The sequence below is a fragment of the Lacerta agilis genome, chromosome 13, assembly GCF_009819535.1.
Source record: "Lacerta agilis isolate rLacAgi1 chromosome 13, rLacAgi1.pri, whole genome shotgun sequence".
Taxonomy (NCBI): Eukaryota; Metazoa; Chordata; class Lepidosauria; order Squamata; family Lacertidae; genus Lacerta; species Lacerta agilis.
This window is the reverse complement of record NC_046324.1, coordinates 7,142,883-7,203,830: the sequence shown is the minus strand read 5'-3', so window position 1 is coordinate 7,203,830 and position 60,948 is coordinate 7,142,883. Positions and strand designations below refer to the sequence as shown.

The 60,948-nt window shown below is 45.4% G+C and overlaps 1 protein-coding gene across 1 annotated transcript; it reads left to right on the top strand.

The window, feature by feature from the left end:
- Nucleotides 1–3,535: 3,535 nt before the first annotated feature.
- On the top strand, nt 3,536–35,212 carry HEXA (hexosaminidase subunit alpha). The gene is made up of 14 exons (XM_033167488.1): nt 3,536–3,788; nt 13,932–14,027; nt 14,967–15,032; nt 15,319–15,365; nt 16,625–16,735; nt 18,757–18,858; nt 20,860–20,992; nt 22,617–22,797; nt 23,670–23,756; nt 25,111–25,183; nt 27,594–27,774; nt 30,200–30,290; nt 32,429–32,533; nt 35,061–35,212. Exons 1-14 carry the CDS (start codon nt 3,551–3,553, stop codon nt 35,122–35,124), a joined length of 1,575 nt encoding a protein of 524 aa, XP_033023379.1. The 5' UTR covers nt 3,536–3,550; the 3' UTR covers nt 35,125–35,212.
- The last annotated feature ends 25,736 nt before the right edge of the window (nt 35,213–60,948 follow it).

Sequence of the window (60,948 nt, the reverse complement as noted above, 5' to 3'; positions counted from 1 at the left end):
TTATTCGTTGCTTTTTTTCTATTCTACTTATATGATTGTGAATAATTTTAGTAATACTTTGGCCCACCACCTTAAAACTTTTAAATGGGCAGCATTTGAGAAACACTTTAAACATAGAAAAAATATATAACATATTTATTTATTTATTTATTTATTTGTTAAAATATTTATATGCCACAATTTCATAAATTAGTTATAGGCGCCACAATTTAAGAAGGATATTGACAAGCTGGAGCATGTGCAGAGGAGGGCAACCAAGATAATCAAGGATCTGGAAAACAAGACTTTGGGGTAGTTGGGTATGTTTAGCCTGGAAAACAGGAGACTGAGAGGAGATAGGATAGCCATCTTCAAATACTGTATCTAAAAGGCTCTTCATGGAAGATGGAGCAAGCTTGTTTTTTCCAGCTCTGGAGGCTAAGACCCGAAACAAGAATCTATTGTTACAAGAAAGGAGATTCTGACGAAACATCACGAAGAACTGAGCCGTTCAACAATGGAACGGACTCTCCTTCCTTGGAGGTGTGTGTATGTGTGTGTGTTTTAATGTATTTTTATTAAAGATTTTCTTGATTTACAAAAGCATGTGCAATTCCCTAATATATTTTTCATTGTAATATTTTTACAAATCAGTTTCATTTGTTGAGACATTGGGGGGGGGAACAGGTGGCGCTGTGGGTTAAACCACAGAGCCTAGGGCTTGCTGATCAGAAGGTCGGCGGTTCGAATCCCCACGACGGGGTGAGCTCCTGTTGCTCGGTCCCAGCTCCTGCCCACCTAGCAGTTCGAAAGCACGTCAAAGTGCAAGTAGATAAATAGGTACTGCTCCAGCGGGAAGGTAAACGGCGTTTCCATGCACTGCTCTGGTTCACCAGAAGCGGCTTAGTCATGCTGGCCACATGACCCGGAAGCTGTACGCCGGCTCCCTCAGCCATTAATGCCAGATGAGCGTCGCAACCCCAGAGTCGGACACGACTGGACCTAATGGTCAGGGGTCCCTTTACCTTTACTTAAGGGGGAAAGGGGGAAAGAGGTGGAGGGGGGAAGATGGGTGGGGGTGGGGTCGGGTGACGATATTTCTATTTTACTTAATATATGTAGGGTTTGGTGTCAGCGTTGCTTGTGCAGGTTCTCTGCTGTTCGCTTGTGTTCCTTTGGTGGTGAGAGAGGGTGTGGTTCATTGGGTGGCCATCTGTCAGGGATGCTTTAGTTAACATTCCTGCATTGCAGGAGGTTGCACTAGAATGAGCCTGGGGTTCCCTTCCAACTCTATAGTTTTATGATTCTACGAAAATATATCAGAGGTTTACTGGTACATAAAACAATATAGTAAAAAACCATATAAAACTATTTAAATCGGACAACCATTCTGGAAAGACGTGTTATTAATTGCCTGAATAGGCCTGGCAGGATAGAAAAAAAAATTCAGCAGGTATTTAAAAGTTGAAACAGAAGGCACCTGCTGAATTGGGCGTGATATAAATATAAGGAGCAAACTTTGTAAAGCTACAAATTAGTATAAAATTTTAAAGACTCATTATTCCTGATCGTAATAAAGCAGGAACGTCCAGCTCCCAAGAGAGTGTGATCTACTCACAGTATAAAAAAACTGGCAGTGATCTACCCAGAATTGTTCAGCTTTTTTTAGGGAGCTAGAGTTGTTGAGCTTTTTTGGGAGGTGGGGTGGGCTTTCCCCCCCTTGGGTGGAGATCACAAGGGACACTCCGCGATCAACCAGTATATTGCAGGTGACCTGTTGGACATGCCTGTAATAAAGTAATGAATGTTTGAGGCAGCTCCACTGAACAAGATTCATAACTCTTAATGTAATTATTATATCCCTCATAAAGGTATTACAAATGCATTTGTTATATTTGTAAATTATATTTTATTGAGTTTTATGTGTGTATACAAACTGCACACAAACAATAACCGAGCACAATACAAAACATTTAGAATACTGTAATTAGTCACAGTGCCTGCTGTGATCTGTTGGTCAGGAAAAAGAATAGAGATTTGGAAAGATTAAGTCTTGTCACCTGTTTTTCTTACCAAGTCTCTCCAGAAGGAAACATCAGTCATGCGGTTAGGGCAGGCTGGTAGAGTTCTAGTTGCAAAGGATTATGCCAACTTTGTTCCTGTGAGACAACCCACGTATTACTTATGCCACACTCATTTCCCAAGAAAGAGCTGCTCCACAAAACCACCCAACCATCATTTTGCTGAGAGATCCAAAAAACTCCCTAACTCTGAACACTTAGGCAAGGCAACCCTTCTCTCCCTGCAGGGAAGCCACCTAAGATAGAGGGCTTCTCAAAGGCATTTACTGCTGAATTTGGTGACTGGTTGGACTACATATGGACTTTGGTTCTATGCAGCAAGTCTTTTCCTACACTGAAAGAGAAATGGATCCAAGTTCTCCCATATTCTGTTTGTACCCTTTGCTTGGACTATGTAGCTAATCGCTGGTCCCTAACTGCATAACCAGTACTTCATGTGACTTGCTATTTATTTTTATTATTTATTCATCTATTCAATATCGTGCCAGTCGACCCCAAGGAGCCCTGGTTAGCAAACAAGTGATAAAACTCTCTCTCTATATATATAACATACTAGAATCAGTTGGACATACAGCAGTATTTTATCCAAAGCTTTATTTGGCTGTTGTTGTTGTTCAGTTGTTCAGTCGTGTCCGACTCTTCGTGACCCCATGGACCAGAGCACGCCAGGCACCCCTATCCTCCACTGCCTCCCGCAGTTTGGCCAAACTCATGCTAGTCGCTTCGAGAACACTGTCCAACCATCTCATCCTCTGTCGTCCCCTTCTCCTTGTGCCCTCCATATTTCCCAACATAAGGGTCTTTTCCAGGGAGTCTTCTCTTCTCATGAGGTGGCCAAAGTACTGGAGCCTCAACTTCAGGATCTGTCCTTCCAGTGAGCACTCAGGGCTGATTTCTTTAAGGATGGATAAGTCTGACTGATCTTTTTGCAGTCCATGGGACGCTCAAAAAGTCTCCTCCAGCACCATAATTCAAAAGCATCAATTCTTCGGCGATCAGTCTTCTTTATGGTCCAGCTCTCACTTCCGCACATTACTACTGGGAAAACCATAGCTTTAACTATACGGACCTTTATCGACAAGGTGATGTCTCTGCTTTTTAAGATGCTGTCTAGGTTTGTCATTGCTTTCCTCCCAAGAAGCAGGCGCCTTTTACTTAATTTAATTTGGCTGTTATTTCAATGCAATAAACAGACAATACAATGCAGTTGTGAGGGTGTGTTTTTTAGGGGGTGGGTGGGGGGGTTAGTCTGTACGAGACCCTTCTAATCCTGGAGTCCTGGATCTAGCATTGGTTGCTCTGTGCTAGAAGGCAAATGGGTGGGGCCCCTCTGGGTGGGGCCCACCTCCCACTTCCCCTTCGACCGGTTTTTTTTTTTTTGCACGGTCACATGACCCGCCCGCCCCGCCTCCTGCGCTGCGCTGCGCTGCATCCTCAGATCAGCGGCGTTTCCCCGGGCGAGCCAGTCCCCGCGCGCTCCGCTGGCGACCATGGCGGGGCTCCGTTGCGCGCTGCTCTCCCTGCTCTCGGCCGCCTCTGCCGCCGCTGCCGTGTGGCCGCAGCCGCAGTCGCTGATCCAGGCTGCCCAGGGCGGCTGCCACCTCCGAGCCGGGAGCTTCCGCTTCGGCTATGCCGACTCGTCGGCCGTGGGGCCCGGCTGCTCGGTGCTGGACGAGGCGTTCCGACGCTACTGGGCGCTGCTTTTCCTTCCCGGACACAAAGACGCAGGTCAGGGGGTTGGGGGCTAAGAGGGTGATTTCGCTCTTCTTTCATACCTGCACGCTTTGCTATCCCGGATGGGGCTTGCGGGATTTGATTGCCGAGGGGAACTCTGTGCATGCCCAGAGACACGCCTCTTCCCCCCTTCCAAGCCGGGGAACTGAAAGCTCCGAGCGTAGCCGAGTCTGACCCCTGCTTGTAGAAAGCAATATATCCAGCAGTTTTAAAACTTAATGCGCCGCTGGATTTAATTGCCCTGTGTTGCTGTGGGTCTTTTTAAAAATTACCATTTGTATACCGCCTTTCTGTATTACGATACACAAGCCGATTACAAGCTGGAGAAACAACGAAGTAAGGCAGCAGAGATCACACATGTAATAACAATCTGATCCATTATTAAAAAAACAACAACAACCTTACAATAACTTTAAAATGAACAACTTGGTCAAATAAAGCAATACTCAATAATCCTGATATAATAGTAAACGGTTAACAGTGCATCTGGCTGTTAGCCAGAAAGTTGATGGATTGAGCCCACCCAGGGATGTTTGTGGGCAGGATTCCTGCATTGCAGGGGGTTGGACTAGATGACCCCCGGGTCCCTTCCAGCTCTACAATTCTGTGATCATTGGAAAGAGCCTCAAAGCGGTTTGCAAGAAGGAAAAAGGGGGGGGGGAATCCGGGGGGGGGATTACAACCGTACGTAAAAACTTAAAACTTAAAATACTAAAACAAATTAAAATCATCTCAACTTTCTCAGCATCTGGGTAGGCTTGTCTAAACAAGGATGCTTTTAGCAGGTGCTACACCCCCCCTTTCACTCCAAGGAGCTCAAGGTGGCCGACATAGTTCTCTTCCCTGCTCCATTTTATCCTTTTGACAGCCCTGTGAAGGCTAGGCTGACCTGGCTCCATGCAGGTCACCCAGTAAGCTTCATGTTCAGGTGAGGATTCGAACCTTGGTTTCCCAGGTCTTAGTCTGAGGCTCTAATCACTACCCCTCAATCGTAGAGGCAAATATGGATACCATTTTAGTGGTTTGGGGATGCAGGGCATTGCACTGACAACTGCGCAAGACGGTAGTTTGGTTTTTAACTTTGTGACCAATTAGGATAGAGGGAACCAAAAGAAGGAAGGAAATAATCATACAGAGGCTCAGTCTTTCCTGGTTCTTTTCAATCAGTTCCTCTTTCCTGCTAGCTGTTTAGATGCTGACACTGTTTTTTTGGTGGTGGTTTTTTCCCCCAAGGTTGCGTGGGAGCCGGTTGAAGTTAAACCCTTCGAAGACAGAGGTCCTCTGGCTGGGTCGGGACGACATGGGGTTGGGAGGCCAACTCCCATCTCTTGCGGGGGCCCAACTAGTGCCAGCGCCTTCCGTCAAGAGTTTGGGCGTAACCTTTGTTTTTTTTTTTATAAGATTTTATTATTTTCCAATAAAAGAAAAAGAAAACAAAATACAACATCAACACATAACATAAACATCAATAAAAACACAATCAACATTAAACATAATCAACAATAAACATAATCAACATTCAAAACAATAACAACAATAAAAACATAAAAATAACATATACAAACCTTAACCAATATCTTTCTTTGAATATTTCTTGCTTCTAACTTCTCTGTTTGGGGACTTCCCCCATTCCCTCCACTGTCTTCAAAAAAAACATATACTTCTTCAAGGTAGCTTTATATCTTGTTCAATTCACTTTTACCCAAATTTTAATATACTTAGTTTTTACTTAGTCAAATATCTCAATAACTATGTATCTTATCTTAACAACCTATCTTAACATATTTTTGACATATACATCTTTCACATAACAACAATTCCTCTTACCATTCATATCTAACACATATCTACCAAAGCCGATATTCTGTTTAATTCTGCTCAAATATTCAGTTTAACTGATTTAACTAAATAGTCTTTAAATTTTTTCCACTCCTGCGACGCCTTCCCCTCCCTCTGGTCCCGGACTCTGACGGTCAGTTCTGCGAGTTCCATGTATTCCATCATCTTCATCTGCCATTCCTCCACCGTTGGTATCTCTTCACCTTTCCATGTTCTCGCCAATAAAATTCTAGCTGCTGTTGTGGCATACATGAAAAACACTCTATCCTGACTGGGTATCTCTTCATTGGTTATGCTCAGGAGAAATGCCTCTGGTTTCTTACAAAAGGTAACTTTCATTACCTTCTTAAGCTCATTGTAAATCTTATCCCAGAAAGCGCTTACCGCTGGGCACAACCACCACATATGAAAAAAGGTACCTTTCGCATGTTTACATTTCCAACATACATCTGACATTTTAGTATTCATCTTAGCAATCTTAACTGGTGTCAAGTACCATCTATAAACCATTTTCATTATGTTTTCTCTTAAACCATGACAAGCAGTAAATTTGATACCTTTTTGCCACAATCTCTCCCAGTCATCCATCATAATATTATGTCCTACATCTTTTGCCCAATCTATCATTGAGGATTTAACCAGTTCATCTTTTGTGTGCCACTCTAGCAGAAGGTTATACATTTTGGAAAGGTTTTTGAAGTTCGATTCTATCAGTTCTGTTTCCAGTTTTGATTTTTCTACTTGAAAACCAACTTTTTTGTCCATTTTAAAAGTTTCATGAACCTGATAATAGTGCAGCCAGTCGGGGACCTGACTTTTTACTTGATCATAGCTTTTTAGCTTAAAAGAGTCCCCTTCCTGCTGCAATATGTCCATATATCTTAACCAGTTTGCAGACATATTCGGTCTCTTATATGCCTTGGCCTCCACTGGAGAGATCCATCTAGGAGTCTTTCTCTCTAACAAGTCTTTGTATCTAGTCCAAACCTGATATAGGGATTTTCTCACAATATGAGACTTAAAAGTTCTGTGGATTTTAACCTTGTCATACCAAAGGTATGCATGCCAACCAAACATATTATCATGTCCCTCCAAGTCCAACACATCAACGTTCTCTAGTTTAAACCAATCCTTTAACCAGCAAAAGGCCGCAGCTTCAAAATAAAGCTTTAAGTCCGGCAGGGCAAAGCCTCCTCTGTCTTTAGAGTCTGTTAAAATCTTGAATTTTATTCTTGGCTTTTTGCCCTGCCATATAAATTTCGATAGGTCCTTTTGCCATTTTTTAAAACAGTCTAGTTTGTCCAAAATTGGTATGGCTTGGAATAAGAACAGCATCCTTGGTAGGACATTCATTTTAACCACTGCTATTCTTCCCATTAACGACAGTTTAAGTCTTGTCCAGATCTCCATATCTTTTTTTATCTCCATCCACAATTTTTCATAATTATCCTTATACAGGTTCAAGTTCTTGTTTGTGAGATTGATACCTAGGTATTTTACAGATTTAACAAAATTGAGGCCTGTGGCTTCTTGAATTCTTTGGATCTGTTCTGCACTCAGATTTTTACCTAAAACTTTGGTTTTCTGCTTATTTAATTTAAAGCCAGCTACAAGTCCGAATTGTTCAATTAATTCCAAGGCTCTGGGGACACTGCCTTCTGGTTCTTGCAGGGATAGCATCAAATCGTCCGCGAAGGCACGTAATTTGTATTCCTTCTCTCCCACTTTAATTCCTTTTGTCTGTTTATCTTTCCGAATCATATTCAGAAGGACTTCCAGGACCGTAATAAAAAGTAAAGGGGAGATAGGGCACCCTTGTCTTGTTCCTTTCTCTACTTCGATCTCCTCCGATATCACACTGTTTACAATGACTTTTGCTCTTTGTTCTGTGTAAATGGCCTTAATGCCATTTAAGAATTTTTCTCCAACTCCCATCTTTTCCAAATTCTTTTTCATAAATGTCCAGGATACTTTGTCAAAAGCTTTCTCTGCATCAACAAACAATAGTGCTGCATCTGTGTTTATGTCTCTCTCCAGTTTTTCTAAAATGTCCACAATAATTCTCGTGTTATTACTTATTTGCCTTCCTGGCAAGAAACCTGCTTGGTCTCTATGTATATGATCTTTCAACACTCTTTTCAACCTTGTAGCCAAAACATTTGCAAAAATTTTATAATCCACATTCAAAAGGGATATTGGACGATAGTTTTTCATTAGAGTCTTATCAGTATCTGGTTTTAAAATCAGTGTGATAAAGGCTTCTTTCCACGTCTCTGGTGCCCTATCTCCTTCTAGTATTCTATTGCAAATTTCTCTTAACGGCTGTGATAGCCAGTCTTTCAATATCTTGTAATATTTTGCTGTTAATCCATCCGGTCCTGGAGCCTTCCCCAGTTGCATGTTGTTTATTGCATCTTCTATTTCTTGTGTCGTTATTGGGTGGTTGAGAATTGTTAGTTTTTCCTCTGGGACCTTTTGCAATCCATTCTTCTCCAGAAATCGGTCTATCTCTACTTCATCTATCTTCTCCTCCTTGTACAGTTGTTTATAGAATCTCTGAAAGCACCATCTGATTTCCTCCGGTTTCTCTACATTTTTTCCATTTACTACCAATTTACTGATGACATTTGCCTTTTGTCTTTTCTTTAATTGCCAAGCTAGTAGTTTTCCACATTTATTTGCAGATTCAAATGTTCTTTGTTTCATCATTTTCACTTTCCATTCGATGTCTTGATTCATGATATTCGCATATTGGGATTGCAAGTATTTGATTTCTTTTTGGATTTTAACACATCTGGGATGTCCTCTTAGTTCTTTTTCCTTTTCTTTGATTAATTTCAACAGTCTCTCCATCTCTGCACTTTGTTGTTTCTTCTTTTTTGCCTTTTCACTAATGAGGAATCCTCTCATTACCGCCTTACTTGCATCCCAGGCAATCCTTTTCTCCACATCTGAATTCCAATTAATTTGAAAATATTCTTTCATCTTTTTCGCCGCTCTTTCTACTAGCTTGGTATCTCTCATCAATGCATCATCCATTCTCCACCTGAAAGAATCCTTGGAAATCATTTTTAGGTTTACCTGCACCGGATTATGGTCTGAAAGCGTTTTAGGACCGATTTCTGCTTTTTGTAATTTTGGAGCCAATTCATTCGAGATCCAGATATAATCTATCCTCGACCATGACTTCTGAGATTCGCTGAAGTACGTTGCCTCTGTTTCTGTGGGATTTTTTAATCTCCAAGAATCTACCAAATTCAAATTGTCCACCATTTCAAAAAAAGTCTTTGGGAGTTTCCCATCATTTGTTAATTTTGTTCTTTGAGATCTGTCCATTAATGTGGAAACTGCCCCATTAAAGTCTCCAAGGCAAACTACCTTATAATCCAAATAATCCAACAGCAAATCATGAATTTTTTTGTAAAAAATCGACTTTCCATCATTTGGTGCATAAAGTCCCAGAATCAAAATTTTTTCGCCTTGTACATTAATTTCAATTGCGATGTATCTCCCTTCTTCATCTTTAAATAGCTGTCTTGGGCTATATTTCTCCTTTGCATAAATCACTACTCCTCTCTTCTTGACCTTATCCGATGATATGAACTCTTGGCCTAATTTTTTGTTCTGTAGCAATCTTCTGTGGCGCCGAACTATGTGGGTTTCCTGTAGACATATTATATCCAAATTCTTCTTTTCTATGCTGTAAAACACTCTGCGTCTCTTTGGTCTCTGATTTAATCCCCGAACATTCCAAGTCATTAACTTGAGCGCCATTTCTTTGTTTATTCCTCTCCTCCAGTTGCCTGTCCTTTCTTATCTTGTTCTGGATCTTGGCTTGGTCCTGGTGGTCCCGGCGGTGGTGGGAATACTTCTGGAAACTTGTAGAGCTGTGCTGGATCCAATGGAGTTCCTTTGAAATGTTCCAGATGCTTGTCCAAAAACTTTTGCTTATCCGCCAAGGACCTTATTCTTATCTTTTTCCCTTCAAACGTGAATGCCAGGCCTTCTGGAAATTCCCAACTGAAGGAGATTTTTCTTCTTCTTAGCTCCGTCACCAGGTCGTTATAAGGAGCTCTTTTATCTAAAAAGAATCTGGGGATATCCTTGTAAAAAATTACTTTATTCTGCTGTACCACCAGGTTGTTTCTGTAGTGTAAATCCAGAAAGTAGTCTCTGTCGTGTCTATCGTGTAGCACAATCAAACAGTCACTGACTGTTTTAGTGCTTTTCTTTCCTCTGGAACCTCTTGGTCCAAATCTGAAGGCCTTCACTATGCGTGCTGAGACGTTTACCTCTTCTAACTCCCAAAAAGTCGAGAATAGTTCCACAATATAGGCTTTCAGGTCTTCCCCCTCCAATTCTGGAAGACCCCTTATTCTTAAGTTTCCTTCTCTCTGATGTAGTTGCAGAAAAGCAAGAGACTCTTCCACAGTCCTCTGTCGTGTTCCAATATTTTCGATCTGCTCCAAATCCAAATTGTCCAATTTTTCCTCCACCTTTTTTATTTTTTCTCTGACCACTTTAATTTCCTCCGAGTCCTTTTTTAACGTGGTCACCTCCTGCCCAATTTTATTAATTTCGTCTCTGTTCTTTCTTACGTTTTCCTCAATTTGGCCAATCGATTTTTCTAACGTTTGGGTGGAGGCTTTAATATCGGCCTTAATATCCACTTGGAGCTTTTCTATTGCAGAGTTAACTGTTGTATTCACTGATGCACCAATAGCATTCACCGATTCTTGTGTTTGCTTCAACCCTTCGGTGACACTTTTCAAGCCTTCTGCAATTTCTGCCACACTTGCAGCCAGTTTCTCCATTTGTTCCTGAAGAGTTAAGGAAACAGAGCCTTTCCTTTTTTCAGAGCCAGTTCCTTTAGATCTAAGTTCCATTCCTTGTGGGCTCTGTAACTGTAATCTCAAGGTCACTCCAGTTGCTATGGTAACAATCTCAGACATTCACAGCAGAAGACCAACAGTCCCAAAAGTAAACACCAGGTGGCCTGCAGCTAGCTTTCTGAGAACAAAGAGGCTGCTGAGCCAGGAGTCCACAATAGTCCATTAATCCAACTTTTAGGCAAAGAGTTCAGATTTTTCAAAATTGTAAATTCCTTAAAGCCAAGAAGAGTCTATTTTAAATAGCCCAAGCCAGTAACTGTTTTCTCACTTGCAGTGTAACCACCAAGTCTTTAAAGTAGCTTGTATCTGGCTGTAAAAGAGTCAAAGTATCTCCACTGGTAAACAGTCACTGTAACACTAGGGTCCCAACAAAGAAAAAATGGCAACAATATATTGCAGCCCGCTACTGACCCGGAATCCTAGTCCAGAGGGGGAGCGGTGTCTTCTTTTGCCATATCAACTGTTTTTAAGTCTTTAAACAGCCTTTAAACAACTTTTAAGTAACTTTTAAAAAGTTTAGCAGAGTTCGCAAAACTTTCCCGTTAGCCGCGGCTTTGATCCTTTAGCGCTACCAAGCTCGCGCAAACAGTTCAAAGGGAACAGGCTTCCTTTTGGAGTTTCCTCTGCAAGCAGTGCTCTTTAAACTTGTAAAATAGTCCAAATTTTTAACTTACAGAGTTTCTTTGGAAGTTTCTATGTAGGAAGTGCCGGGTGCTCAGGTCTGGCGGGATCGCTGCTTTGATCCTCCGCAGGCAGCCGCTTCTTCAGTCCCGTGCTGGGGCTCCGCTCGCCCGATTCTCCCCCTTACGAGGGTAAATCAGGAGCGGAGACAGCACGTCTGGGACCCACGAAGCCGTCGGTCCACGGGACGCTCTTCCCGTGGCTTTAAGGGACCCGTGGCGCAGGCACGGAGCTCCCTATCGCCTAACGGAGGACGGAGCCATCGGACTCCCGTCCGCCATTGACTCGGCACCTAACCGGAAGTCCTCAAGAGTTTGGGCGTAACCTTTGATGCCTCTCTTTCTATGGAGGCACAGGTTGCAATCACAGCAAAGGTGGCATTTTTCCATCTCCGCCGTATTAAGCAGTTGGCCCCCTACCTCTCTCGCCCTGATCTGGCCACAGTGATCCATGCGACGGTCACCTCCAGACTTGACTATTGTAACTCGCTCTACGCAGGGCTGCCCCTAAAGCTGACCCAGAAACTCCAGCAGGTGCAGAATGCCGCGGCGAGGCTCCTTACCGGGTCTTTGCCGCGGGACCACATTCATCCAGTGCTTTACCAGCTGCACTGGCTCCCGGTGGAGTACAGGATCAGGTTTAAGCATCTTTCCGCAGGGCCTGCAAGACGGAGCTGTTCCACCTGGCCTTTGGGTTGGTTTCTGTTTAATATTTATGCTTCATCTTTTATTGGTGGGTTATTTTGAAATTGAGACCTGCAGTTTTAATTGAATTTTAAATTTGTATTTTAATCTGTTATTTTAAATTGATCGTTTTTATGTTTTTTGTTGTGATTTTAATTGATGTTAGCCGCCCTGAGCCCGGTTCTCTGGCTGGGAAGGGCGGGGTATAAATAAAATTATTATTATTATTATTATTATTATTATAAGGTTGTATGCATTTATTTCCAAAAGCTAAAGGTCACATTATTATTTATTAAATTTGTATATCGCCCTTCATTGACAAATCTCAGAGCACTTCACAACATAAAATTACAATATAAAAACAAAATACATAGTAAAAATAACAACAACAATAAACCAATAATCCACCCCCCCCAATCTCATAACAGATTTTAAAGGGCATTGGATGTCCATTGGCCTGGTTGAAGAGGAATGCTTTTACCTGGTGCCTAAAAAGTTTTAATGAAGGTGGTGCCTTTCCCGCATTATAGCTAGCTGAAAATCATCTTTTTTATTTATTAAGAATTTATAAAATTTTCCATTTAAAAACCAAAACAATACAATACAATACATGGTTAAACACTCCTTACTCCCCCCCTCCCACCGAAGGGAGCAACAAATACAAAAAACCCCTCTCACAGAGGTAACAAAATCATTTCACATTTAACCACATATTTTCCAAATCATAGCATAGAGCTGACCCTCTTCCTAGGTCAGTTGATTAAATTCCCAACATTGCTTCTTAAAATGACTTCCTCATTCCCCCCCCCTTACTGATTTCCAGATTATCACATAATTCCAGTTTTCTTTAATCTTTAAATCTAATTTAAAATCCGTCTCATCATTTTCTTTCGTTTTATTATTTCTCTACTTCCGCCTCATATTACTTCTGTGTTTTCTCATTATCTTAGCCAAAGTTTTCCATATTACTCATATTGACAAAACCCTTTACCTTGTCATACTCCTCCCTCCCTTGTGGTCCCAGATTTTGTGTTTCAAAACATCATCCATTATCGCTAGCTGAAAATCTTCTGTTAAAACTCTGTGTTTTTAGTGTTGATTCTATGCAGCCAGAAATAAGCAGCACTGAGTTAATTCCTTTGAAAATTATGCATAGGATTTCATTTGTACTCATTCTGAGAAACTCGATATTGTGGTACGAGGTGCTGCTGCTGTTCGGGATGTGTGTATGTGTAGAGGGGGGAAAAGTATCAACAGATCACGTGCATTATTTTAAAATGTACCACTACACTAATAATGCTGTTGTCCAAAATAATGCAAGTAAATTTTATTTAGTTGCATTTCTAAGACTTTTTGTCTGGCCCCCAGGACCCTCTGTAGGCAATGCCCCTCCACAGTCGCTGCTTTGCACCCTCCGTGCAACGTTGTTGGTGTGGTCTGGCCCAAATGAGTCCTTGAACTCTGGTTGTACCTCTTGCGGTAGATTGGGGTTTGTGTGTGTGTGTGTGTTTGTGTGTGTGTGTGTGTAGCAACTATCCTGGTATACAAAGGTCAATTTTATATTCTTGCTCTTCCCACATTAGCCTCTGGCCCTGCTAGAACGTGGTTTATTATTTGCCTTCTCAACAACAACCTCAGGGCAATGTACCCTAAATATAATGATCTCAGGATGTTTGAATGAGCAGCATCAAACTCCACAGACAGGAGGCTTCTTTTATTTCAAATAATAAATTGAATGGACATGAAAAAGAAGAAAAAGTGAATTAAAAACTCATAAATCTATGCCTAATACACGTTGTCTTTATTACCCTATTGCAATTCAGTTTTATGTTGTATCATCATCAATACAGTTTTTATACAATGGTCACCATATTCTCAGCCCTAACAATATTTTTCATAATATTATAGAGGGGGGGTAATAAGTGTAATCGTTGCCCAAATTCATTGACAGGTGTTTCCTGCGCTAGCAGAGATGATGATTTATCTGTGATCCTTCATTTGTTCTTTCTGTCACTTGCTCTTGCTTCAATTGTGTTTCGCAGAGAATGCCCACTCTGAGGACTCCTGTAACGAGCTTCTTGTGACTGTCACCGAGCCAGAGTGTGATGGCTACCCTTCGCTGGACTCCCCAGAGAGCTGTAAGAGAACAAAGTGTTCTAGCACCACCTCCAGAGCTGCGTGGGCTACTGTGTTTGAGCAACTGTGCTCGAGAGCTGCTTCAGTGCAGCTGGGAAGTATTGCAAGCAGGTATTGGTGGCGCTGTGGTCTAAACCAATTAGCCTCTTGCGCTTGCTGATCAGAAGGTCGGCGGTTCTAATCCACGCAATGGGAGACGCTTAAGCTGTTCTGTCCCAGCTCCTGCCAACCCAGCAGTTTAAAAGCACGCCGGTGCAAGTAGATAAATAGGTACCGCTGTAGCGGGAAGGTAAACAGGGTTTCCGACACTGTGTTCTGTTGCGCCAGAAGCGGTTTAGTCATGCTGGCCACATGGCCCGTAAAGCTGTCTGTGGACAAACGCCGGCTCCCTCGGCCTGAAAGCGAGATGAGTTGTGTAACTCTATAGTCGCCTTTGACTGGACTTTACCATCCAGGGGTCCTTTTAACTTTACCTTTTGCAGCAGGCATCGCTCACTGAATGCTGAATTAGGGTACGTTTGTTTATTTCAGAGACTGCCCTATGTACTGTAGGAAGAATAAGAGCAGGGGAGGTCAAACTGAGACCCTCCAGATATGATTGAACTTTTCATCTCCTCATCGCTGACCTCTGGCCATGTGGGCTAGGGTGAATAGGAGCTGAAGTGCCAAACACCTCAAGGGCACCAGGTTGGGGAAGACTGGCCAAATTGATGGAAGTGAGCTTTTGTTGCTGCTGCTGTTGAACATTTGGGAGTCAGGAACCCTTTCTAGGTGGCTGATAATCACAGTATAGATCCCTTATTTGCCTTCTACTGACCCCTGCTATAAACCTAGAAGAATAGTCTCATTATCTATCCAAGGTTCCCCATATACTGGTATAATTCTGAGAGAGGCTACATTTTAAGAAGTCCTAACAACTCTCTTGCTTGATGCTCTTTCAGATAAGCTGACCGTTTCAGATGAGCAGATGCTTCTGACAGCACATACTGTATGGGGAGCTCTCAGAGGTAAGGCAACTGAGCTTTCCCACGGTTCCTCTTGCTGGGTCTGTGTAAGCAGAAGGTCCATAGCTCAGGGGCTGAGCATCTGATTTTGCATGCTGCAGGTCACAGGTTCAATCCCCGGCTTCTGCAGGTAGAGAGAAAGACTCCCTGCTTGAAATCCAGGGGAGCCTCTCCCAGCTGGCTGAGCTAGATGGGCAAATGGTTTGACTCAGTAGAAGACAACTTTCTACGCGCCCATGTTTTTTTTTTAAACCGTGTGCATTTAAGTTGATCTTGCCTTGCTCCACAGGGTTGGAGACCTTCAGCCAACTCATCTGGAGAGACGATGATGGGGCGGTGAGTGAATATGGATCTTCTGTGGTTGGTGATGTTGACGTAATGCATCTGGTTGGCCACTGTGAAAACATGATGGGCCATTGGCCTCATCCAGCAGGCTCTCCTTTCCCTGCACTGGAACCACAGAACATCTGAATTACAGCCCATGGGATACTCTTCCACACCTCTACCCACAATGAGGCTCAGTAGGCCAGCTGAAAAAAATGGCTGCAGAGGCTAAGTTCAAGAATGTCCAGTTCCCGAGTCAAATGGGTTGCATTTCACTCCCACCATGCCCTCTGTGCGACGAACCTCCACTTCAGACTCTCCCCTTGTTACTAAGTGAATTTTTAATCAGGTGTTCTGGGTCAAATTACAATGCACCCCACCTGTCCCTCTGAGGTCCATCTGTTATTTCCCTTCCCTTTGATTAATAAACTGGGAATTTCTTAGTAACGGGAGTTTTCCTGTCCAGCGGCCGTGGCTGGTTATATCCTCTGCTCTGGGCTTCAGGGGTTAACCTCTCCTTTGCCTACAGTTCGGGGCCTCTCTTTATTAGATCCCCTCACTATATCAGTTGGCTAAGCCCTCTTAGCAACTCTGTGGCAATACCAGGTTTTCCGCCCGCTAGCCCCTCCTGAGGGAACTCCAAGACACAAACTATCGCCTTTCAGGTTAGTTTTGCCCTTTCCCTGAGTTCCCCTCCTCAAGAGCCTATATAACTCGCTGGACCAAAAGAACAACGATATTTTCTTGGCTCAACAACAAGAGATCTTTATTTATTACAGAGCATAACGGTTTCAGTATTGGTTCATAAGCTTAGTTTCTTAACAGCGTAGATTCCTCCTTTCAACAACATAAACACATCTTCAACAATCCTAACCTAACCTAAACCTAACCTGGCCCCACACCCTCCTTCAGTCACCACTCTCCCTCACACACACAACTCTCTAACGGCTGCTCCCTCCTTTTAAAGAGCAGAATGTCCCGCCTCCCAAAGGGGTATCTGCCACTCAAACTGGGGAGCCCATTAACTCCTAAAACACCATGGGTCTCTGAACAGCCCCTAACTTAGATCTGATTCATTACACTCTGCCAGCTGTCATCCTTTCCCTCGCTCAGGCAAGGGAATTGAGATGTGATGAGAGATGCGAGCCAACATTGGGTGGGAGGAAGCATCAGGTGGTAGTAAAAAACTGGCCTGGGCCCTGGGGAAGCTCTTTGCTATCGAAGGGTTTTGGAGACTCTCCTGACTGTCGTTCATCTTCTCCCATGCACAGTTCCGCATAAACAAGACAGATGTAGTTGACTTTCCCCGCTTTCCTCACCGAGGTCTGCTGCTTGATACGTCACGCCATTACCTGCCTTTGAGAGCAATTCTGGAGACACTGGTATGTGAATTTGTCTTGGGGCAACATGCTTTCCTCAGGGATCTTGTTGCTCCTTAGTGTTGCTAAGTCTTTCTGGGAAACCCACGAGTCTGGTTCAGATGATCATCCGAATCAGAAGTGTAGAAGCTGTGGCCCTCCAGATTTTTCTGCTCTACTGTTGACATTCATTAGTAATAATCAGAGAACCCCCTTTTGGACTTTTTTATGTAAAAAGGAAAAGGAATAAACCTATTTGAGTTGGAAGATGGGGAAAATTCTAGAGGGATGATGCGAGTTGTTGTCCAACACCCAAGCTAGAGAAACAGTGCTATAGAACCTAACCAAAGTTACTCCTGAAAAAGGCCAAGATCCACTTGCCATGATCTCTGCAGGTCTAATATAGTGCAACAGGGTCTTGCAACTCCATAGTGATCCCAATTTTAGCCTGAAGAATGAGAAGGGGTTAAAACTGGGAGGAAATGCACATGGACTGGAATGACCCCAGCATTGCAGGAAGTGGATTTTAAAAAAAAAACAGCGAAGAACCCTGCCATCTCCCTTTCGAAATCTGTTTCTGACTGCTGTGCCTGCTGCATTTATACATGTTGTGACTGGCAGCCGATTGTCTTGTGACATAGCTGCTCAGCGCCAGAGGAAAAGGTCTAGGACAAGGGTAGGCAACCTAAGGCCCGTGGGCCGGATGCGGTCCAATCGCCTTCTCAATCCGGCTTGCAGACAGTCCGGGAATCAGTGTGTTTTTACATGAGTAGAATGTGTCCTTTTATTTAAAATGCATCTCTGGGTTATTTGTGGGGCATAGGAATTCGTTCATATCCCCCTCCCCCCAAAAAAAATGGTCTGGCCCACCACATGGTCTGAGGGACGGTGGACCGGCCCACGGCTGAGAAAGGTTGCTGACCCTTGGGTCTAGGATGTTCCTTTTCTGCAATGTTTAGGTTGAATTGCACCCAGAAGTTTATATATGGCATAAAACATAAAAATGAAGGTAGGGAGGATTAACAAACGAAACGGAACCCCTGAGAGAGGTTGGGCAAAGTAAAGCCTTTTTCCTTGGTCCTGAAAAGAAAATGCAGGCTTTGCCAGGCAAACTTGCCTGCGAAGGGAATTCCAGTGATAGGGTGCCACAACTGAAAAGGCTCTGGCTTTAGCTTCCTGTTTCGCTTTGGGAGACTTAGGGGCTGGATAAAGCATAAGGTGGAGCCTCTGAAGTCCCTCTGAATAGTCTTAGTAATTGTAATAATTTATATATGAATGTCCCCTTCATGGATCACTGCCTTGTCGTGGCGAAGGGGCTTGAATTACTCAGGGAAGCTATGGACAGGTCAAGATGGACAGGTCACCTGGAGGAGGAACTGGCAACCCACTCCAGTATCCCTGCCAAGAAAACTCCATGGACAAAGACAACAGGCATATAAAAGTCAAGGAAATCGGCCCTGAGTGCTCACTAGAAGGACAGATCCTGAAGTTGAGGCTCCAGTACTTTGGCCACCTCATGAGAAGAGAAGACTCCCTGGAAAAGACCCTGATGTTGGGAAAGATGGAGGGCACAAGGAGAAGGGGATGACAGAGGATGAGATGGTTGGACAGTGTTCTCGAAGCGACTAGCATGAGTTTGGCCAAACTGTGGGAGGCAGTGAAGGATAGGCGTGCCTGGCGTGCTCTGGTCCATGGGGTCACGAAGAGTCGGACACGACTGAACGACTGAACAACAACATATATGAATGTAGACCATGTTGGAGTAGAAAGGTCGCCTTCCAGATTTCGCTGAACTCCCAGCTCCCGTTGGTCCTTGCTAGCATGCCCTTTGGTCAGGGATGATGGGTACTTTGGTAAAACACCATCTGGAGGGCTCTAGGTTCTCCCCACCCCTAGATTTGTGGGTGGGGAAAACATCCAGTGACAAACACCTCAGTTTTGGGACCCCAGGTGAGCTCTGCAGGGCTGCTTCTTGAGAAAGCCAGCCAGCAGCTGTTGCTAATCAATCTCTCAGGACTGTGTGTGCTTCTCTCCCAATTCCCTAGGATGCCATGGCCTATAACAAATTCAACGTGTTCCACTGGCACATTGTGGACGACCCATCCTTTCCATACGAGAGCATGTCATTCCCAGATCTCAGCCAAAAGGTAAGTCAGCACAAGGAGTTTTCCAAAGAATCCCTTAAGGATTTGGCAAGGGAGAGCTTTGCACATGAGCTCCCCCCCCCCCCCCGCTTCTTTTGAAACCTAATGCTTGCGTCCTTCTGGAAAACTGCAGCATATTTCCTGTCTTGTCTGGTCTTGTTTGCTCATTGGGAAACTGCCTTCCTGGGGCTGGGGCCAAGGATCGGCTTGGTCGAGCATGTGTTGAGTGACCATATCTTAGCAGGAGACCCATGGACGAGCTCCCTGGACCTGCTCCTACTCTTGTAGAAGCATGGGATCATAGCTGGTAGTCCCAACAACCTGCAGTGCAGGAATCTTATCTAAAGCATCCATGACAGATGGCCATCCAACCTCTGCCCCAAAACCGCTAATGAAGGAGAGTCCACAACCTCCCGAGTGAGACCGTTCCACTGTCAAACAGCTCTTACTGTCACACCATTGAAACAGGCTTGTCACCTGCCCTTTCCCTGGACCTGCTAAATCATGGTGGCAATCGGGAGGAGTGGTAGATGCCTCTGCCTACTTGCTTATTGGCTCTCTGCCTGACAAGCAAAGCAGGTGGTAGGGTAGGCAGAAGGTAAAGGCCAGTGTGGTGTAGTGGTTAAGAGCGGTAGACTCGTAATCTGGGGGACCGGGTTCGCGTCTCCACTCCTCCCCATGAAGCTGCTGGGTGACCTTGGACCAGTCACACTTCTCTGAAGTCTCTCAGCCCCACTCACCTCACAGAGTGTTTGTTGTGGGGGAGGAAGGGAAAGGAGAATGTTAGCTGCTTTGAGACTCCTTCGGGTAGTGAAAAGCGGGATATCAAATCCAAACTCTTCTTCTTCTTCTAAAAGACCCCTGGACAGTTAAGTCCAGTCAAAGAACAACTATGGGGTTGCGGCGCTCATCTCGCTTTCAGGCCGAGGGAGCCGGCGTTTGTCCACAGGCAGCTTTCTGGGCCATGTGGCCAGCATGACTAAACCGCTTCTGGTGCAATGGAACACTGTGACGGGAACCAGAGCACACGGAAACGCCGTTTACCTTCCCGCCGCAGCGGTGCCTATTTATCTACAGTGGTACCTCGGGTTACAGACGCTTCAGGTTACAGACTCCGCTAACCCAGAAATAATGCTTCAGGTTAAGAACTTTGCTTCAGGATAAGAACAGAAATCGTGCTCTGGCGGCGCAGTGGCAGTGGGAGGCCCCATTAGCTAAAGTAGTGCTTCAGGTTAAGAACAGTTTCAGGTTAAGAATGGACCTCCGGAATGAATTAAGTACGTAACCAGAGGTGCCACTGTACTTGCACTGGCATGCTTTCGAACTGCTAGCTCACGGGTTTGAACCGCCGACCTTCCGATCAGCAAGCCCAAGAGGCTCGGTGGTTTAGACCACAGTGCCACTGGTGTCCCTTTTTTAAAGCAGGTGGTAGCAATGAGGAAGAGGAGCAGCCAGAACAGCTGATGAAAATGGTAGTGAAGGTACAGACTCCTAGAAGGAGAGTGTCTTCCCCAAAGAGTATCCAAAGGCTGGAGTTGGCACTATGCATGTCTTTCTTCAAGCTTTTGCCCCATCTGCACTATACATTTATAGCAGTATCATACCACTTTAAACAGTATTGACCCCCCCTCTGAATCATGGGAACTGTAGTTTTTTTCAGGGTGCAGAGAATTGCTGGGAGACTCACATCTTCACAGAGCTACAGTTCCCAAAGTTCTCTGGGAAAGAGGGATTGATTGCTATACCACTCTAGGAATTGTAGCTCCAGGAGGGGATTACGGGGTCTCCTAGGAACTCTTAGCACACTTAACAAACTACATGTCCCAGGATCCTTTGGGGGGAAGCCATGACTGTTTAAAGTTGCATGATACTACTTTAAATGTGTGGTGCAGACGGACTAGGTGAGAATTTTGAATGATGCTTTTCTCTTAAGGGCTCCAGCCTAGACACAATTTTAACAAGACTTGTAGGGCAGTAAGATGTTGTGGCTTTGTGCCTTTCCAGGGAGCCTTCCACCCTGCCACCCATGTGTACACTGCCAGTGATGTGAAGACAGTGATTGAGTATGCCCGGCTGCGTGGGATCAGGGTGATTTCCGAATTTGACACTCCTGGCCATACTCTCTCGTGGGGTCCAGGTAAGGGCCAGCCTGCAGTGACCAGCTGAATGGCGTGCTTAGTGGTTCTTGGAGCCAATGTATATTCTGAGTCTAGAGTTAGGACCTGAACACAAACAAAAACCACCTGGCTGAAAGAGGTGTGCTAGATGTGTAGCTCTCTGAGCCAGGTGGTTATATGACTCTTTCAGTGTGTAAATGTTCAGACAGAGGGCCTTCTCGGTAGTGGCACCCGCCCTGTGGAATACCCTCCCAACAGATGTCAAAGAGAACAACAACTACCAGACTTTTTAGAAGGCATCTGAAGGCAGCCCTGTTTAGGAAAGCTTTTAATGTCTGATGAATTATTGTATTTTAATATTGTGTTGGAAGCCGCCCAGAGTGGCTGCGGAGGCCCAGCCAGATGGGCAGGGTATAAATAACTTTATTATTATTATTTATTAAAAGGCAAGCTGCTGAGCGGGGTGATGGTCCTTCCAAGGTGCCTTGATTTGTGTGTTTCATGCATACTTGGGAAGCAGGAAGAACTTCCTTCCATATTGCTAGAATGCTTGAATGTAGGGATAGGAAACCTGTGATTCCCCCAAATGCTGGACTCTTAATGCCCACCAGCCTTGTGCAGCGTGGCCAGTGGTCAGGTCTGATGGGAGCTGCGTATCATTGCGGTTTGACCCACTTGTTCGTCATGTAGAGCAGGGCTAAGGGATATATTTTGGCTTTGTAGATCAGCTCCTAGCCTCCCAGCTCCTAGTCTCCCAGGCCACTCACCTGTCGATCACCTGACGACACAAAAAAAGCCCTGAAGTCGGGAGTTCAGAACAGCGCTCAGAACTTCCAGAAAGGCCAGTGTGGTGCTTCAAAGCACTTGAGGCTTCAGCTTTGCCACCTGATGGGCAGTAGATCTGCTTTCCCTTGCCAATGCACAACCAAGAGTGCACTTTAAGGCTCCAGATCAAACACTGGCGACCTCACCTAGGACATTAGGTGTGAAACGGGATGGGCACGGTTTGGGGAAAACAGCCCCACGGGTCAAATTTGAACCCCTGGTGCGCCAGGTTTAGCCTGCTGTAGAACATTGAATGTTTTAGGCTGCCATCCTAACCCCATTCCTGGGAGCGTGCCCCATTGAAATCAATAGGGCTTCCTTCTGAGTATCATCAAAACAGAATCATAGAGTTGGAAGGGACCCCACTAGTCCAACCCTCTGTGACGCAGGAATATGCAGCTGGCCTATATGGGGATCAAACCCGCAACCAACTGAGCTAACGCAGGTATATAGATTCAAGTTGGTTGGTCTGACGCAGTTGAAATAAATTAAAAAATGAAAAATTTGTCCAGTGGCACCTTAGAGACCAACTAAGTTTGTTCTGGGTATAAGCTTTCGTGTGCCTGCACACTTCTTCAGATATATAGACATGGTTATGATTGGGCTGTTAGTGAATTATAACTTTCTGCCTGCTATTCTTAGCTTTACAAGTCACTCTCTATCCATTGGGTCCCTTTTGGCAAAGGGGACCAGTTCATCATCTTCCAGGGCCAGTCATGCAGAGCTTGCTTTGTTCTTTTGTTCAGTGCTCCATGTCTTTAAGCAGACTCTCTCCACTCCAACCCCACCCCTGCCATTGTTTGTCTTTTTCCATCTTAGGCATCCCAGGCTTGTTGACTCCCTGCTATGTGGGCCCAAATCCCTCCGGAAGCTACGGGCCAGTCAACCCCATCCTCAATACAACTTACCAGTTCATGGCCAAGTTTTTTGCCGAAGTTAGTTCTGTGTTTCCAGACTTCTACATTCACCTGGGAGGAGATGAGGTTGACTTCTCATGCTGGCAAGTCTTGATTTCTTGGAGGGATCTGGAGTGGGAGTGACAGGAAGGTGGGGGAGGGAGAGAAGCTGGCTAGTTTCAGTGACCTGGGATAATAGTTTTGTTGTACATGTACAGCTTTCTTGCTGTGAACCATAAGTGTCTCTTCTCTTCTCTTCTCTTCTCTTCTCCTCTCTCTCTCTCTCTCTCTCTCTCTCTCTCTCTCTCACACACACACACACACACACACACAGAGTTTTCTTGGGAGATGTTGTGAATCTTTCAAAAACTCCTCCATCCATCATCAGAATTGCTGAAACCCTGTTTGGTCCTCCCCTTTCTCCGGGGAGACCAGTAGGCATGCTCTGCCCATTGTTTTCAGGTTTCTTCCTCTCATCTGGAGTGGCTAGAATCATAGAAATACATAGTTGGAAGGGACCCCGAGGGTCATCCAGTCCAACCCCCTGCAATGCAGGAATCTCAACTAAAGCATCCATGACAGGTGGCCACCCAACCTCTGCTTAGAAACCTCCAAGGAAGGAGAGTCCACAACCTCAAAAGGGAGTCTGTTCCACTGTCAAACAACTCTTACCGCCAGAAAGTTCTTCCTGATGTTTAGTCGGAAACTCCTTTCTTGTAACTTGAAGCTTTTGGTTCGGTTCCTACCCTCCAGGGCAAATCAAAAGGGATTCTGCTAAAAGAAAAAGAAAGGGAGGATTTTACTTTGTATACTGCAATTCATTGTGATTACGTAGTAAATCACCTGATGTGTGCAGGATGGGAGGCCCATTCTTGTTTTTATTTTTGTTGACCCTCAGAGAAAGCCATCATTCAGAGTCTTTGGTTGGTGCTACCTGTTCCGTGGTTCTAATCTGGCTCCTCTACTTCCCATGCAGGAAGTCTAATCCAGAGGTCCAGGCGTTTATGCAGAAGATGGGGTTTGGCGAAGACTTTACCAAGCTGGAATCATTCTACATCCAGAGGTAAGGACCTTTGCTCCCAGTTGCCCAGGGGCTTTCACAGAGCAGGAGCTGTAGGGACTGCTTCCAGATGTTGGAAGATCACCCCGGTCTTCCAGGTGGTGCTTCTTGTACAGGTGCACCGCCACAGGTGCATGGCTTGTGCCAAAGGCTCGGCCTGGTTTCCTCTGCTTTTGGCCTCCCCAGGGAAACATTTAAAAAAAAATACTTGCAGAGATTATCAAAACTCTGATCCACCACCTCTCCAAATCTCAATATATTTACCTACAGGGAAAGTCCTTTTTGGTTTTGCCCCTTTCTTGAACTGTTTGGAGAACTGATCCAAGTTAGGTTGCAATTCTATACACACTTATCTGGGAGTAAGCCCCATTGAAGTCAGTGGGGTCTACTTCTGAGTAGCTAGGACTGGCTAGTAGCACTTGAGCCTCTTCTCTCCCCCCCCCCCCATTGCTTTGGCCTTCCGCACAGTCCCTGGAATGTAACCCCCATGTAAGCTGTGGGCTTACTGTGTAGTTCTCCAATTTGTTCAAATAAGAAACTATGGTTACCACCTTTAGAACAAACCATGGTTTGAAGTTAATATTCTGACATGTTCCTAAGCTGGCGATTACAGTTTTTCAGTTGGACCAGGTGGGCAACTTATTAATTAATTGCAGCTCGTGCAAAATAAGGAACAAAGGTGCTCTGGGACTCATTCGTATCTTGGTTTATTAACCACAGAGCCTAGGGCTTGCTGATCAGAAGGTCGGTGGTTCGAATCCCTGCGACGGGGTGAGCTCCCGTTGCTCAGTCCCAGCTCCTGCCCACCTAGCAGTCCGAAAGCGCGTCAAAGTGCAAGTAGATAAATAGGTACCGCTCCGGCGGGAAGGTAAACGGCGTTTCCGTGCGCTGCTCTGGTTCGCCAGAAGCGGCTTTGTCGTGCTGGCCACATGACCCAGAAGCTGTACGCCGGCTCCCTCGGCCAGTAACGCGAGATGAGCGCCACAACCCCAGAGTCGGACACGATTGGACCTAATGGTCTGGGGTCCCTTTACCTTTACCTATGACTATCCAAGCCAGTTCTTTGAGTTGGGAGTGCAAATGAAGGAACACAGGAAGGTACCATTGGTCCATCTAGCTCAGTGCTGTCTTACACTGACTGGAAGCAGCTCTCCAGGTTTTCAGGGAAGAACCATTCATTGCCCTACCTGCAGAAGCTGAGGATAGAAGCTGGGACCCTCTGCATGCAAAGCAGAAGCTCTTAGCCACTGAGCTATGGCCCTTCCGGGTACTTTGCCTGGAATATAGGCAAAGTAGGAATAAATGGGAAGGGTGGGGAAATGCCTCCTTTTTTCAGTAGTTCTTCTCTTTACTCCAGGCTGCTGGATATAGTCTCTTCCTACAACAAAGGCTACGTGGTATGGCAGGAAGTTTTTGATAACGGAGTGAAGGTGAGAACGCCTCTAGGTGAATTTCCAGGTGCTGTGTCCTATTCACAACTCCCCCCCCCAATATATGGATCTGCTTCTTGCATGGTGCAGCGGGAATCCTCCTTCTCCTCTCCCCCCCCCCCCGCCCTGCTCCTGCCTTCTCTTCTATGGGGCCAGCAGGGCAAAAGTTGTGGTAGCAAGATCTGGTAGCGGAGCAATTGCATGTAGGAAGAAAGTTTGCATACTGTGGATCCCTCTGCCCCTCTTCCCACCAAGTGCTGCTGAGCAAGAGTGTTGTTGAATTTGCAACCTACCCATATATTCCTGCTCACGGCGAAGTACCTGGAAGGGCCATAGCTCAGTGGTAGAGCATCCGATTGGCACGCAGAAGGTCCCAAGTTCTATCTTCAGCATCTCCAGGTGAGGAAGGGTGTAGCTTGGAGGGGTGTGTGGCCTGGGGAGGGCCCCAAGGACAAGGTAGAGGAGCCTGGAGGGCTGCATTTGACCCCTGGATCAGAGGTTCCTCATCCCTGGGCTGGGTCAAGGTTGCAGTTACGTTTCTGAGAGGCCAGAATAAGAGCCATTTTCCCATTGGCACATCCCCACCGTGCTTGCACCAAGCCTGGGCTGAGAGAATATCACAAAAAAGTGTGCTTTGGCTCTATCTAGCTGCTACTCATCTGCAGTGCTGCTTCTCTCTCCACACACACATACACCCTTTGCATTTCTGACCTGCTTTTTGTTCTGTTTAAGCACTAAGCTGTTCTGCTCTCGTTCTAAAGAGGAACTGGTTGCCACTGTCTGTCCCATTCAGGCTGTTCCTGTATTACAGGATTGCCTGACTTTTGGAACATTGAGCTTTGCATGCAGCCTGTGTGTGTTTGGTCCCTTCTTCTTGTTTTGTGTTCTCATTTTGTATTTTTCTGTGGTCTGGGATCTCTGGATGAAGGACAGTATACAAATAATAATATTTGGAATATTAGTAATAATAATAATTCATATATCTGAGCCAATCAATGCATGCATATCGGTCACATGGTACATCTGATTACGCACATGCTACTCATCTGATGAATGGTGATCCTGGGGTGTGCAAGAGGGTTCGGGTGGGGATTTAGTCAGGTTCACGGTGGTGGGGAAAGGGTTATCCCCTCTCTGGTTTCCTTATTTTTTTTTTGAATTTACTACTATTATCAATTTAATTTATGTCTTGCTTCCCATGGAACATGCCAAAGTGATTTACGATACAATAAAAACATACATAAAACACACACACACAAAAAATATCCAGTAGCACCTATAGACTTAAGTTTGTTCTGGTATAAGCTTTCGTGTGCATGCACACTTCCTCATATATGGATGGACTTCCATTTCATGCGGCTCAGTGTGGTGCCTTCCATGATTCTAGATTCAGGTAGGTAGCTGTGTTGGTCTGACGCAGTCAACATCAACAACAAAAAAATTGTCCTGTAGCACCTTATAGACCAGACACCCCCAAATCCGGACCTCGAGATGTTTTGGGACTACAATTCCCAACATCCCTGACCACTGGTCCTGCTAGCTAGGGATGATGGGAGTTGTAGTCCCAAAACATCTGGAGGGGCGAGTTTGGGGGTGCCTGTTATAGACCAACTAAGTTTGTTCTGGTATAAGAAGAAGAAGAAGAGTTTGGATTTGATATCCCGCTTTATCACTACCTGAAGGAGTCTCAAAGGGGCTAACATTCTCCTTTCCCTTCCTCCCGCACAACAAACACTCTGTGAGGTGAGTGGGGCTGAGAGACTTCAAAGAAGTGTGACTAGCCCAAGGGCACCCAGCAGCTGCATGTGGAGGAGCGGAGACGTGAACCCGGTTCCCCAGATTACGAGTCTACCACTCTTAACCACTATACCACACTGGCTTTCATGTGCATGCATACACACTTCCTCATATGAGATGCCAAATAAATATTATATTATATTATATTATATTATATTATATTATATTATATTATATTATATTATATTATATTATATTATATTATATTATATTATATTATATTATATTATATTATATTATATTATATTATATATACACACACACACAAACACACACACACACACACACACACACATATATATATATATATATATATAAGATATATAAAACAGTTGCAGATATAAAAAGCAGTTGAAACCATTGCATATAAAAAAACAATAAGAAAGAAAGTAACTCTCCAGGTTGGAACAACAACAGCACCTACATAAATTCAGTTCAAGTCCAGTGCACAGATAGCAGCTGGGATAAAGATTTCCATTCAGAATGGCTGTAATTCACGTGGCGTAACTGTGGCAGCTTCCCATGATTACACAGCTGCCCTGCTGTCTTAACTGAACTCAGGGCCTTTCCCTGGTCTCTGACGTGCTTCCCTCCCTGCTTCTCTTTTGGGCAGGTGAAGCCTGATACCCTAATACACGTGTGGAGAGAAAACGCGGGGTCATACCAAGCAGAGATGGCTCGCGTCACCAAAGCCGGCTACCGGGCTCTTCTCTCTGCCCCCTGGTATCTTAACCACATCTCTTATGGACAGGATTGGATGGCTGTTCACCAGGTGGAACCATTGGCATTTGAAGGTATGTTTTTGGTGTTGACTTTCCTGCCCCTCCTGCCATCTTGGGTGCTGTGAGGCGGAGAGGTTGTGAGTTGCCACGCCCACAGGGTGTCAGCCCTTGCATGTGAAACCCTAAATGGCTTGAGACCCAAGCACCTAAAAGAGCGCTTCCCTGAGTCTTGACCCCCTCAGGCCCTTTGATTGGCAGGGGAGGCCCTGGGTGTTGCCTTGTTGGCACAGACCTGTGACAGGGCCTTCTTGGTGGTGGCTCCCCATTTGTGGAATGCCCTCCCTGATGAGGTGCGTCTGTCTCCCTCATCGTGAACGTTCAGGAGGTAGTTAAAAGTATTCTGGTTCACCCAGGCAATTGAAATGAATGGCTGTGAGGGTTTGTGACTGTTTTTAGATGTTAATGTTTTAAAATGTTTCAGATGTCATTGTTTTAAATACATTTCCCCCCCCCCCCCCACCTGCATTGCATTGTTTTCAGATTGTTTGCTATCTTGGACTCATTTGGGAGAATGGATGGGATAGAAATCTAACAAAATAATCTGTAGCGCCGAGAACAATATGTAGGTCCCTGTCCCAACTGGTTTACAATCTAAACCTTTTACTGGGGAAACAACAGAAGAATAATAATAATAATAATAATAATAATAATAATAATAATAATAATATAGTTAGAGCTTATGTGCAATCAATAAAAAGAAGACAGTCCCTTACAATCTAAAATCAGGTTTTTAATCTAGAAGAAGGGAAGGGAAGGGGAGATGGAGGCAGAGAATATGAAAGTATTTCAATTGCACATACTTAGACTTAGTTGACAGCTAAGGTGGGGAACTTCACTGCCCGGGGGACAGATATTCATCTCCCCTCACCCAGCAGCCAATGTTGATGAGTGGAGGGGCACTTACCTGTCATTCATTTGACATCATATTGATGTCAGGTAGCTGATAGGCAGGCAATCCCATTCACCTATCAAAGTTGACCTGGGGATGAGGGGTCTGCTCAGCCAGCATGTTCCCCATCTTGGGGAACATTGAACTCTCCAAAGGGAATGCACTGGCAACACAGCTCCCAGAAGGGCTGAACACTCCCCTCCGCCGTCCTTTCTGCAAATAAGACAGAGATCCTTCTTTAGGCAAGTGATGGTTCAGGCCCCTCAGCAGGCATGGTAGAAGGAGTCAAGTTCAGGAGCCAGGCAAGAAGTTCAAAACTGGACAGAAGCAATGGAGATTTCCCAACGAGTTTCCACACCCCTCCCACCAAGCTTTTAAAGGCAAGGTGTGCTGGACTTACTCACAAGACCCTCTTGCCTCACTGGAATGCTGGGTCCATAGACGCACATCTTACACGGGGCTTTGGGTCCAAGGCTGACACGTATACACAAAATTTGCATATAGTCAAAATCACGTTACCCTAGGAGCTGCCCTTTAATAAGGCACCTGGCGAGGGGGAGACCAGAGATGGCAATCCAACAGGGTGGATTTGATATAAATCAAATTGACTTAAATCACGACTTAAACCACTAGCCAGTAAGACTTGATTTAAATCACTTTTTTTTTTTTTACAGAAAGACTCATTGTTGCTGGTATAATCTTAATATTTACAACGAGATGGTTTCATTTTTGGAATAATAAATTTTCAGAGTAGTTTTTACAGATATAAAAAATTACTGATTTGGTTATACTATTAGAAATACATAGATAATTATGAAATTATTGTGAGGTTTAATAAGTTAACTGGACAGCTTTTCTGCTGTACTTTATTAGAAGGAGAAAAACAATCATTTCCTTAATAACAATTTAAACAATTTATTTAACTAAAACAATAGCATTATAGCATATGTATCCATGTTTCTTAACTGATGTGGTTAAACGAAAAAAAAAAACATGAAAAACTTAAAACAAATCCTTATTTCCTGATGAATAGCCTTTGGACTATAATGTAACTTAAATAGAAAACTATCTTTAGAAAGATTTTTCTTCCAAAAGCATTTTATTTTAAAAATCTAATTTAAAATTTTTAAAAATCTGATTTTTAATTAATTTATTTTTTAAAACAACCACCACAACAACATTGATTTTTATCCACCCAGCAAGGCCCAAGAAGCAAGGCTGAGAACTGAAAAGTTCCTTTTACGCCAGATCTGCTTGGGGTTACCAATTCCCCCTGAGATCTCACAAGAACATCCCCATCTTTGCCTGTGTATAGTTGAAACCACACAAGGGAGCGCACATGAGATGCTGCCTGTACATCCTCCCTCCCACCCACCCACCCAAAGCTACTACGTTTATTCTAGCAGTGATGGGAAGATTAATAACCGTTTGTGGTTCACTTGCTTTCAGTGTTGAGTGTAGCCAGCATCCTTGCGTACCTGCTGTAACGATAAAGCCTTATAATAAAAGCCTTGCAATAATTGGTTGAATAATGCATCTTGTTGACAGGCAGCCCAGAACAGAAGAAGCTGGTGATTGGAGGAGAGGCCTGCATGTGGGGTGAATATGTGGATGTGACAAACTTAACCCCAAGACTCTGGTAAGATCAGCGGCCACTAAACCAGGGCGCACCTTGCCTTGTAGGGGCACGTTTTCTGACTGAGGCCCTCCTTGAGTTCATTTCTCTGGCTGGAATGGGTCCTTGATGCCTATGGCTTCCCAGGAGGAGAGAAGGGCGGCCAGGTTTGCTGATGATACTAAGTTGGTTCAGAGTTGTTAAAATTACAAAAAAAGAGAGATTGCGACGAGATGCAAAAGGACCTCTCCAGACACGTTTGGGCGTTAAAATGGCAAGTGTAATTCAGTGCAAACAAGTGTAAAGATCACTTCGGGGCCAGTGATCTTAACCTCAGGCCCGGGGGGCCATATCTGTCTAGCCCAGGGGTCGGCAAAGTTTTTTTGGTTTGGGCCAGTTCACGGTCCCGCAGACGCCGGGGTGGGCCGGAGTGTGTGTGTGTGTGTGTGTGTGTGTACGCACGCATGCACAAACACTATTTCCGATGCTCCTTCCAGTGCGGAGGAGGCGTGCGCACACTGCGCAGCTTCCCATAGGCTGCAGGAACAACCCCCATGGGACGCTTATGGGCCTTAGGTTGCCGATCCCTGGTCTAGCCCCAAGAGTTCTTGCCTGGCTGGAATGTGTCCTTGGACTCCAATAATGCTTTTCATTTGCTTGTTTTGCTTGATGGGATGGAGAACGAACGAATGAATTTATTTTTACGGTCACAGACCAACTTACTAAATCAATAATACAAAAATAATACATTACAATTTACACAACAAAAACAATACACACATATATGTATACAGCAGCATTTAAAATATATAGATTCGAATTGGGGCATTAAAATATGGCCCCAAAATTGACATTTAGGGTCCTATTCATAGTGATAACACTGCTTGTTCTCTGAGCTTTATGGCTGCTACACACTATTTAGCTACTTTCAGAGTAATCTCAGGGTCCATATCTTCTACAAGGCATTTAAGGCATAGGAATTCATTTAAAGGATTTTGTATGACCTGGGAGATGGGATGGAGACTAGAGAGGCATATGTAGAAACCAGCCTCCTGAGCGCAGGTAAAATGTGCACATGCTGTTTTGCCTGCTTTTGCCCCTGCCTCTGGCATGTGGGGCCCAGAAGATTTCCCAGAATGCACCCCCCAGACTGAAAAGGCCCCTGATGTAAAACGACTTCCCTGCACCACTAGTCACCAGCTATGTGCTACTACAGGGAACCAAAGCAAACCTGTCCTAAGGAGTGGGCGGGTCCCAAGTATTTCACCAGAGCCCCATAATTTCTACACAGGCAGGTAATGATCTGTCCATCAACATACCATATTTTTCTGGGTTTTTTAAATTAAAAAATCATGTTGAAAATCTTGGCTCGTCTTATACATGGGTAGTGCTGAGGGGGGATGTGCGATTGGCTGCAGCCGCGAGTCAGAGATTCTCAGCGGCGATAGGGCAGCTGATTGGTGGTTGTGGCAAGGGTTGTTGGCAATTGGCTGCTGCTGTGACAATTGGGCGTGCGATTGTTAGCGTCCGTGTGGCGGGTGAGCGATTTTCGGCAATCTTTCCCCCCCTTATAAAGCTCCACAACACTGGCCAATCCCCCCTAAAAAAGCTCCACAACTCTTGGCAATCTCCTCCCCCCCCCCAATTTTCTTAATTTTTGAGCCCCTGTCTTATACACGGGAAAATATGGTAAGTCTCCTCCTGCCCTGCCCATGTGACTAGGCCTTTGCAATTAAGTCCCTGCAGAGGATTGTTTTCATTTGCTTTTAATATGTGTAGAGGAGATGCTGCTCTTGCCATTATATCTTGTCTGCCTATTTCTATTTCTATTTTACTTCCGGATTGTGGTGGCCTTTACCTTTAAGGCTTAAATGCCGTGATTGCAATGGAGATGGCGGCCTCCGTAGAGATGGATACCGGATCCATCGTTGTGTTCGCTGGATCGATTTCTTCTCTGGACACGGAATGAATAAGCAAATAGTGACAATTTCCGCTCCTGTTTCCGTTTGGGTCAGAATTCTCACGTTCCAAGTCTGCCATTCCTTAAGCTTCACCCGAGAGCCTCTTGCCAGGTTTCAGTGCTCGCTCCTCAGCCGCGACTTATTTTCACCAGCCCTGTCATAGTTTCTGACGTGAGGGCTGTGCTGTTTTATTTCCTCAAGGCCTAGAGCTGGGGCTGTAGCAGAGAGACTCTGGAGCAACGCGACGGTCCGAGACCTTCAGGATGCTTATAGGAGGCTGGGAGATTTCCGGTGCACGCTCCTCAGGTAACACCCTCTGCTGAGCCCTCTGGGAAGCTTTGTTTGTACACGTGGCTCTCAAGAACAGTCGTGCAACGTGACCGTCACATTTAGCCATGGAGCGTGAAAAGGGCAGGGCATACCTGTGAGCTGTAGCTGGATATACAAAGGCCTTTGTGCTTGATGTCCTGAGATTTCCATGGACCTCAGGCAGCAATCCTGTACGCTGGGGTGGGGAACTGGATCTGGCCATCTGTCAATTACCGGCTGTGACACCAGGCGACCTGGTTTGGTGCCTGCACTGTTTGAAATCAAATCGTGTTGGTAAAGGCACAGTACATTGCAAGCCTTAGAAACCAGCTGATTGTCACCGCTTGCAGAGCATAGATCAGTGGTGCCAGCAAACCTGCTTCTGGCCAAGCCCCACCTGTAACTGCCTTGCTCCTCGTATTTTATGTCAGGTGCAGGGCAGGTAGGCATGGCTTGGCCGATAAGGTTGTTGCTGTCTTGCGTGCCAGATAGTGAGATCAGGCAGGCCTTGTTAATGGTGTCCATGCTTGACTGGGAATCTTAGAATTACAGAGTTGGAAGGGGTCGGCAACCTAAAGCCCATGGGCCACAAGCGGCCCACGGGGATCATTTAACCGGCCCACGAGCCACCCCCAAACTGAGCCGCCCACTCGGCGAGTCCCCATGCGCTGCGCTAAACTGGCACAGCATGGCCCAGGGACTCACTTCCGCATCGCCAGAAATTGCGTCTGCGCAGATGCAGATTCGGGAAATGGCAGGCACGTGCACGCGGCCCGGCCCACGGAGGGATCTCCGCTGGAGTGAACCGGCCCAGGTGAGGTAAACCTTTCCAACACCTGCTGTAGTCCAAACCCATGCAATGCAGGAATATGCAGCTGTCCCATATGGGCATTGAACCCGCAACCTTGGCATTATTAGCACCATGCTCTAACCAACTGAGCTATCCGAGCTTAAAAATGGGAAGCGTAATGCTGGTGGTCAACAAAAGAGGTTTAAAGGCTCTCTCAAGGCAAATCTTTAAAAATGTAGTATAAGCACCGACAACTGGGAAACCCTGGCCTGTGAACGCTCCAGTTGGAGAACAGCCTTTACCAAAGGTGTCATGGGCTTTGAAGACGCTCAAACTCAGGACGAAAGGGAGAAATTTGCTAAGAGGAAGGCATGCTTGGCAAACCCTCACCGTGATCAACTCCCATCCGGAAACCTCTCCCCACTGTGGAAGGACGTGTGGATCCAGAATTGGCCTCCACAGTCGCTTAGGGACTCACTGTTAAGACTGTGTTCATGGAAAACAATCTTACTCTGCTACGAGGGATCGCCGAAGAAGCTCTAACCAACTGACCTATCCAGGGAGCAGGTCCCATTCATTTAAGTGGGACTTGCTTCAGAGCAAGCAGGCATGGTGCAGTGTTACCAAACTCTCTTTGCACAGTGAAAAAAAACTAAGAGATTTGCTAGATCAGAGCAAAGGCTCACGTTACCAGTTTCCAGCCAATTGCCTCAGGGAAGCCCACAATATCATTCAATATTTGGACGTGGGGGCTCAATTTATTTATCAGCTGCAGCTAACAAGAACATAAGAGCAAATAAGAAATCGCAGGACGGGAGAGTGGCTCCTTTGCTCGGGTCCTGCTTGCAGGTTTCCCACAGGTCTGGGAATGTTGAGCTTTCTGACAGCGGCCAACCAGATGCTTCTAGGGCGTGAAAGCTCCTTGCCTCCATGTCGATTGGTTTTCGGAGTGTGCTGCCTCTGAACTTTCCCCCTCTAACGCAAGCAGCTCTCGGTTGCTAAAAGGAGATCTCCATGTACCAAGGAATGGCTGCTGTTATTTTAGAGCACCAGTGGCTCTTCATCTGTGCCTGGACTCCTGATCCCATCTTCCCTGGTCATTGGCTATTCTGGCCAGGAGCTGATGGGAGCAGGAGTCCAACAGCATCTGAGGAGCCCCAGTCCTCCCCACCCTTGCTTTTTAGAGACTGGAGCAAGAAAAGAGAGACAACATTATAGCTCAGTTGGTTAGAGCGTGGTGCTGATAACGCCAAGGTTGCAGGTTCAATCTCCGTAAGGGACAGCTGCATATTCCTCTTGCATTGCAGGGGGTTGGACTAGATGACCCTCAGGGTCCCTTTCAGCTCTACAGTTCTGTGATTCAGTGACTCACCGGAATCCAAGTAAGGCATGTTTTCCAGCACATGTTCTCAGAATTCCCTGGTCTCTCTGTGGATGGTTTAAAAAAGGCGTGAGGGGTTTCTTCAGAACGCTGCTAGTATGCAGTACGCCGACGTGTGTTTTAATTTCTTTTTGCACACTGTTGATTGCATTTGTCTTTTGAATGTTTTGCGATATCTTTGATGCTTATGGATCATTTTAATTTTTTTTTGTAAACTGCTTAGAAGCCATATGTAAATATTGTGAAATGAAAAAAGCAAAAGCACATCTCCATTGAGCATATTTAATTTTTGTTTTGTTTGTAAAGCAGTGTGATCTTCCATTGATATGTTTTTCTCTCCTTCTTCGTTGCAGACGAGGAATCCGGGCAGAGCCGCTGTTCACAGGATACTGTGACTATGAATACAATTCCGTTTGACTTCTACACCCTCGTCCTGTTCTCTGCCTTATCGCTATGACCACTGTAGGCATGGAGAGGGTAGCACTGATTTAGTACTGTTTTCAATTTTTAAAAATTCAATTATTCGTCAAAGGGAAACCAATCCACTATTGATCTTGGGTCTTAGCAAAAAAAAAAAGCCACAACATTTAAAATAAGAATGATAATAAAAATCAGTTAAACAGACCTAGAGGTCTACTGGACTCTATATTATGTGTGCATGGTTTTTTTTTTAGGGGGGCCCCCTGAACACCCTCCACCAACCCCCCCCCCCAAAAAAAAATCTCCCTGCCCAAGAATGATGGCAGAGGCAAGGATTGCCCACAGGGGATATCTGCCGAAACCCACGCCAAAAAATAATAATTCTGGAGCTGTCACATCCTCAAGAGAGCATCCTTACCTTACACCAGCCACTTGAGTCCCACTACAGCTCTTTCTACTTTTTCCAGGGCCTAAAAAACACTGTTATACTCTTGGGTTTCAGGTTACGCCACGAGTCAATGGTGGTTGCTCCTCACTGCCCTCCGTGGGCAGCGGAGAGGTTCAGGCAGGGGAAAGCTAGGATTATGAGGCAGAAATCCTGACAGTGTTCTCCAGTGGGGTCTGGGGAGCTCACGGCATCCTGCTGTGCTGCTCAAGCCCATGTCTGCCAACTTGAAAGGCAGAATGGGTGCGACCTGGGAGTGTGTCCCTGCCATGGGCGAGCCTCCGTCTCCAGCATGACTTGTGGTTGGTTCCTCCATAATTCGGACAATTGGCATTAATCAAGAGGCGCCCCTGGACGGACATATGCTAATAGGCTGCAATCAGTCAGCTGCCGAAAGGACCGGGCTTGGCTCTTTGAAGGTATCTGAATGTTTTCTTTGAAGCTTGAGAATCCTTACAACAGTCGGGAAAGGAAGGGGGAGGACAAGGTTTCATATGGTTTTCAAATGGTCGTCTTTCTTCTTGTCCTCCCCTGCAAAATGAAAGAGACGTGTGTAGCCACAACTATGTTATTCTGTCTGTCACCGTGGAATAGAGGGGAGAGGCTTTAGATATATGCTCAGCAAAGAATTTAACAAGGTTTTGTTATACCTTCCTCCCTCAACCGAGGTTGAATGGACTTTATTTAAAATTATATTTGGATCTAACCAGGAGTGTGATGGAGCAATGCAGAGCAAGGAGAATGAATGGCTGCCGAATAGATCCAGCAAGAGGATGAATTTGAGAAAAGATTTTGTTTATAACTGTGTGCCGAGGAAGAACTCCAGAGTGGAATTTTAATGGCGGAGACTGGACATGTTCTTTGTGAGTTAGTTATGGCCGTAGCCCATATGCTAGTTGGTGAACAGCGGAAGGAATGTTATGTGACCTTGTACCATCCAGATAAACACTGCAAAGAACTGAACAATGGAAGATAGTAATTAATTATCCCAGCACACTAGGACTGAAACAATGATGTATATGAAGGACTACACACGTGAAATGGATTTTACATTTATAAGATGTAATAGAGGCGCTGTTTGTAAGGAGGAAAAATGCGGTCAGCTGCAAGAATGATGTAACGGCGAATTGAGGTTGACAACTGGACACTAAATAAGAAATGATGCAGCTATGGGAGGAAATGATTGACGTGTGCAACAGGAGCGGAAAACCTCATTTTAAGAAATTGTATTAAATTTAAGTCATTTGGTTTGATTTGTAATATTTGGAAAAGTAATAAAAAATAACCTGGAAAAGAAAAGAAATGAAAACACACTCCTTTATTGCAGTCCTGACACCTTGCGTCGTGCCTTTTCCAGTGGACCTTAGTTACTGCAAGCCCTCAGCCCCTTAAACCGCAGGGTCATGGTTTCGCCAAAAACTCGATGTCCGATTCACTCGAAAGTAGTGCCAAACCCCAGCAAATGGCCCCCTGCAACATTTGGAGATGCAAACCCCACATTTCATGATAGGTCATAAAATGAGTTCTCGGCACCCTAATCCATGGGGTCGTGGTTTCGCCAAAAACCTGATGTCCGATTCACTCGAGAGCAACACCAAACAATGGCAAATGGCCCCTTGCAATGTTTGCCAGTGCAAACCCCATGTTTTACGATGGGCCATAAAATGAACCCTCTGTGCCTTAACCTGCAGGGGCACGGTTTCACAAAAACCCTGACGCCTGATTCACTCGAAAATGGTGCCAAACACCGTCAAATGACCCCCTGCAACATTTGGCGGTGCAAACCCCACGTTTCACGGTAGGCTCGGGGCAATAAATATTTTGGGTAATAAATAAGAAGTGTTTCCTTGCCATCCCGACAGTCTGTCGGCTTTCTTCACAGTGGACAAATGCTGGGAACTCTTAGCATTCCTTTCCCTATATGCAGGTTTTTCCCAAGCCATCTGAGATGGCTTTCTTCCTTGCACACACCTGGTCTCAAATGGAGGCCACGATTTCCGCTTGCAGAAATTGTAGCCAAGAGTATTGAGACATGCAGGGGACCACAGACATCATTCAGACCCTCATGCAAATTCATTCTTCATTACTCACTCAGGCAGAACTGTTATAAGACCTACCAATTAGTGTGCCATATCCTGAACCGAATTGGGCATGATTCAGGTTTATCCAGCTGAGGATAACTTCATGTATGTATCTGTGGTGTTCACCATCCATCCCCAGTTTATATACATCTGCTGTTGGTATTAATATAGGCCATAGGTCTTCAACCAGAGGGTCGGGACCTGCAGGTGAGTTTTGAGGCCATCCAGGTGTATTGCAGTGAAGCTGTTGCTGTTGTACTGGATTCTAGTTCAGGCTGACCTGACCAAAGGAGCACAACGTGTGTCTGGAGTCTGGACTAAGATGTGCTATTCTGATGAGATGCTCTTTTATTAGTTTCAGTGGGTGGTGCAATGTAGGAGAAAGCCACAAGCCATTTTATAAATAAGATACAGATTTCATTGAATCATAGAATCATAGAGTTGGAAGAGACCACAAGGGCCATCCAGTCCAACCCCCTGCCAAGCAGGAAACACCACCAAAGCATTCCTGACAGATGGCTGTCAAGCCTCTGCTTAAAGACCTCCAAAGAAGGAGACTCCACCGCACTCCTTGGTAGCTCTGGCCAGTCCTATCCTCATGCCTCTGTCCTGCCACATTGCAGGACTGGCTTTCCTTTAACAGTAATGCTAAGGTAACACGAAGTATATGGCGCTCTATATTTCCATTTTAAGATTAAAATGTGCATTATTAGCACCATGAAGCATAAATCAAAAGAGAAAAATCAAAAGAGAAAAATGGGTCCCTTGTTACAGCTTGAGAGTCAGAAGTGAGTCGCTCAATCCCCAAAATCCTTACGATATCTATGAGATACTCCTGTAAAAAAAAAGATAAAGGACCCCTGGATGGTTAAGTCCAGTCAAAGGTGACTATGGAGTGTGGCGCTCATCTTGCTTTCAGGCCGAGGAAGATGGCGCGGAAACCAGAGCACGTGGAAATGCAGTTTACCTTCCCGCCTCAGCAGTACCTATTTATCTACTTGCACTGGCATGGTTTCGAACTGCTAGGTTGGCAGAAGCTGGGACAGAGCAACGGGAGCTCACTCTGTTGCAGGGATTTGAACCTCCAACCTTCTGATCGGCAAGCCCAAGAGGCTTGTTGGTTTAGACCACAGCGCCACCTGCTCTTGCCCCCTGCAAGATAGACTGTATTAATCTGCCTTGACAAAGCTGATATCTGAGTCTGGTGTTTCTGTTTTTATCTTGCCGGCCTCATTCCAGTGTTACCCCACCCACTGCTGTCACACACAGAAAATGCAGCAGTTGGGTTTCCAACTCCACGCTTGCTACTTCTGCGGCTGCCTCAGGAAGCCTGGGTATGTTGTTGTTTAGTCGTGTCCGACTCTTCGTGACCCCATGGACCAGAGCACGCCAGGCACGCCTATCCTTCACTGCCTCTCGCAGTTTGGCCAAACTCATGTTAGTAGCTTCGAGAACACTGTCCAACCATCTCATCCTCTGTCGTCCCCTTCTCCTTGTGCCCTCCATCTTTCCCAACATCAGGGTCTTTTCTAGGGAGTCTTCTCTTCTCATGAGGTGGCCAAAGTATCAGAGCCTCAACTTCAGGATCTGCCCTTCCAGTGAGCACTCAGGGCTGATTTCTTTAAGGATGGATATGTTTGATCTTCTTGCAGTCCGTGGGACTCTCAAGAGTCTCCTCCAGCACCATAATTCAAAAGCATCCATTCTTCGGCGATCAGCCTTCTTTATGGTCCAGCTCTCACTTCCTGGGTAGTTTATCTAAAATGCCAGCAGGTGGCAACGCTGAGCTGGGGATAGGCTCCCACTTCCTCCCCTGCTAGAGCTGCTCACTGGGTTCCTATGGGGGCCGGAGGACTAATTATTCTGCCTTCTTCCTATACTTAAAAGTTGCTGTCACTTTCCCATGCAGTGTAAATTAGTACCTTTTAGTGTGCCTGCTTTTGTTCCAAATGCAGAGCTGGCAGGAGCCTGCAAAGCTGAGTAGTGCCAGGAATACAGTGTGCCTGCTGTGGATTCCCTGCAGGGCACCAAGGCAGGTTTTGCTGGATTCACAAGACCACTTGAATACAGGAATGTCTGCTTGCCCAGTCCTGTGGCTGAATGGCCGCTAACGTTTCTACTATATTCAGGCAGTAAACCCCACAAAAAGACAAAAACCCCAGCAAACTTTGGAGGATAGCAATAATAATAATAATAATAATAATAATAATAATAATAATAATAATAATTTATTTGTTCCCCAGCCACTCTGGGCGGCTTCCAACAGATATTAGGATACATTAAAATACCACAGATTAAAAACTTCCCTGAACAGGGCTGCCTTCAGATGACTTCTGAATGTAAGGTAGTTGTTTTTCTCTTTGACATGAGATGGGAGGGCGTTCCACAGGGCGGGTGCCACTACTGAGAAGGCCCTCTGCCTGGTTCCCTGTAGCTTTGCTTCTCGCAGTGAGGGAACCGCCGGAAGGCCCTCGGCGCTGAATCTCAGTGTCAAGCAGAATGTTGGGGGCGGAGACGCTCCTTCAGGTATACAGGATACTTTCCTCACATTATGATTCTAAAGGGGGCTTTCAAACTTGCAATTTTTGGGTGGGATTCAATTGCATATCTTCAAATTCAGGTTGCATAATTAAAGTTTGATTGGTAGTCTTGTGCAACAACAGTCCGTCCTGAATTCAGACTTTTCGCAATAAGGAAAGAGGCCAGAAAGTGCACCGAAAGTATAACAGTTCCTTGATGCAACCTGCAAATTTTGGTCACTGACAAACTTTGGACTGGCAGTATTTTGGTGGAGGGATTTAAGTGCATTCTGGAATTTTAGGTTTGCACAATTAAAGTGGATTAATGGGCTCTGCTGCCCTGGTGCAACAAATCCAATTTATAAAAACAAGCCACAGTCTTTTTGCAGTTAGGAAAGTCTTGGGGGAAAGTGTGGAGGAATGAGTGATTAACAGGAAGATGTGTAAACCCCCTGCAAATCAGAATAAATGCATGATGAATTCTCTCTGTCATATGACCTCCGCACAAACAAATTGGAATGAATGTTCCGTAAACCAGATATCGTCTAAGGATGGTGGGGAAATTTGGGTGGGAAGAAAGAGAGGCGGGTAACCTCTGCAAAGAGCAATGCAAGAGCTCTTTGCAAGAGGGCTTTCAAACAGCCCCACACTGTGCTGTGGCTGCTTGTGCATGTTCCCAGTAGTGGAACACATACTCGTATGCAGTCAAAGTGAGCCCAACCAAACCATGGCTTAGCATGGAGAAACAAGTGTGCTAGGTGCACATTTTGAAAACAGAAGCTGCTTTGCTCTACCCTCCTAGTTCCTAAGTGAAGGTTTGACTTCGCACTATGTGCAAATCCAGACTTGTGGTGTTTCACTCCCAAACCAACTATGAGCAGTTAGCTGAGAACGAAGCTAGATTACAGCTTGTGGTTTGATTTAAGATTTAATGTCAGGAAATAACGTAGTCCTGGACACAGCAGAGAGAACGCAGGTTTTCTGGAAGCTTCTGGCTGTAGAGCATTGACTGGACAGCACAACGCAGGAACTCAGCAACTCACTTGGATAACTATACAGTATTTATTGAAGCAACTGGTATCCATAAGTTACTATGTACAGACTTTGGAAATAAAAGAAACAAAAGTAAAACCTCTCCTCTCTGTCTCTCTCTCTCTCAACCTTCATTAACCAAAACTACACACACCACACCAGACAGCTCTCACACAGAGCTCATTCTTTAAGAACTCCTTAACCAATCACAAGTTGTTGCTAAGGGTCTGGAGAGAGAGCAGGTCTTGGCTTTCAGCCAACAGCTAATTGCCAAAAGGTAGATAGCTGACTTTCTGCATGTAGGCACCTTGAAATCTCTAACAGTTTGTTTGGAGTGAGACAAACTGAGAGCCTGGAATCGGACATGACGCTAAATCAAATCAAGGTTTGTTCTTAGTTCCTGGCAGGGGTGCCAACTTGAATAAAATATTGTGGTGGCCCAGGTACGTCCTGCCACGCACAATCGATCACATGATGCAGTGCACACACACACACCACTTGAAGGGGAATGCCCATCAACTTTGCGGGGGCCCGGCCCCCTCACATATTTTATTGTGGAGGCCAAAGGCCCCACAGCCCCTAGGAGTTGGCTCCTATGGTTCCTGGTGGGGAGCAGGAGAGAGCAAAGTGTCTGCATCTTTCATACTATGCACTAGCATGCTTGTTCATTCATGCTAACCAGGCATAGGCAAACTCGGCCCTCCAGATGTTTTGGGACTACAACTCCCATCATCCCTGACCATTGGTCCTGTTAGCTAGGGATGATGGGAGTTGTAGTTCCAAAACATCTGGAGGGCCGAGTTTGCCTATGCCTGTGCTAAGCCATGGTTTGGCTTAGCGTTCGTTGCATGCAAACCAGAGTAGCAGGGTGTTGGCCACTGGCTTATTTTCTTATTACTAACATGTATATCCCGCCCCTCACACTATGGTCACACAGCTGGCTATAACATCAGATAATTAAATAAAATTGATGGATACAAAATTCAATCACTAAAACACCTAAAACCAGTCTCAACAACCTCACATCCACAATATTTTTCATCTCTGATGAGCAGAATAATTATTAACATCTGCTGCCCTGCCTGAAGGCCTGATGAAATAAAACGAGCTCCAGCTGCGGTTGGAATGCATTCTGGTCGGAGCTGCTTCCAGAGCTTGGGTGCAACGGCTGAGAAAACCCTGCTCCAGGTTTCAGTAAACCAGATCTCCCTTGGTGTTGGAACAATTAACAGGAATTGCTTGGCTGATCTCAGATCGCAAGCAGGAGAGTATTGGGAGAGGCATCTTTTCATGCAGGTGAACTCCAAGCCATTTGGGGCTTTGCATGCCATAGTCAGATATTTGCTAATGACCTCATAGATCGGGTGGTTCCTGGACACCAATCATCAAAACACCTGGGTTACCTTGCTGAGAACAAGTAAAGTTATAGATAAGTCAGGGGAAGCAGAAAGAAGAGGGTCCATTAGTGCCAATTTGGGATTCTTTGTTCTAGAGGAGAACTGAAGGGAAGGGAAATTAGAACCACAACAAATGTATATGAAGAATGAACTAGCCCAGTCTGGCGAATGCATTTTGCAGCACTGGCTTCAGCATCATTTCCTTATGTACAGGTGGGAAACCTTTGGTCCTTCATAAGGTGTCTCTGGATGCTGTGGTCCATAATGGTTGGGGCTGGTGGCAATTGGAGTCCCAACAACACTTGACATGCGGTCGGCTCCCCATCCCTGGCCTTTGGGCAAGAAAAGTGCCAAAACAAATACGCAGAACAAGGAAGGGTTTATTTGTCTTGCCAGATCTACATCTCCAAAAACAATAAAAACTAAGGGACCTTGCTGCTATTTGCTCTGCACATCCTTTACCTGAAGCTCATGCACTGATCCTTATCTGTGGGGGCTGGTAGGGTAGGAGGCAGGGAGCCCCAAATGTAGGTGGAGCCCAAGCCAATGACAGGCAAAGCCAACTCATTCTACTGAGAGCCAGCATGGTGTAGTGGTTAAGAGCGGTAGACTCGTAATCTGGTGAACCGGGTTCGCGTCTCCGCTCCTCCACATGCAGCTGCTGGGTGACCTTGGGCTAGTCACACTTCTCTGAAGTCTCTCAGCCCCACTCACCTCACAGAGTGTTTGTTGTGGGGGAGGAAGGGAAAGGAGGATGTTAGCCGCTTTGAGACTCCTTCTGGTAGTGATAAAGCGGGATATCAAATCCAAACTCTTCTTCTTCTTCTTCTTCTTCTTCTTCTTCTTCTTCTTCTTCTTCTTCTTCTTCTTCTTCTTCTTTTGTCCCCCTCCTTTCTCCTGTTTCATTTTACAACAGGCAACGGAGAGGCTGTTGTCATGGACTTGCTGGATGCCGGGGGGGGGGGGGAGACCAACTCAGGAACCACCATGGGAAAAAGGCTTGGAGTCCAGGGGTTGATGGTGGGACGATTTTGAGTGTTCCGAGGGAGAAGACAAGGAAGAGGAGGTGTCAGAAACTGAAGAGATAACGGGGTTTAGCGAGCAGGAAGAGGATGTGGCAGAGAGCAGTCAAAACCAGAGGTAGAAGTGGAGGCTGCAGGGGAGGGAGCCAAGAGGCAGAGATGAGTCAGGGTGTCTCCCTCTCTGGCTCTGACAAGTTCCCCTCCCTGCTGGTCTCCCAGAACCAGAAGTGGTATGAAGAGGGAGGAACAATGGCAGGCATGGTGAAGGAGTCTCAGATTGCTTGGGGAGGACCCGGCGGAGGAGAAGACTTAGACAATTGTAGGACGGCAGAGACTCTCAGTCCCCACAACTGTCTCATAGGGGCAAGATCTACCAGGACAAGTTGCTGTGCTCACTAAGCCTGACCATGTTTTCTTGAATAGAGAGTTAACTGCACTAACACCGTGCAATTTATTGCTGGCCTGTTCCTGACACCTGTTACTGACAGCAGTGGCGTCGCTTGGCAGGCAGATGGGGGCCGGATGACAGCAGACAAAGGCTGGTGGGGCAGTGCACCATTCACCCTAGCAGACCAGCTCCCACTGCCATTGGAACCGCCATCCCCTGCGCAGGGATGAGCTGGAACATTGGAAGGGAGCCTTGCACTGCTTTTGACATCTTCCGCACTTCTCAGCGTGCATGGAGGAGACGTGGGGAATAGCTCTTCAACTCTCATCCAAATGGGTGCCAGATCTCTCTGGCGACACATTATCTCATCATCCACACGGGCTAGTTAGAGATGGTACCGAGAGATGCTGAGAGTGGATGCAGAAAGGTCAAGTTGGTTTCTTAGCAACTGTTTGCCAATTGGACTAGCGGAGGACTCTCCTGGTTGCTATGACGGTTGCTGTGATACAGCTAGTATCTGCGAGCTGAGATAAGTGGCTGGAGAAGAAGGGAGGAGTGGAAGCAGCAGGTTTGTGTGTGGGTCTGCATGTGCTGCGTGTGTGTGGGTATTGGTGTGAACGCAGATGAACAGGTTAGGCTGCTACAGGTGTCGTGTTCATCCATCTCTGCCAGAATCTGGTTGCTATGTCCACACTTCCAGAATCTCTCAGATTAGAATCCTCATTATTGTCTATAACATCTGGAAATGCCTGACAATAGCCACCCATCACTGCCCCTTAACTACAATCTCCCCCCCCCTCTCTCTGTGTGTGTGTGTTTCAGTTACAGGTAGGTAGCTGTGTTGGTCTGCCATAGTCAAAATAAAATAAAATAAAAAAATCCTTAGCACCTTAGAGACCAACTAAGTTTGTTCTTGGTATGAGCTTTCATGTGCATGCACACTTCTGTGTGTGTGTGTGTGTGTGTGTGTGTGTGTGGTATGTTGCTGCATTAATCACAAATATATGCCTCAAGAATGGAGGAGCAACCAAGCTGCTCCATTCTTGACCCACCAACTTTCGGAAAGATTGAAAAGAAACCAAACTCAGTTCTAAATATTCTAGTTCATCTCTGGGGATACATAGTTTAATACCCAAACCTTTGTTGCCATATGAAACTTATTTTTAACATTACCAACAGTACGGAATGAGGGGCTGGTTTCTCACATTTATCTTACACTTTAAACTTATTTATATCCCCTGCTGCTGAGCTTGAAATCCCCCTGGGAGCGGGATATTGGGGAGGAAATTGAGATGAGTAGAATAGGACTCAGCTATTTTTTGTTTTGTTTCAGAAACCATTAGAGAAAACTCTATGGAAACTATCCATAGGTGGTTTCTTACACCTGTGGCGACACCTTCGAACTGCGGGTGCAAATTGGCACCTCCGGAGGTCCTGCTAATCAGTCCACACTTTCTGGCTCCCTGCGATTGCAGAAATTAGGACTGCAGAGTAGAGGCAGACTTGGCCTTGTTCCTTCTGTCCATTTTAAAAGGTGACAAATCTTCCACTGGGTTCAAGTCACTGGCCGTCTTTACATGTTGGTGTCTGCGCAAACTACTTGCGGCCCTGGTGTTGAAGGATGCCCTGCACATTGCAGCCATGAAAAAACTCACCCACCCCCTGAGAGTTTTACGTGGCAACACAGAGGATGCTATAGAGGTGAACCGCCCTGAGACCTCCGAGTATAGGGCGGTATATAAACTCAATAAATAAAAATAAATAAGAATAGAGGTGGCATGGGTGGGGCTGCTGAAGAGGCAGAAGATCTGGCCTCCAAGTAGCACACTGCGACTGTTGCTGTCAGTTTAGCAGCAGCAGAAGCAGCAATGAGCCGAATCGAGCTAAGATGGCGTCGGTAGTGGGAGCACGGCTGGAACTCCGCATCTGTATTGCAGTATTTTCATCAGTGTTTTATTACTGTTTTTAACTGAAAAGGAAAAGTGATAGTAGAAGAAAACCTGCAGTGAGCTTCTACTACAGCTGAGTGAGTAGAATCCCCTAAAGGAAATAATGAGACCAAGATAAACTCTTGGGATAAAAGACAAACTCCTAGCCTGACAAGGTCACAGTGAGAACATAGGGAGTTGCCTTCTGCGTTTGGGCCCCCTCCAAAACCTTTTGAAAGTTATTGGAAGCAAGTCAAGTGCCCCCAGAAGTAACATAGGTTGGGTTGTGATGATTTACAGCCCTGGGGCTTTTGGAATAAGGCCAAAACAACATCCCTGGGCAGTGGGAAACTGACTTCGGAAGAGAAAACGCTGAATCACCCAATACCTTAAGGCATTTTAAGGCACGAAAGCTGTATGCTACTCAGACCTTCCCTTTTGTAAATCCGAATTATGGGATATGGGAAACGCCCCAGAGACCTTGAGGAGACACTGCCCTCCTCCCTCCCTCCCGAAATCTAAACAAACAAGGGCTGATTCATGCCACTTTAAAGAAGGGAGTAACTTATTGGAATGTACCTATATGGTAGAAACTCAGAACCGCTTCAATGAGCCATGTACAGTGGGACCTTGATTTAAGACCGTAATTCGTTCTGAGAATCTGGTCTTAAAACAAAGTAGACTTAAAACAAGGCATGCTTTTCCATTGAAAGTAATTGAAAATGGATTGATCCGTTCTAGACAATGAAAAACACCCTCTGAAACAGCATTTTAACACAAATTTTACTGTCTTAACGAGACCATTGATCCATAAAATGAAGGCAACAATTGATGTACTGTACCATAAAATAAATAAGACAGTATTGTAGATGAAAAAATATTAACTTTTTTTCCCCTTACGTGCACTGATGATAGTCATTGTTTGGATGGGGGGCTTCTATCCATTTCTGCAGTCACACAACCAACCAGTAGCTGAAATGGGTTCCACACAGTCACAAAAACAAGTCACGAAAACGAAGTCACAGTCAAAAAAACAGAAAAAGCCACACAAACCAAAATGCAATATATATATATAAAAAATAAAAAATAGCAAAAACAAAACCTCCAAATATCACCTCTGTGTTGCGTGGGTGCTTGGAACTCCACAGCCGACAGACTGAACAGGAAGCCTCTGATTAGCAGCGAGGGACTCAATTAACAAACGAAACACACTCAACAGGAACCACACGATCAAAAGCGACCCCTCAAACAGCAGTCAGGCCCGACTTTTATATAAAAAATGACTCAACCCGAAGCACTCATTTCTGGGTTGCAATTGGACTTAGTCCAAAACGGACTTATGCTAGACTGGACTTTAGTCAAAGTACCGCTGTATTCCTTGGAGGCTGGGTCTCCTGCCCTGTGTGCATGCAATTTTGTTTAGCATCAGAAAAGCCTGGTGGATCGGGCCTGTTGGCCATTCTGTTCCTCTGCTGAAGCAAACTGGGGCGGCTCCGTCAGTAGAGCATGACACTCTTATTATCAGGATTGGGTGTTTCAGCCCCACATTGGGCAAAAGATTCCGCACTGAAAGCGGTTGGACTACATTGTGGGAACAGGATTGTAATTGGTTGATATGCTTGTTATGACGTTGGTTGACCCTTTAACAAATAGCGGCTGCTCCCTGTTGTGGTGTGGAGAAAGCGCGAGGCAAGCCGAGTAAGATCATCGTTGCGTGGCAAGCATAGAGAGAAAGAGAAACTGAAACCAACCATGCAGGGTAGCGGAATGCTTCTTCACCAGACTGCAGTCTCCGTTGTGTTTATTTCATTTTCGTTTTAAAACCTTTTATTCGGCCGTTTAGTTTTTGGCCATCGTTTAGTTTGGTTCTTTTCCTTCTCCAGAACCTTTTGGAACTCACAGACGCTCGCAGAGAACTTCAGAGGCAACTACATTCCGAACTCACAAGCTAAACCTTCAGATCGTGGCCAGCGGACCCTTTTCACGGCGCGGTGGGAGCGGGACTCCAGCATTACCGGCCGTCCCATCTGCAGGCTACCCCCACACTAGATGCCACTTCCAACTCTATGATTCTATGACTATAGGCTTCTTTTTTGCAAGCAATCTTTCCCTAATGCACTGCAGCTTTGTATGGAATGTTTATGAATATATGCATTTATATTCACACTTCCTCTAATAGAAATGTGTTTTTCTTTTGTCAGTACTGTATGCTTTTCTTTGGGGTAGCGTTGGCATTGGAGAGCTGCATTTTACAAATGGGAGAAGTGGAAGTTTCCAAGGTGAGCCGCAGTTTGGTTTGTGTATTATTATGGGAAACCTGAGGGCTACAGCAGAGGTTAAATGTGTGGATTCATGGCCTCCAATATTTCCCCAATGAAAACAGAAACAACCTATTTAATTATTATTATTATTATTATTATTATTATTATTATTATTATTATTATTATTGGAATACGTTTGTGGTGCTTCCTGCACCTTGCCGCAGCACAGTAACCTTCCGCGCTATGCACGGAAGGCAAAGAGATCCGGCAAAGGTTTGCTGCCTGGATCACTCCGCGCTTGCAACAAAGCGCGCCAGAAAAGCCTCTAGTAATGGTCGGAAAGCAGTTTCCCGCCTGGAACCTCAGCCAAATGCAATGTTGTGATTGGTTTATGTTTATCCTATGACGTTGTTCGGTTTATCAATAAATGGCCCCTGCTCTCTGTAGCGCGAGACAAGCCAAGAGAGAACAACTGTGCGAGACAAGCAAGAGAGAAAGAAAGCGAAAGAGAAACCAACGCACAGAGCAGTAGTTGGGAGAGCGCAACTCCACCATTGACTGCAGTCTCTTAGTTCCTTTTATTTCTTTATTTTAATTTGGCCGCCTTCTTATTTTTGGCCGTACCTTTTGCTCTGCCTATCTTTTCCTTTCCGGAACCTTCAGAAACCTCCCGAACTCCAAACAACTTCTCACGACCTTCAGCTTCATAACCAGCGGACCCAATCATAACCAGTGGGAGCAGGCACTCCGGGAATTACTGGTTATCCCAGATGCTGGTTATCCCCACAAATAATAATAATAATAATACCCTGCCCAGGACATTCAATACAGGATCTCCAAGCAGCTGTCCTATTACAAAAGAATTTCAGAAACAGACTTGAAAGAGAAGTTGCTGAATTACAACTTATCACTAAACTGAAAACTATGGAGAGACCTGGTCTTAATAGAGATATTGGATTCCTGTCTCATTACATATGCTAATAATCTTCATATTATCCCTTGCTTTTTCCTGCAGGACTAATTGCAGTCGTTAACAGTCATCAACAGGTTTACCATACCCATAGCTGTCAACTTTTCCCTTTTCTTGCGAGGAATCCTATTCGGAATAAGGGAATTTCCCTTAAAAAAGGGAAAGGTTGACAGCTATGACCATACCCATTGAGTCAATCGCCCATCTCCTACTACCCTCCTGAGAAAAACCCTACCCCACCCCCACCCTCCCAGTATATACAGTGGTGCCCCGCTAGACAAAAATAATTTGTCCTGCGAAAATTTTCGTCTAGCGGGTTTTTCGTCTAGCGAAGTGGCAATGCAAGCCACGCTTTCGCTAGACGAAAAAAAAAAGACAAAAAATTTTCATCTTGCGAGGCAGCCCCATAGACAAATTCGTCTTGCGGGGCAGCCTTCCGCTAGACGAATGCCTTCGTCTAGCGAGTTTTTCGTCTAGCGAGGCATTCGTCTAGCGGGGCACCACTGTATAAAGGTCCGGTGACTTCTGTTTCAGTGTATCTGAAGAAGTGTGTATGCATACAAAAGCTCATACCAAGAACAAACTTAGTTGGTCTCTAAGGTGCTACTGGACTATATATTTATTATATATATTTCGACCAACATGGCTACCTACCTGAATCTAGAACCCTGCTCATCTGATTGGGTTGCCCCAGCCACTCTGGGCAGCTTCCAACATGTATAAAAACACAATAAAACATTAAACATTTTTTAAAAAATCTCTATACAGGGCTGCCTTCAGATGTCTTCTAAAGGTTTATGGTTACTTATCTCCTTGGCTTGGCGGTTGCATAACTCCATACTGTCCAACATTTCTGTGATGAAAATAGGGGCATCCTAAGGAAAAGTGGGACATTCTGGGATCAAATCAGAAACCATGATGGCTTCTGTAAATCTGGGACTGTCCCTGAAAAATAGAGATACTTGGGGGGCTGGTGGCTGCATTTAACAAATCTGTTTCTGCCCCCTTAACCATTGCAGTTCCTTGAGAACCACAAGCAGGGGGAGTGTTGTTGCTTCCAGACCAGATTCCTTTGGGATCTGGTGGGCCACTGCAAGAACAGGGTGCTGGATCCAGCAGGGCCTTTTGAAGTTCTTACTAACAGCTTGTGGGGTGTGTGGGAGATTCAAATATGGGGAAGCACAGGGGCAGGGCAAGTATGGTTCTGACCAAATGCCCCCATCCCCTGCTTTGTTGGGAGTGTGAATCCTGGACCTCCCTTGTCTCAATGAGTTTGACCTTCCCCGTGGGCCATTTTCCCAGACCATGTTTCACTGCCTAATTCCAGCTGCAAATGGGTCTTTACTATTGTAGTTATGGCTTCCAGGTTTTGTTTCTTGCTTGCATTTTCCTGCTAAATTAAATTATGTATGCAATTAATGTTTATTAAGAAAATGTTCGGAAGATACACACTCCTGCAAGCTATCTCTTGTCTCCCACCCCATTTAAAAGTAGGAGCAGAAGGACAAGCTAGGTCTAAATATGCACTGCAAATTGACTTATTTGGGAGCAATACTTAGGCCTTTCAATTAGAACTCTATTTTTACACTCACTGAACCTTTCTGCTTTGACCGCCTCAAGGAGCTGGAGTTGAAGAGCAGCTTGTTGTTACTGTCAATGTTAGACGTCAAATGTATTGATGAGTCAATCAATGGGTCTATCTCCCAAGCTGCTTCCTAGCCATTTTGGACCCTGAGCTTTTCATGCACAGAGAAGTCTTTTGTGTCTTATTTTTCTCTCCTTTGCAGGCAAATCCTTTGTTCCAAATTGTGCTACCCTAGTTATTTTCTTGCCCTGATTTTGTTTTTGTTTTTAAAAGCACCCACAGTGGTGCTTCAGACCCTCTGTTATTTTCATTTTAGCAGATGTTTAGCTCAGTTTGTTATATTTTTCTTTATTTTTAAGCTCAGATAAACACCTTTGTTTCGTCGTGTGGTTCAGATATCTTACTGTTGTCTCATCTCATCCTTTCTTTTGGTGTGTGTGTGTGTGTGTGTTTAAATAATGAAAAGTTGAAAATGTATGGGGGGGGGGATAATGTGTTTTGTTAGATGTGATTACATACCTTACCACATCCATGTACCAAACCCGATTCCAAGGTGGGGATCCACTAGGTGTAGCAAGAATTGATGGTGCCAACTGATTCTAAATGACAAAGGGACATGTAAATACTTTCTTTAAAAGCTGAAAGACAGCATTATATTCACTGCCTTGAGTGACAGGAGACATTTCTGTGGTTCATTTCCCACCCTCCCTTGAAAAGTACAGTAACACCTCCGCTAACGTCCGCCTTGTCTAGCGTCCATTCCGGCGAACATCCGCAGCAAACCCGGAAGTGCTTTTTGACTAGCAGCCGGGGCTCCGGAATGGATCCCGGCCGCAAAACGAGGTACGACTGTACACAAAGCTGACAGAGGAAGTTGGAAGAGTTAGTCTTTCGCACTTTCTCTTTCAACTCTATGTGCTTTCCAACCAAGGCTCCTATTAATTTTACTGGGTAAAACCTTTGTCCAGATCTCTTGGCAAAACGAAGTCTGTATGAAAAGCTGTTTCAACCCCCCCCCTTCCTGTCTTTTGGGTGCTTGTGGGTGGGCAGGGAATAGAAGAGACCTTGACACGGCACTTGCTCAAACATCCAAATGTACCCATGAGCCAGTGTGGTGTAGTGGTTAAGAGCAGTAGACTCGTAATCTGGGGTACCGGATTCGCGTCTCCGCTCCTCCACATGCAGCTGCTGGGTGACCTTGGGCTAGTCACACTTCTCTGAAGTCTCTCAGCCCCACTCACCTCACAGAGTGTTTGTTGTGGGGGAGGAAGGGAAAGGAGAATGTTAGCCACTTAGAGACTCCTTTGGGTAGTGATAAAGCGGGATATCAAATCCAAACTCCTCCTCCTCCTCCTCTTCTTCTTCTTCAGTTGATGACTCCTGCCCTAACCCCAGTGGCGTAGCTAGCTGCTCGGATGCCTGGTGTGGGGGCGTGTCTTGCAGCCGGGGACGGGGCAATCTGCTCCCTTGGGGGCGGGGTGATCCGCCCGTGGAGGCAGGGTGAGCTGCGCCCATGGGGGCAGGGTGATTCGCCCATGGCGATGGGACGAGCCTCTCCGCTGCATGGAGCCTCTCTGCTGCTTCCCCCTCAGCTGTAGGGCGGCTGAGGGAGAGGCAGCAGGCAGATGCAAGTCCCATGCTGCTGTTTCAGGCAGCGTGGAACCTTGAAGGCGCCTCAGCCACCACGTCACTCCTAAAAAGTTTTGTGAGCCCAATTTTTTATTTTTTAACTCATTTTGTCACCTCCCCTCAGTGATGACACCTGGGATGGACTGCACCCCCCCTTCCTCCACCACTGCCTAACACAAGAAGATATTAGTGGTTGCTGTCATGATGAAAAGGCCAAGAAACAATGGAGGAGGAGAAGGAGGAGGAGACGAAAACAGGAACCAACAACTTTGTCTGTTGCGCTCCAAAATGCAAAGAAATCGCTAAGTTAGCAGAGGGACCAGTCATGTTGCCCCACTGCAGCCCACCTTAAGCTGTCTCCAAATAAAGAGAGATCCCATCTCTACCACCACCTGCAAATATTAAATGAACAGGAAGCTTCTTCTTTAAAAAAAAAGAAGCAGCAGCTGGACAGGCCTATAATGAAGAACAGGATAACAGGTGCAGAAAGGAAATGCCAGATCAATACCCACAATCCAATTCATTAGCTGGCTTTTAAAGAGACACAACCTGTCAATAGCCCTGTACTCATCCAAAGCCTATTTACTCTTAACTGATGGTCATTTGGCTGCCTTTGACCGGCAGGAATTGGATTTCTAGGGCCCTTGCCCTAAACGCCTTTTCGATAAGGGTTGTGGGGGGCAGAGAGATCTGGTATGCTGGAGATCTGCAACTAGGGGAAGCAATAAGCAGAGATGCAGAAGCCCATACGAAAAATTCTTAGCCCAGAAATAAATAATAAAAAAGGAGTCTGATACCTTTGGCTTTCTCAGTGTTACGGAAAAATTCCCAGGTGTGGAACTGCCCAGCCACCTGGCCCTTAGGGATAGGCCCACTGGTTTCTGCGGAGTTAAATAAAAGAAGTCCAGCCACTGGAGCAAGGACAAGACAGGGTTTATTGCGCAATAGGTTACAGTCAAACTGCACCCCCAGAGCAGTGTTACAAGAACTTTTAAAACCCCTATCATATCCCAGAATACAGTTTGAAAAACATCATTACTACATCATCACTACATCACGAAAGGGAAGGGTTATACATGATTTACATATAGGAAAAACAGGAAAGACAAGATTAGCATATGGGGGAAACTGAGCAATATCAGGGAGATAGCCCTGAGAAGTGTGAATGGGTATTAAGTATTGGCAAGGATACCTTGAGCACTTATCTGGGAGAGAACAATGGGATTCTGGTTGAGGGATATTAGCCTGAAGCACCCAGAGATTACCTGCTGAGGCATTTCCCTGTGTACGTGGTCTCTCGCCTACTGGATCATGGCAGAGAGATGGGTCCCCTTAAGGGCATCACTCCATACCCCAAATGAGTTTACTCAGGAGGAGACTTTGCTTAGGTGACCCCCCCCCCATAATTTCCGTAACATCAGAAAAGAGATATTCAATCCAGGAAACTGTTCTAAAAGTCAAATGTGAGAAAAAGCTACAATTCTGCCCTCACATACATTTGCACCCTAAACCCGTATTAGCAGTGGATTAATATCTTCCATTACAACAGTGCCAGTAGAAATGATAGAAATGGAAGAGAAGAAGGTTTTTTGTTTAAAAATCAATCAATCAAGACATTCTGAAAACTTGATATCTTGTATAGAAGTATATTATGGTCTTGGGGCAAATTCTAGTAGTTGTACAGCTGTTAGGTCAACGGTAGGCAATCTTTTCCAGCCTGAGGGCCAGGTTCACTCTCAGACTTCTGGGGGTTGTATGCAAGGGATGGGCCCAGGATGGGCGGGGCCAGAGGTGAAAGTGGGAGGAGCAACAGATGAGTCTTTCTCCTTAGTACAGAAAACTACATTCCAGCAATGCAAAAGACACAGGTCTCTAAAGAGAGAGAGAGAGAGAGAGAGAGAGAGAGCACAAGTATAGACACACAAGCAAGAGGCATGACCACAGATCAAGGAAACATTCCAGCCATGCAAAAAGCACTGAAGGAGGGCCGGTGAGGGCCAGATGGAGAGAGCTGGAGGGCCACATCCAGCCCCTGAGCATGAGGTTCTCTGTCACTGTTGAAGAGCAGCAGAAGAAAAAAGTATGTCATGGGGGATGCAAAAACAGCACCAAGGAGCTGCAGACTCTTAGACTGGAAGAAACTTTCCAAAACAATATGATACGATAAGATCAAATTATGGCAACCATTTATGCATCACCAAAAAAAGAATGCAAACAGGGACATAGGTTTGCACAGTATTTGCATACCCTAATTTATAGGTATAGATGCAAATGTAGAAATGATTACTATAATATAAAGGGAAGGTGGTGATCAAGTGACCCGGGTGTGGGCTCAGTGTCTCTCCCCCAGGTGCCACCGTCCTCCTTTGCTGCCTTAGAAGCCTTGTCTTCAAGGCCAGTCCCGATGACTCCACTATCCTGCATGCGCTCAGCTTGCCCAGCTATTGACCCCAGTTAGCAAATAGGAGCTGAGAGCACGATAAAAATCACTGATCCTTCCCAATGCCTTAACCCTTTTCCTATAATCTTGTTATGCTGATTGACACGGGATTGGCAGGCAACTGACTCCCCTCTGCACGCTTTGCAGCAACGCCAATTCCCAGCTCACAAACACAACACTATTAACGATGCTATTGATTGGGCTCTGGCCGCCGCTTGGTGGTAATTGAAAACTCCTCCAGGCTTCAGGAAAGCAGGCAAAGTGCTCCTCTGAATGTAGCCCTTGGCCCATGACAGGCAATGGTTCAGAAGGAGGCAGTACTAACCTTCTGGCCTTGGCGAGGATGAAGTTCTGAGCACCGTTGTGGGTTTCATCTCTGCCTGAATGATGCATCTGAGTGCTGGACAGCATGCTACTGGAGTTGCTGGGAGAGCACACCCCCCCCCAAGAATTGCTAAGGGCTCTTCTGGATATAGCCTTGCCACAATTGCCCACACCCTGGTATTAATTCTGTTGGGTTTACCAACTTCCCATCTGCTGCTGGGTGCAAGAATCATTTGAACTGAGGTTGCTCAAATATGTAAGCGGCCCTGCTCAAACCACGGCACCCCCTCAATTCAAGGCAAGCGTAGCTCCTCTTCAAACATTGCAGGAAGAGCAACAGGGCGGAAGGGTCTGGGTCTGTTAACCCCAGTAGCAAGCCAGAGAAAGGGAGTGGGGAGAACAGGCAGGAAAAGGAGCTGCATTAGGGAAGAGAGGGGAGCAATGACCGCTCCCCACATTAAATGGGGGGCAACGTTTGCGTGGTCACGCGCAACCCCCTGATTTCCTGGGTGACACCTGGTAGTTCGGCTGGCTGCACCGTCCCCCAGAAGGGATACCTGGGATCTCCGCCTACCCACTTAACTGTCCAATCCCGCCTGGGGGAGGCGTTGCCAAGGGATTGGCCAGGTAAAGGGAGGGACTACCCAGGCTACACAATACAGAGTGTAGCTTACCTGAGAAGCAGCAGTCGGCTCCAGAGCTTCTCCCGCCCTCCACTCCCTCAATTAACGCTTACTTTACAGGTTAAACTTTTTTCCACAGGCACTCAGGCGCTGCTATGGCAAGGCCGCTGTTGAAGGGCCGGAAAGGAATTTCCCTGCATTGGCAGGTTTCACCTTTCCCGTAGCAATTCATCACAACTTTGGCGGTTTCAGGCCTTGGGCGGAATCCTTTAGTCATTTTCCTAAATGGGGGGGGGCATGGGGCGGTGACTCTGCGCCCCCAGTGCGGCTGCGATACCAGGGTTCCCATTAAAGGGGTCTAGGGGAGAGGCATTGTCCATACGCTAAGAGGTTGTCATTGCTCTCCCCCACCAGTGGCGGCAAACAGGGGGCAGGCTATCTGCTTGAACATACGTTCTCCAGAGCCAGCCCAATCCCCACACATTCTGGATAACCCTGCAGTTTCCCAGATCCCCAGCTGGGGGGGGGGGGCTGGGAAGGATAAACGCCCAGTGCCTGAGCCAAGGTCTCCCTACATCTGAATCTTAACAAAGTTGTGGCCAATTTTAATCCCATAGCACGTTGTCGTGTGTCATTATTCCGCTCGGGGGGTCGCCTGGGGTTTGGGGGTCTCCGCCTGTCTGCGCAATGATATACAACTCCCAAGAGACTGCAATCTACTCACAGAGTTAAAAACTGGCAGTGAACTACCCCCTTTTTAAGGGGTTGAGGTCTAAGTTGTTGAGCTTTTTTCAGGGAGGAGGGAAGCCCTGTTTTTGGGGGGTTCATGTCAAAGTTGTTGAGCTTTTTTGGGGGGGAAGTAAGTAAGCCAAAGTTCAACTTTTTTTTAGGGGAGCCAGACCGGTTGAGCTTCTTTGGGGGGAGCCAGTGATCTGCCACAGACGTCCAGTGATCTGCCAGTAGATCATGATCTACCTGTTGGACATGCCTGATATACAAGATAAGGGACATGGAAAGAGGAAGAGAAGGGGGGGGACAAGAGAAAACATACATAAAACAAAACAAACAGAGTGGCATTCTGTGATGGAAGGGGGGGGGACCAATTTCTTTGAACAAGGTCTGCCCCAGGGAGGTGTCCTAGGACAAGAGACTACCTGAGGTTCTGAGCACTCCAGGGACCTGAGACAAGGACAGAGTTGGCCATATATAATAAAATTCATTGTTGTTTTATAAAAAAATATGTATCTTATTAGCTGCCTTGGAAGCGTTGGCTGGAAATGGGCCTAGGAATCATGTGTGTGTGTATAATCTGTCCTCTTATTACCTGCTGAGTACCTCCAGCAGTTCTCTGCCGATGCCATTATTAGAATTGCAAAAATGCTCTGGCGCTCTGGCTTCCCCAAGCAGAGTGAGGCTTGGCTTGCCAGGGTGAGTCATTCTGAGTCTTAAAAAACCCACAAAATACCTTTCCTGCAGCACACCTGCTCTCTGTTTGAGGCAGATGGATGCCTGGATTGTGTAGGCTGGTTTTTGGTGGGGAGCCAGCTGACAAAAGGGTTGCCATGACAAGAGGGGAGGGTTTGGGGTCTTTCTCTGTCTCTTAACAACCTGAGCTGTGTATTCAGGGCAGTCCCACCTTGATTTGTGTGCTAGTTTTTCAATCTGGAGGCAAAGCCTTAGTGAGGGCTGGGCTGGATGATATACAGTGGTGCCCCGCTAGACGAAAATAATTCGTTCTATGAATTTTTTCGTCTAGCGGTTTTTTCGTCTAGCGAAGCGGCAATGCAAGCCGCGCTTTCGCTAGACGAAAAAAAAAGACGAAAAATTTTCGTCTTGCGAGGCAGCCCCATAGACTTTTTCGTCTAGCGCGGCAGCCTCCCGCTAGACGAATGCCTTTGTCTAGCGAGTTTTTCATCTAGTGAGGCATTCGTCTAGGGGGGCACCACTGTATAATGAATTGAAAAAGATGTTTAAAATAATGTTTGTAAAAAAATAAAATAAAATAAATAAAATAAAATAAAATAAAATAAAATAAACCCAGAAGCTTTCCTTTTGGGAATTATAGGGACAGAATTACTCAAACTGTATAGAAATTTATTCATGTATGAGACTACAGCAGCAAGAATGTTATTTGCCCAAAAATGGGAAGAAGAAGAAGTCCCAGCAAAAGAAGAATGGATACAAAAACTTCTGGAATACGCAGAAATGGCAAAACTTACCAGAAAATTAAAAAATCAAGATAACAATTTTTAAAATAAAAGAATGGGAATGGTTTATTGGATATTTACAAATAAATTGTAAACAGATAAGAACATTGGCAGGATTATTGTAATAACCTGCAGTTTTATAAGAGTATATGTTTATAGTAGATGAATAAATGAGCAAATTAAGTTAATTTGGAATATGCAGAAAATATTAAAAATAAATTTAAGGAACCACAGAAAGAGGGGGAAGGAAGTTAAGTTTTGACATGTTAAGATGATTGTAAAATTATTGAAAATGTATAAAACTGAAAATCATAAATTATGTATCAGAAAAGGGACAGTTGGTGTGTGTGTTCTTAAAGAGGAGGGCATTGTTGTTCGCAGAGCTCCTGGTAACTGTCCAACACAAAATGGAGAATTCTAGACTAGAGGACTATAGCCTAGGACAGGGGTGGCCACCCTGTAGCTTTCCAGATGTTGTTGGACTACCACTCACTGGTCACATGTTCCCAGCACATTTAAAGAACACATATAGTAGTTTAACAGTCATGGATTCTGTTGTAAGAATTTTAAGGTCTTTCACATATATATATAATAATTGTTATTAATTTACCAAACAAATAAGGCCACATGTCTGAAAACAGCACAGAAAGACAGGCCTCACTCCATTTTGACTCCTAGCTGGCCAAGTGTTTTCACCTGCAGGGAGGGGGTGAGAAGTCTCTGCCTGAGTGCCAGATATGGGCCATTTCCCTCACAAAGGAACAGCCATTAGCCCTACCGGCCAGGGAGGAAACCTTTTGTTTTGCAGAAATGTGTGTCTGGGAGGGGTCAAGGAGAGATGGCATAGGTGTGGAAAATTCCCAAATTACCTCCTCTGACCATCCCAATTTGTGATGTAATTCTGATGTATGATGTATGGAGGGTTGGTCTTGAGCTGGAGGGGGGCGATTTCAAAAGTCTATATAGGAGCTTGCACGCTTTTGTTGGAGGTCTTTTGCTTGCAAAACACCCTGCTGTAGCAGTTTCTAATAAACAAGGCCTTGCTTTGGGAGATTCAGTATCGTCTCTATTTCTTGCATTGTGCATCTGACAGGAAGGGAGCCCTGCTAAGGCTCTCTCCCTCGGGTTCGTGGACTCCCTTCTGGGGCCGAACCTAATTTTTACTACAATCCCACCAAAGGAACTGTAGTTTGTGAGTGGTGCTGGGAATCACATTTCTATGAGGCAGGGATAGCCAGATGTCGGTGGACTACAACTCCCATCAGCCCTAGCCAGCATGGCCAATGGTCAGAGATGGTGAGAGGTTTAGTTCAGTAACCTCTGGAAGGCACCACAGATGTGAGAGGTCTCCAAAGAACTCTCAACGACCTTCACAAACTGCAAATTCTGGGAGTATTTTTTTGGGGAAGCCACAGATATTAAATGCTTATAGGAGTGCATTAGATATGTTGTGCATTAGATAACCTTTGGTTATGCTGGTTGGAGCTCATGGAGTCCAACCAGAGCTGGAAGGCTGTAAGTTAGCCACCCCCTGGCCTTGGAGATCTCTCTCCTCTTTGAAGGACCTGCAGGTCTTGAGCGCCTCCCAGAATCTTGTGGGATTGATTGGCTCCATAATAAAACGCTCTTAAAATCAAGGGGTTGCAAGGAAGAAAGGGCTGGATGAGTGGGCTGCAGAGACGTGAGTAATTGGCTCTTCTTGTTCTTCCTCTTCGCCAGGGCCTTTGGCCTCCCTCTCCAAAGAGCTCTGCATTGCCATTAAGCTAACAAGGGCAAATTCTCCTGCTGTTGACCTTTAAGACTGCAGTAATTTATCTGGTGTTTACCCATAGTGACATGCGATCCCTGCTGGGGATTTAATTATTAACCCAGATTGCTCCAATAAAGCTGCAGGGTGGCAATTACTAGGTGGTATTTATGATCAGGTACAAACATCTTTCTCATCTCATTTGTTTGCTTTCTTTTATTCTTCCTGGTTTGCCCTAGTGCTCACTCTCTCTTGCTCTCTGTGGCCAGATGGAGATTGCAAGTTGAGCATGAAGAGGCTTTCTGGGTGCAAGCTAGCCAAAAAAATTTGAGTGAGAAAGAGTTGTTTTGCTGTTGCCAGGGGTTGCCAACTGACCAGAAGAAGGTCATTCAGGCTTCTTACTCCAAAAAAAACAAAAACCAGCAATGGATGATTCATTACTGATCCAATGAACAGCTGCAGGAGCCAATTTTCAACAGCTGGCAACCTCATTGGTTGCATCAACAAATGTTTCAAACTCCAAAAGACAAGAAGGACCTGCAAGAAATGGCAGTTCCTTGCTTGGGATATATTGACCACAGCTGTGCATTCATTGGTAACCTCAAGGTTGGATTTCTTCAATGTGTTCTGTTCTAAACAAAATCTGGCCCTTTTTCCCTTATGGGGTACAGAAGAGCCCTTGTAGAGTCCTCCATCAGTAGGAGAATATAACAGAGGCCAACCAGAGAAGATTGAGAACCAAAGTCTTTATTGAACTGTTGCAACAGGCAAAAAATAAAAAATAAAAATAAAAATAAAAAATAAAAAATTCCTTCCAGTAGCACCTTAGAGACCAACTAAGTTTGTTCTTGTATTTTGGTTGGACAGTGTTCTCAAAGTGACTAGCATGAGTTTGGCCAAACTCCGGGAGGCAGTGAAAGATAAGCGTGCCTGGCGTGCTCTGGTCCATGGGGTCACAAAGAGCCGGTCATGACTGAACAACTGAACAACAACAACAAGTTTGTTCTTGGTATGAGCTTTTGTGTGCATGCACACGAAAACTCATACCAAGAACAAACTTAGTTGGTCTCTAAGGTGCTACTGGAAGGAATTTGTTTATTTTTCATTTTGTTTTGACTATAGCAGACCAACACGGCTACCTACTTGTAACTGTTGCAACAGGGTACTTCCTCTCACACAGGAGAACAAAGAAGGAACCCAGAACAAAGGCGTGTCCGCTCTTA

Bases quoted from the DNA above. Each gene is read 5' to 3' on its own strand.
- HEXA (XM_033167488.1), top strand. From the start codon at position 3,551: ATGGCGGGGCTCCGTTGCGCGCTGCTCTCCCTGCTCTCGGCCGCCTCT. The intron at 14,028-14,966 runs GTAAGAGAACAA...ATGCTCTTTCAG, and splicing joins GCTGGACTCCCCAGAGAGCT to ATAAGCTGACCGTTTCAGAT. The intron at 27,775-30,199 runs GTATGTTTTTGG...TCTTGTTGACAG, and splicing joins GGAACCATTGGCATTTGAAG to GCAGCCCAGAACAGAAGAAG.